The 71,563-nt window shown below is 35.0% G+C and overlaps 4 protein-coding genes across 6 annotated transcripts; 1 reads left to right on the top strand and 3 right to left on the bottom strand.

Annotated features, from left to right (window-relative positions):
- Window positions 1–13,504: 13,504 nt before the first annotated feature.
- Window positions 13,505–14,510, top strand: LOC107782663 (germin-like protein subfamily 3 member 2). The gene has a single exon (XM_016603564.2). The coding sequence runs from the start codon at window positions 13,522–13,524 to the stop codon at window positions 14,173–14,175; it is 654 nt and encodes a 217-aa protein (XP_016459050.1). The 5' UTR covers window positions 13,505–13,521; the 3' UTR covers window positions 14,176–14,510.
- Window positions 14,511–15,455: 945 nt separating this feature from the next.
- On the bottom strand, window positions 15,456–26,436 carry LOC107782666 (uncharacterized). The gene is made up of 9 exons (XM_016603567.2): window positions 26,226–26,436; window positions 24,851–25,113; window positions 24,531–24,742; window positions 24,041–24,305; window positions 22,650–22,862; window positions 19,141–19,302; window positions 18,846–19,057; window positions 18,390–18,663; window positions 15,456–15,946 (listed from the first exon to the last, which is right to left on the bottom strand). The coding sequence occupies exons 1-9, from the start codon at window positions 26,317–26,319 to the stop codon at window positions 15,656–15,658; spliced, it is 1,986 nt and encodes a 661-aa protein (XP_016459053.2). The 5' UTR covers window positions 26,320–26,436; the 3' UTR covers window positions 15,456–15,655.
- Window positions 26,437–38,299: 11,863 nt separating this feature from the next.
- On the bottom strand, window positions 38,300–42,927 carry LOC107782665 (uncharacterized). 2 transcript variants are annotated; one of them, XM_016603566.2, is made up of 5 exons: window positions 42,675–42,927; window positions 42,339–42,601; window positions 41,303–41,514; window positions 40,590–40,857; window positions 38,300–38,706 (listed from the first exon to the last, which is right to left on the bottom strand). In XM_016603566.2, the coding sequence occupies exons 2-5, from the start codon at window positions 42,597–42,599 to the stop codon at window positions 38,401–38,403; spliced, it is 1,047 nt and encodes a 348-aa protein (XP_016459052.1). In that variant the 5' UTR covers window positions 42,600–42,601; window positions 42,675–42,927; the 3' UTR covers window positions 38,300–38,400. The 2 variants fall into 2 exon arrangements, with proteins under 2 accessions (XP_016459052.1, XP_016459051.1); XM_016603565.2 differs by lacking the exon at window positions 38,300–38,706 and adding an exon at window positions 39,216–39,919 and having other exon boundaries at window positions 42,675–42,875.
- Window positions 42,928–60,548: 17,621 nt separating this feature from the next.
- LOC107828990 (uncharacterized) lies at window positions 60,549–63,566 on the bottom strand. Of its 2 annotated transcripts, none has more exons than XM_016656398.2 (5): window positions 63,424–63,566; window positions 62,198–62,460; window positions 61,722–61,933; window positions 61,241–61,508; window positions 60,549–60,959 (listed from the first exon to the last, which is right to left on the bottom strand). In XM_016656398.2, the coding sequence occupies exons 1-5, from the start codon at window positions 63,446–63,448 to the stop codon at window positions 60,654–60,656; spliced, it is 1,074 nt and encodes a 357-aa protein (XP_016511884.1). In that variant the 5' UTR covers window positions 63,449–63,566; the 3' UTR covers window positions 60,549–60,653. The 2 variants fall into 2 exon arrangements, with proteins under 2 accessions (XP_016511884.1, XP_016511883.1); XM_016656397.2 differs by lacking the exon at window positions 63,424–63,566 and adding an exon at window positions 63,070–63,220.
- Between the last annotated feature and the right edge of the window lie 7,997 nt (window positions 63,567–71,563).

The following is a 71,563-nucleotide window of genomic DNA, read 5'->3' as shown; positions in this document are numbered from 1 at the left end:
GCCGCTCCAAAATAGCCACTGGTTCCACATGATAAGTCAAATCACCATCTAACTGAACCGTGATGAAATCCAAAACATGAAACGGATCGCCAACATACTTTCAGAGCATAGAAATATGAAATAACGGATGCACCCCCGACAAGCTAGGTGGCAAAGCAAGCTTATAAGCCACTTCCCCAATCCTCCGAATCACCTCGAAAGGCCTAATGAACCGAGGGCTCAACTACCCTTCTTCCCAAATCTCATAACACCCTTCATGGGTGAAAACTTTAGTAGAACCTTCTGCCCAACCATGTAAGACACATCACGAACCTTTCTGTCAGTATAACTTTTTTATCTTGGCTGAGCTGTACGAAGTCGCTCCTGAATCACCTTTACCTATCCAAGCATCCTATACCAAGTCTGTACCCTAAATCCTAGCCTCGCCTGGCTCAAACCAACCTACTGTAGATCTACACCGTCTCCCATATACAGCCTCATATGGAGCCATCTGAATACTCAACTGATAACTGTTGTTATATGGAAACTCCGCGAGCAGTAGAAACTGGTTCCATGAACCCCCAAAGTCAATAACACAAGCCTGCAACATGTACTCCAATATTTGAATAGTGCGCTCGGACTGTCCGTCCGTCTGAAGGTGAAAATCTATGCTCATCTCATCCTGAGTACCCAGCTTTCGCTGCACAACCCTCCAAAACTGCAATGTAAACTGAGTACCTCTATCTGAAATGATGGAAACTGGGACACCATGCAGACGAACAATCTCTCGGATATAAGTCTTAGCTAACCGCTCTGAAGAATAGGTAGTACACACAAGAATGAAGTGTGCGGACTTGGTCAGCCGATCCACAATCACCCAAATAACATCAAACTTCCTCAAGGTCCGTGGGAGTCCAACTACGAAATCCATGGTGATCCGCTCCCATTTCCACTCTGGAATATCTATCTGCTGAAGCAAGCCACCCGGTCTCTGATGCTTATATTTCACCTGGTGACAATTGAGGCACCGAGCCACAAACCCCACAATATCTTTCTTCATTCTTCTCCACCAATAGTGCTATCTTAAATCTTGGTACTTCTTCGCGACACCCGGATGGATGGAATACCACGAGCTATGAGCCTCCTCCAGAATCAACTCTAGAAGCCCATCTACGTTGGTCACACTTATCCGGCCCTGCATCCTCAATACCTCGTCATCACTAATAGTCACATCTCTGGCATCGTCGTGCTGAACTTTGTCCTTAAGTACAAGCAAATGAGGATCATTATACCAGCGCTCTCTGATATGATCAAACAAGGAAGACCGAGAAACCACACAAGCTAAGATCTGTCTGGGCTCTGAATTATCCAACCTCACAAACCGATTGGCCAAGGCTTAAATATCAACTACAAGAGGTCTTTCTCCAACAGGAATATACGCCAAACTGCCCATACTCACCGCCTTCCTACTCAAGGCATCGACCACTATATTGTCCTTTCTCGGATGGTACAAAATAGTTATATCATAGTCCTTTAGCAGCTCTAATGATAAGTAAACACCTCACAAGACACACCATAGAGATAATGCCTCCAAATCTTCAATGCGTAAACAATGGCAACCAACTCCAAATCGTGAACAGGGTAGTTTTTCTCATGGGGCTTCAACTGACGAGAAGCATAAGCAATCACTCTACCCTCTTGCATCAACACACACCCAACACCAACCCGAGAAGCATCAAAGTATACCATATAAGAATCTGAAGTTGATTGCAAGACTAACACTAGAGCTGTGATCAAGGCAGTCTTGAGCTTCTGAAAGCTCGCCTCACACTCATCCGACCACCTGAAAGGAGCACTCTTTTGGGTCAATTTGGTCAAAAGTGATGCAATAGATGAAAATCCTTGAACGAACTGACGGTAATATCCCACTAAACCAAGAAAGCTACGAATCTTTGTGGTTGAGGACGGTCTGGGCCAAATCTGAACCGCCTCTATCTTCTTCGGATCAACCTGAATACCCTCACTGGACACCACATGCCCCAAGAACGCCACCAAACTGAGCCAAAACTCACACCTCCCTCAACTGCTGAAATACAACTCTCAAATGCTCGGCGTGCTCCTCCTAACTACGCGAGTACACCAGAATATCATCAATGAATACAATAACAAACGAGCCGAGATAAGACTGAAACATGTTGTTCATCAAATGCATGAACATTGCTGGGGAATTGGTTTACCCAAAAGACATCACAAGGAACTCATAATGACCATATCGGGTCCTTAAAGCTGTTTTAAGAATGTTCGAGTCCCTGATCTTCAACTGGTGATACCCTGACCTGATATCAATCTTAGAGAACACTCTCGCTCCCTGAAGCTGGTCAAATAAATCATCAATACGAGACAAATGATACGTCTTCTTGATTGTGACTTTATTCAACTGCCTATAATCAATGCACATCCTCATAGTGTCATTCTTTTTCTTTATAAATAGAACAGGCACACCCATGGCGACACACTAGGCCGAATAAACCCCTTATCAAGGAGTTCCTGAAGTTGCTCCTTCAACTCCTTTAACTTCGCCGGTGCCATACAATACGGTGGAATAGAAATGGCTGAGTGCCTAGCACCAAATCAATACCAAAGTCAATATCCATATCCTGCGGCATGCCCGACAGGTCTGCAGGAAACACATCCGGAAAATCCCTCACTATCGGAACTGAATCAAATAGTAGGAGTCTATGTACTAACATCTCTCACAAAGGCCAAATAAGAAAGGCAACCCTTCCCAACCATCCGCTGGTCCTTCAAAAATAAAATCACTATACAAGGAACATAATCCGTCAAACCTCGCCACTCAATCTGTGGTACCTCCGGCATAGCCAACGTCAGTGTCTTAGCGTGATAGTTCAGAATAGCACGACACGGAGACAACCAATCCATACCCAATATCACATCAAAATCAATTATACTAAGCAACAAAAGGTCCACTTGGGTCTCCAAACCCTTAATAGTCACCACACACGATCGATATAAGCGGTCCACAACAACAGTATCACCCACCGGAGTCGATACACGAACAAATAAAACAAGAGATTCACAGGACGTATCCAAATAATGAGCAAAATATGATGACACATATGTTACACCTCCTTTTTTACTACACCCCCGAAAGGGTGTATAAGGGAATTTTTCCAATTAAAGGACAATCGAAATGAGATTTATTGTTAAAAGATTCAGAGTTGCCACTTGGGAGATTTATAGTGTCCCAAGTCACCTGTTCCAATCCCGAATCGAGAAAAAGATTGACTCTGTTTAACAATCCGCGAACCAGAAATCCGGGTAAGGAATTCTGTTAACCCGAGAGAAGGTGTTAGGCACTCCCGAGTTCTGTGGTTCTAGCACGGTCGCTCAACTGTTATATTCGGCTTAATTATCTGATTTTAGATATTTTGGAACCTATGTGCATTTTTACTTTAACTGCTTTTATTCATTTTTAAAGAAAATTGCAACGTTATTAAAACACGTCTCGAACCTCGTCACATAAATGCACCCGTGGTTTTTGACACATTTTATCTAACGTTGTTGAGATTTGAATTTGGGTCACATAAATGCGCACCCGAGTTTAGGAAAGTAAATTATTAATACAACGCACCTAAAACAACTACGCATTTGCAACTTTGCGAGAGCCATGGAAATTCTACTAAATGGCATGCCTCGATTTCTAAGGACTAAAATATTAATTAAGCGAGGGCCACACATTTTAAGATTTTGCTTGGCTTGGTGCACCCCAAATTTAATAGTTTAATTAGTAAACACTAAATGTAGTTTAAAGATTCCGTGTAAACTAACTGAAAATTGCTTGTGACGGAAAGCCCATTCATTACACAAAAGGCTTGAGCCAATGCAGGAGGACTGATGGTCCAGCGAAAGCAATGGCCCGGATCTTGTTCGAGGGACTTTCAGAATTGAGCCTCATAATTGGGCCCAAGTTCGAGGCCCTACAGCTGCTGAGCACCAAGCTCAACATTGACTCATTTCACTGCATGAGCAAGCTTGAAGTCGTAGAGAATTCAACAGGACAACAACGAGACCAATACATATGCACGTAGCTTTGGGACAAACTTGTCGATAGCCCATTACGTGACATCCAATAAGGATTTAACCTTGAAGTCAATTATGAGTTCCAATTTTAATAACCAATAGTAGGTAGCAGAATTTAACAGTTTCAACATCATACAGACACGGCTAATCACATTACTTTTGCACAGAAATTACATTAGCAGATAAATTACTAACCCAGACTCCTAAAAGGAAACTTCAAACAAACAACTAAAATTCAGAATAGTAATACGGAATACTGCATATGCAAATGCCTACTAGGAGTGTCCTTGAAAGTCCCTTTATACATATACCCCAATTCAAACCCATAAAATCCAAGTGATTGAGCCATAACTTGTTCCATGTTTCAAACCAAAACTAATTCTAGAACAAAGAGCTTAGCAAGTATTCTCAACACTAAGATAATTACAAATATAGTTATACTCTATTCAACCATAAACAGACTCGACCAAGCTATTCCTGGAATAAATAATACGCATCATGCATGAAATTAAAAAAGATAGAAGTGAGAGTTCAATAGCAACCATCATCCAATTTGTCCATATTTTAGATTTAAGCTTCAAACTACATTTAAATGGTGTCCATAGTGTTTGAGAATACCTGGAAAGCAAAATGGCAGAAAAAGGAAAAAGGTCAGTGATAGCAGGACAGTGACAACAGTAGCACTGGAACAGTAAACTCTCAGTAGTTCAAGATCGGTTTTAAAAAAACCAAAATCAGACCATCTTCAACCCAGATAAGTACTTGTGATCTCTTAGGAATTAAAGCTCAACAGGGAAGCTAAGAAAACTGGGAATCAGGACTCCTAACACAAATTCAGCTCAGAATCAGCTTTCAGAAACCAAATTAAACCAAACTCATCCCCATATGAATCAAAGATTGCTTCAGATATTCAAAAACCTCAAGAATTATGGAAAGAAATCCAATGGAGCAATAGTTTCTATGAAATCCTTAGCCATTTGTCTTTTCTAGATTTTCTGGTTTTTTTTTCAAAATCTTAACTCTTGGAGTTTATGAAATAGTAAAATTATGCAGCTTCTATATTTCTGGATTTCTAGATCTCAAACTCCGCCTTGAAAGGCAAGAAAATCTGCCTTTATAGGCAAGACACTAGGGCAGCCTAAAGAAATCAGATTTTTCATTTTGACCCTTTTCATATTTTCCTTTTTGCTACTTAGTCCTTCATTTTCTGACTTGCTAACCAAGTAAGTATATTATGCACCTTCTGAGAAGCTTCTTAGGTGGTTATGGCAAGATTTCCCTAAGTATTTTACCCAAACCACCCTTAATTACCCCTGAAATTTCTCTTAAGTCTCAGATGGGTTATGGGTCAAGTTGACCCTGGGCTGACCCATTAGAATGAACCCCATTTTCTCTGGTCTTTGGTTTAATCATCAATCAAATCCAGTCCATTAAAGCCCAAACAAAAAAATTCAGACCAACAAAAAGGGGGACAAACTAAACGGACTTCAAGAATGAAAATAGAACAAAGGGAAAGAGATTTAAAATTCAACATGAGAATTGAAACAACAATCAGAAACTTAACACGTCTTAAATAACAACAAACATGGAAAAATGAGCAAAACAAACAAGCAAAGGAGAAAACTAGCACGGCACGTCATGAATATCAAATAACTAATGAAAGTAAAAGAAAACCTAAATTCAGAGCTTGAACTTTACCTAATTTCATCAGAAGAAAACTTATTGGAGAGGGGAAGAAGAAAGAGAATAGAACCAGATGGTAAGACAATGGGAATACACAAAAAAAGGTGAAGGAAACTTACCGACATGAACTAAAAAACCAGTGGAAACCAGGGATATGACCAAAATAATATTGATCCCTCATTCTTTGTCAAGAACAAAAGATCAATATTGGTTCCGCCAAGTCCGGACTTCAAAGCTCGAAGAGAAAACGGACCCCAAAATCATGCATGTGAACAGGCTTAACAAAACGATTTTGAACTTTAGGAGCCAAACCCGGATTCAATATTCGAAGAGCTTGAAGGTGATTCGAGAGTCAAGAGTTTGAGATTGGGGAAGAGGAGACTATGGGGATTCTGGGGTGTTAGTTTGGTGTGATTTGGGAAAGATTAGATTTTTGGTCTAGTTTTCAATTTAAGATTCAAGACGAACCAGTGGGATTCGAAGGATATAGGTTAGGGATTTGGAAAAAGGAGATGAAGGAGGTCTTGGGGTGTAAGTTTGGAGGCGGTTTGCGGTGGCGCCTCCACTGGCGGTGGAGGATTTGGGGGCAGCGACTTAGGGTTTCGTTTAGTTTCTGAAAGGTAAAGGGTTAAGAGAGACGAATGAGAAAGGGGGGTAGGTTTCCGACACTTAAATATTACAATTGAGTCAGTTCCAGACCGTTTGATCAACTGGGATCAATGGTCCAGATCAAAATGAATGAAACATTGTCGTTTGGTCTCTGGACGGGGGCGGACTGGATTGGGGCTGGTCTGGGCCAAAAAATTGGGCGGGTTTCAGGGCAAGAATGTTTGGGCCTGGGGTTTGCAGCCCAAGCCAGCCTCTTTATTTGTTTTCTTTTCCTTTCTTTCTTTTTTTTTTCCTTTTTTTTTTTAATTTTCTTTTAGTTTCCTTTTAAATCAAAATTAAAAATAATCCTAAATTAATCATTAATCAAATTATCCTATTACATTAATTAACTCTAAATAACATTTACCACAAATAATTAACAACCAAATTCAAAGAAAAACTACCAAAATTCGAAATTAAAAATTAAAAGTGCATAATAAACTATATTTTTGTATTTTTCGTTAATTAAATAAAATAAAATGCCACGAAAATCCACAAAAGTGCAAACACCGAAAGAAATTATTTTGTTTTGAATTTCTGGGAGTAATTAATATAGGGCAAAAATCACGTGCTCACAACATACGAAAAAGTGGAACCAGGATCAAATAGTACAGAGGCATCCCTGTGGCAAACTAAGACAATACTTGTGATCACGGCATCTGAAGCAATAACATTTGGTCTGGCTAGGAGTGCATAGAAACGGTCCTGAACGCCACCTGATCGACCTCCCCCTCTGGGGCGGCCCCTAGCTGATTGTCCTCCACCCCTAGCTAACTAAGTGGGTGGTGAAGTAACGGGTGTTAAAGTCGATGCTGACTCCTCTGCTGAGGCGGACTCCTATGACGACGAGCATAGTGCCTCCACATATGCACCAACTCTCCACACTCATAACAACCCCTAGTGCTGGTGACGGGGACTAAAGGGAACCCCTAGCACCGAGATGGCTAGTAGAAGAACCTGACATGGAGGAGCCCTGAACTGATGGAGCACAAGACAAACTCTAGGCTGGGAGGGCACTAAGTAATGAATGTCCCTGGTGAGAACCATGGCCCGATGATGCACCACGGTGAACTGGGCGAGCTGACTGAGCATGTCGAATGGACGACCTCTGCTGTGCTGAAACTCACCCCCATGTGGAGCACCACTGAATCCACCTTGACCACGAGGCCTCTTGGCCTCCCTCTCCTGACCATGAACTATCTTAATTTGTCGAGCAATGTCGACAACCTCATCAAAAGTGGCACCATACACCCTTTCTCTGGTCATAAGCAACCGAAGCTGAAACCCAAGGCCATCTATAAACCTCATGATCCTCTCTCAGTCTGTGAGAACCAACCAGACCATATGAAGAGCCCACTTGAAGAACCACATCTCATACTGTGTAACAGATATATCACTATGGCAAAGCCACTTGAACTGCCTGTGCAGTTCCTCTCTGCGAGACTCAAGTACGAACTTCTCCAAAAAGAGAATGGAGAATTGCTGCCAAGTAAGGGGCGCTGCGCTAACCGGCCTACGCCTCTCCTAAGTATCCCACCAACTAAGTGCAGCCCCAGAGAACTGGAAAGTAGTGAATGAGACCCTACTGGTCTCCAGAATACCTGTGGTCTGAAGCATCCTCTAACACTTGTCCAAGAAACCATGTGCATCCTCACCCTCAGCACCACTAAACGAGGGAGGCTGGAGTCTCCCAGACCTCTCCAATCTGCACTGCTCGTCCTCTGGCATAATAGGAGCTACATAGTCCTGAGCAGTTGCAACCGGCTAGTTGGAGGTGCCCCCGGTGTCTGAAGTCCCTGAACAACCCGCTCAGGTGTGCGAGCGGCGGGAGTCTGAGTGCCTCCCCCGGCCTGAGAAGTAGTCGCGGCTGTAGTAATTGAGACCGCCTGAGCCAGGCCAGTGCACACTGATAGAATCAGAGCTAGAGCCTCCTGAAGGCCTGAGATAACAATAGGCATAGACGGTGCCTAAGCTGGTCCTACTAGAGCATCCACAACTGGGACCTGATTATGAACTGGGGTAGCTGGTGGATCTGCAGGTGCTACCCTAGCTGCTGTGCGGGCTATACCCCCGCCCCTACCACGGCCTAGACCGCGACCTCGGCCTCTCGAAACCCCAATTGGTGGTACTGGTGGTCGTCCGTCCTGACCGGTAGCACGTGTCCTCACCATCTGTGAGAGAATAGAATAACAGAAGTTTAGTTACCATAATCAACAGATTCGCACGACAAGAATGTGAAGTTTTCCTAAAGGTTCTGCAGCCTCTCGAAGATAAGTATAGACGTCTCCGTACCGATTCGCAAGGCTCTACTAAACCCGCTTATGACCCGTGAGACCTATGTAACCTAGGCTCTGATATCAACTTGTCATGACCCAAATATGCCTTGTTATGATGGCGCCTAACGTGGAGCTAGGCAACCTACTCTTTAACCAAAACAACCCGTTAATCCAAAATAAAGATTTCTTAAAGCTATTAATTAATAAAACTTTATAATATAAGTCTGAGTAACAAGGTGTGGAATGATAAGCCCAACATCGGGATGTCACAAATTATGAGCATATACTAAGAAACCGTCTGATAAAAACTAAAACTAATACAGTCTAGGAAAAACTACTAATAATAGTTAAAGGAAGATAGGAGGGAGAAGAGCAGGGCTGTGATCGCCATGCAACTACCTTGCTAACTCTACAAATCCGCGACGGATGAAAATCGACAATCACTAGCACGTCCAGCAACCCCTGGATCTGCACATAAGGTGTAGGGAGTAATGTGAGTACGCCAACTCAATAAGTAATAATGGTAAATAAAGACTGAGCAATAGAAAATACATAAAATGCTTTTCATTAAATCTCATTAAGTACAACATACTTTCTAATCAGTATATGAGTCAAATCATCTCGTTTAAAATCCAGTTTCGGTAAAAATCATTTGAAGATATTTTTCTACAGTTTCAACAGAGGTTTTATGCAATTTAGAATAAAAGTGATGAAAATCATAAACAGCCCCTCGGGAAAGCATGAATCATAAACCGCCCATCGGGCATAATATCACTCAGAATCAGCCCCTCGGGCAACCCTCACAATCATTCGTAAACAGCCCCTCGGGCATAACATGAATGAAAAACAGCCCCTCGGGCAAAACATCATATCACTCACTCAGGGTACTCACACTCACTGGGGGAGTACAGACTCCGGAGGGGCTCCTACAACCCAAGTGCAATAGCAAGCCACCTCGTGGCATAAATCACTTAGGCCCTCGACCTCTTATAATCATAGATTAATAGCATCATGTTGCGGCGTGCAGCTCGATCCCATAAAATCCTCACAACATAGGCCCTCTGCCTCACTCAACCAGAAACCTCTCAAGCCACTCGGGCTATCAGTAAAACATGGTGCTCATCCCAAAATACCAGTTTATGCATAAAAAACGGGATGATAAAGACTGAGTTATGAAATTAGTAAACATAGCATGACTGAGTATAGATTTTAGATCAAAACAGTGAGAGGATAATAGGAAAAGGCCCTTAAGGGTCTAAACAGCTTTGGCACGAGACTCAAATATGGCATTCAGCCCAAATTTATAGGTATTCTTTCTAAATCATAGAAATATCATATAGTTTCAGTCAAATACACAACTTAATAGTTGCTACGGGGCGCACCAAGTCACAATCCCCAACGGTACATGCCCGCACGCTCGTCACCTAACATGTGCATCACCTCACAATAGTAAAACGATACAAAATTTGGGGTTTCATACCCTCAGGACTAGATTTACAATCATTACTCACCTCAAATCGGTCCAATCCCTACTCCGCGATGCCTTTGCCTCTGGAATCGGCCTCCAAACGTCCCGAATCTAACCTAAAGCAATATAATGTGATCAATATAGGCCAAGGGATCAATTCCTTATAAATAACTATCAATTTATAACAAAATCCCGAAATTCACCCAAACCCGGCCCCTGGGCTCACGTCTCAGAATTCGACAAAAATTACAAAACTAGAAACTCCTTTCACTCACGAGTCTATACATACCAATTTCATCAAAATCCGACATCAAATGGTCCCTCAAATCCCCAAATCAAACTCTCCAATTTCAAGCCCTAATCCCCTCAATTTCATCCCTAATTTCTTTTAATTACTTGTTTAAATAACTGAAAATCACCATAATCACGAGTATTTAGTTCAGGTAGCTTACCTCCACGAAAATCCCTTTGATTCCCTCTTCAAAACCCTCCAAAAACTTCAAAACGGGATGAAAAATGGCGAAGAATGGCCAAAATTCGCGAAGGGTTCCTTATATATTTTCTGCCCAAGCATCTCGCACCTGCGGCCCAGCTTCTCGCATCTGCGTGACCGCATTTGCGGTCCAAGTTCCGCACCTACGGTTTTCACTTAACTGCCCAGATCCCGCTTCTGTGGTCCTTTCCCCGGCACCTGCGGTCTCGTAGGTGCGCACCATCCACTGCACCTACGGTTCCTGCCTAGCCTTCCAAACCTCCGCATCTGCGGTTCCTTTCCCCTTTTGCGGCCGTCTCACCTGCGATCCCCACTCCGTAGGTGCGGTTATGACAGCTGAAGAAAATCTTCAGCATTTCCTCAAATCCCATCCTTGATCCGTCCATCACTCGAAATCAACCCGAGGCCCTCGGGACCTCTACCAAACATACCAACAAGTCATATATCAATATACAAACTTAGTCGAACCTATGGAACACTCAAAATAACATCAGAACACTCAAATACTCCCGGATTCAAGCCTAAGGATTGTCAAAATTTCAAATTCCACAAACGATGTCGAAACCTACTAAATCACCTCCGAATGACTTGAAATTTTTCACAGGCGTCACAAATGACATTACTGGCCTATTCCAATTTACGAAAATTCTATTCCGACCCCGATATCAAAATTTCCACTGCCTACCGAGAATCGCCAAATTTTTAATTTCGCTAATTCAAGCCAAAATCTACCACATACCTCCAAATTACATTTCGAACACGCTCCTAAGTCCAAAATCACCTAACGGAGCTAACCGAACCATCAGAATTCATATCCGAGATCATTTACACATAAGTCAACATCGGGTTGACTTTTCCAACTTAAGCTTCTAAATAAGATACTAAGTGTCTCATTCCACTCCAAAACCACTCCCGCCCCGAACCAACCAACATGATACGGTGAAATACAGTTGAGAAACACATAGGGAAGCAGAAATGGTGAAATGGGGCTATAATTCACGAAACGACCGGTTGGATCGTTATAATATCCTTCGGGATTATGTTAGGACTATGTAATGTTTTTGTTTAAGTAATATAAACTTCCTTTATGCTAAAAAAACATATATAACAATCAAAAAAATAATTTTATGCGCACAAAATTAGATGTTAAATTTAGAAAATTCAACAATATTATAGAATTATTACTAAGTAGTGTATATATTCTAACTCCTTAATTTCCTACATCATTTCTATTTTTTTTTTGTTGATTTGAAGAGAATCGCAAGTTGAAATTCTTTCGCAGGATGTTTTATTGCAAAACTTAATCTTTTAAAAAGAAAAGGGAAGAAGTTTACTAATGCTTTACGTTTAAACTTTAAACACCAACAAACAAAATCAAGTTACGCAGTAAAATGTAACTTTTAGGATTTTACAATTGTCGGATCTTTACCAATGCCTACCTTTTTAATTTTTTTTATTACAAGCAATAATGTACATAGAGGCAGAGCCAAAATTTAAATTTTATAAGTTTTTATAGCGAATCAAGTTAATTGTTAGTAATATATAATAATAATTGGGTTACCGATCAAATATTCATAAATATTAGTAAGTGATTTCATGGGCGAAAATTATTAGGTTTATGTAAACTCATATATTATAGTCTAGATCCGCCTCCAAATATACACAAAATTTCAGATAAATGATCTCGGCTTATTTTCGCAATTCTTTTTAGCAAAAATTGTGTTTCAGTATTACCTAAGGTTTCTTTCTATTATATCTTGTTTATTTTAATCTTGAGATTTTGGAATGTTCTTTCCTTTGCGCATTAATTAAAGTAAACTGTTTTTGATAACAAAATTATAGTTTCGAATTATTTTCCTCTTATTTGAGCAATTTCATGATATAGAGTCTGGTAATAATTTCTTCTTGATTTAATACCAACTCAAATTCAGATATCTTATTAAAATTGGTATGATAATGTATATGTCGTTATTTTATGGATTTATTAGGAAAAATAAATTTAATGAAGTGATTAAAAATATATATTTTAGAAGAGTAGGACCAATTTCCGTAATCATAGATTTCAACAACATTATGCGCCGTTTACCTAATAAAGTCAAAAAATGAATCATTAGATATAATTATTTTCGTGTCCGTTTAGTGACTATCACCATAACTAATGTTTCCAAGTGTCTCACCCTCTTTGCCTAAAGTTTATAAAGTAGCCATCAAATTTCCCACGATTTGGTTTTAAAAATTGCATCATATCAATTGTGCCCAACCCCAATAAAAAACACCCCGGTGCATAAAGTATATCGCATCATGTAAAATTCGCAAAAGAGTTGCACTCCGAAAGGGTGCAACGAATGCAGTTTACCCTAATACAAGCATCAGGTGTATAAAGCATTTCACGTTCACGTAAGATCTGCAAAAAGGCTGCATCCTGAGAGGGTGTGATGTAGGAAGTCTACCCTAATGCAAGCGTCAGGAGTATAATACTTTTTGTATTCACATTAGATCCGCGAAAGGGCGGAACCCCGAGAGAGTGCGATTTAGAAAGTCTACCCTAATACAAGTGTTAAATATATAAAGCATTTCGTGTTTACATAAGATCCACGAAAGGGTGCGATATAGACAGTCTACCCTAATGCAAGCATCGGTTACTAACTCCACCGCTCAAACGCGTAATTTATATGTCACACTGAAATAACTTTATCCTATATCCAAGCCCAATACAAAAAAAGTAAAAATAAAAAGCACAACATTTATGTCAAATTGTCACATAATTTCACATTGCTTGCTAAAAGGAGGGACATTAAAGTAATTTCATAGAATGTTGCCTCTATAAAAATCACACTTCAACAAATTCCAAAGTACTATAAACTCAAGAAAAAATGTATCCAAAATTTCTTGTTTTGCTACTCACTAACTTCTACATTTTTTGCTTACTAGCCTTAGCCTCAGACCCTGACCCTATCCAAGATTTTTGCATACCTAACACAAGAAAATCAAGGTACAATTTTTTACCATGCAAAAATTCTAAGTTACTAACACCTGATGATTTTATATTTCCCGGCGTAAAATCGCCGGGAAATTTCTCCGATACCGGACTCGCGGCCGTGTCGGTGAGCCCTACAATATTTCCAGGACTTAACACGTTAGGAATGTCATTTGTACGTGCTGATTTGAATATTGGTGGTATAAATCCTCCTCATTTTCACCCTAGAGCTACAGAAATTGCATACATTTTACGTGGAAAAATTTATTCAGGTTTTATCGATTCGAATAATCGAGTTTTTTCGAAGGTAATTGAACAAGGAGATGTCATGGTTTTTCCTAGAGGATTAGTACATTTTCAGATGAACGTTGGAAAAATTCCAGCGACGATTTTCGGGTGTTTTAATAGTCAAAATCCAGGCAATATGAAAATTCCAGCAACTATTTTTGGTTCTGGAATTAATGATGAGCTTTTGGAGAAGGCTTTTGGATTAAGTCTTAAGCAAATTGCTATAATTAGAAGGAAGTTTTTTCCTAAAAAGGCAAGGTAAAGTGTGAAGGACTTTATTGGCCTTTATTGGAATTTAAAGAGAAAATTGTTTAAGCAGTTGGTTGAGCGATTATTTAGGTTAATTCTTCTTATAATTACTCGGGATCGCCATTGAGTATGGAATTTCTTGAGAAATGGTGGAAATGAAGGATAAATTTCCCTTTTTGTTATTTTTTGTAATTTGTTTTCGATTACCTTTTATTCTTTTTTGGCTTATGAATTATTTTTGTTTGTTATTGTCCTTAAAAAGAACTATAGTGAAATGATTTATGACACAATGTTTGTGTTAGTGTAATATAACTAGGCCTTTTATACAATATTCATACTATTGAATCATTTTTCTCTATTTCTCTGCATGTTATTCTTCGATTTCTAGTATTACCTGTTGTTAGTTGTTACCCTTGCTTTAATTGTCTTATTTCTTTGCTTTTTTACTGTTGTTACCGGTCTTGTTTTCATTAGTCTCAATGTGGCTTCTTCACTACTGCTTTTCTTTTTCAAAATTGTTGAGAAATGTTTTTCTTGAGCCGAGGATATTCCGGAAACAGCTTCTCTACCTTCACAAGGTAAGGTTTGTGTACACCAAAGGCGGATACACATGTTACGTTGAGAGGTCACTGACATTACAAATGTCTTCAAAAAATAGTCAGATATTAGCATAGGCCTCCTGTACCAATCTTTATGAGCAGTGATAAATTTATATTGAGTATCACGGTGTCCCGCAACAGCCAAATCCCGGATCCGCCTCTGGCATACACACTATTCTCCACCGACCTCACATCGTGGGAATACACTAGTTTTTTGTTGTTGTTCTCTTTTCTTGAAGCTCAAATACTTCTGTATGCAAGTCATTTTATGTCCTATAATCAACACTGCTTATTTTTTGAAGACATGCCACATCACCATTCACCATATAAAAGCATATTCATTCACTAACAAAAAATTTGCACTATAAGTGTAACATTACTATTGAAGGATAGCATTGGAGCAACGGTCAAGTTGTCTCCATGTGACCTATAGGTCACGGGTTCAAGCCATAGAATCAGACACTAATTGCTTGCATCAGGGTAGGCTGCCTATAATACATTCCTTTGGGGTGCGACCCTACCTCGAACCTTGCGTGAACGCAGAATACTTTGTGCATCGGGCTTCCCTTTAGTGTAATATAACTGCTATAACAAGTTATTGATTTACCTGAATTATTTATAAGACTTGTTATGAAATGCAATATATTGTTACACCATGTTTTTCCCCATATCCCATCAAAAGTAGGGAAACATATGAAAGGCAAAAGATGTTTAATATTCACTATCATTGATTACAAAGGAGCAAACAATGGTAATACAAAATATTCTCTAAGTCAAAACTTTGACATCAATATATGAAACTGAAACGAGCGATAAAAGCACAAGATATATAGGCAAATAAGACACTTCACGACGGGCAGGATGAAACCTCGCGCAACAATAAGAATGATCAGTCTACCCGGTTAAAAGCGCCTTGATGACTTTGACTCCCATTCCGTCAAGCATAGGGACCAAATGACCAGAACCTGGAATTTCATGATATTTGATCCACGGTAACTGCTGTGCGATATACCTTTGTAGTAAGACAGGTGAGAGCTTATCCTCGTCGCCTTGCCACAAGTGAACGGAACCTTCATTGTTAGGAAATGGGTTCTCAAGATCCATCGGGTCGAATTCCCATGTCCCGAAGCTAATCATCAAGTCTCGGTGGAGGGACTCGTATTCTCCTTGTTGTCTTATCTGTGCCTGAAGTGTCATCGGAGAATGAGTAACAGAAACAGTGCAATTTAAAGTAGTTTGATAAGCGCGCGAAAATGAAAACTCTACAAAACCACAAAGAGAAAGACCAGAACAAAACAAATTACAAAATTGCACACATGTTTGGCCATTAAGCCTAATCTCAAACAGTTTCTGCACTTGACAGCATAGTATAGAAAACGAGAACCAAACATGAGAAAATGAGCAGAAATAAGCAACTTACCGCTTGGACCTTAATTTTCATAATCTGGAAAGTTCATACAACAATAGGCCACAACTAGAATGGACTATGATTTGAAAATGGCTAATGCTCAAACATTGTGGTACAATCATGTAATAATCCTTCACCATTACTACCAAGCTAATGAAATGGCATCCCAATAATGTTACCAGCCAAAATGGTGTTGTCTGTTGCATATTTCCCTTCTGCAGAGAGTCACCCTAAGGCCCGTTATCCTATACATCATATCTTCTTAATTCAGGATCCTATGCACATTGACTAATTCACTGGGTACCTGCTACTTCCCATCAACGCACGCATCAGCAGATGAGAAGAAATCACTTAGTTTTTTTGTATCACTGATGGAATTTGAACCCTGGTCTCCCAAGATTTTTATTCACTTTTCCATACACAACAAGCTTATTAGGCCTCATTTCTTGTTGAAGGTCTCGACACTTAATAGCGAAACTTGGAGGTTTCAACAAATGCGGTTCCTCACCGAAACCCTACCTAGACATATATTCAATTAATAATCAAATCATACTGACCTAAATTAGCTATAATGCTTTATTTCGAAGGGGGTAGTCTAGTGGTCGAAGAACTGGAGTAACGTATCCTAGAAGACGCAACACTAATTCTTTTTTTTCCTATTTAGTCTAAGTATTGGTGGTTAGAGTTACTCAATACATTTACCGAAGAAAAATAACAAGTACCCGTAGATTAATCAAGGTGCACAATCTGGTCAGCACACCATTGTCATTAAAAAGAAAAGAAAGTTTAACCGTTATGCCTTACTATGTCTATTTCTTAAATGCCGATCAATCCTTATAAAGTATTACGATTAACCTCAATGTACTTTTACATATCAATGCTCCACTTTCGATGCTCGGATACAAAAATTTATTCTTCACGAACCTAAGCTGCAATTAGAGTTGTAGATTAGTCAACTTGTGTGGGAACAAATCTTGATTCAACTTCTATAATCACGAACCTGTTACATTTTGGATGCAAATTTATTATGTAAACTTCAATTGCAATAATCACAAACAGGAGGTTCTTATTCTTTAAGACATGAGAATTTACCTTTGGCTAGACATATGAAATCCTATAATCTAGGTAATGGTTGACCTCACAATTCATTGAGTTTTCCTTCAAACCTGTTCATTATGTAAAACATTTTTGGATAATGCTTAACCTGTCTAAATACTTCTAGTACTCTTCGCCTTTTGCAGAATTAGACGAAAAATCAAAATAAGCAGATAGTTATAGTGGTCGATAACTATTACAGTTGATTCCAGAATTTCATTTTGGATAGATGAAAATAGGAGAAATTAATAATCTCATGCGCACACTGAGCTCGAGCTTGAGATCGGTAAATATTTCGTTAGCCAAGTTTGAGCTGGTTTCCAAACTCAACTAATATACAATCCAGGCTCAAGCTCAACTCGAATAATTGCCAAGCCCAAACTTATAAATCTAGCTGCAATACTGTCCTTTCTAACATATTCTCTTCTCTGTTCAAGCCCCAAGACTTTAAACCTATAGGTACTAGTGACAACTGTTTACACTCTGCAAGTAATAAGCACAAACAAATTCTGTTCAAAAGAAAGAGGTAGGCCTCTTTTTGGCACACTTACACCAGCATGGATCTAACAACGTCCAATATGGGGATAGCTATTTTTTCATTTTTGGTAAATTAACATTTTCCATCGATGCGCAGCATGTCAGTGTTAGCTATACAAAGGTAGACTGTACAAGGATGCTTTACGACTCCCAAAAATCTAGCCAACTACCCATAGTCCCGGTCCATCATTTGATTGGAACTTCTTGTTTGATCCATCTATTTACATTTATATATACCATTTAGACCATGAAAAAGGAATCATTATTGACATGCACAACATGACTCCGAAAAGGTTAGATCGAGAAGTTGAAACCTTGGTACCTAGTCATTTAAAGAAAATTATCACAGCATCAGAACATTTTGAACTGTCATTTCATGCCCTAGGTTTGGAATTCTGTAAATGCAAGTCGTCTACCCTAGAAATGAAGATGATAAAGATGAATATAAAGATCCTTATATGATTGGAAAACTGGTAGCACAAGTGCAATTGATCACCTGGTCAAATGATATTTTTTCGCAAAAATTAAACTAGGCCATCCATACTTGCATCATTACAACAAATGGATACGAAAGGACAGAGCTCTTACACGATAATCCTGGGACTCCTGGTTCGAATGACGCTTGGAAATTAGCTCTAAGTCTTGTGAAGAGAAAACGGCAGGGTTGCGACCTGCAGCACTGCATGCAGGAAAGAACTTCTGACTGTTCCACCAATAGGTAAGCCACGGAAAGTAATGAGCAATGCGAAGTGTCCATTGGTCTTGAGGAAGCCGAAGGTTGAATGCTTCTTGGGATAAATTTGCAGGGAACCTAGGCCACCAATAGTTGACGACTGGTGCAATAAGAGCTGCACCTGCCAATCTGTTACAGGAAATGGATGTGATTCTTGAATCTTGATATTTATTTCAAATTACTTAAATGAAACCAAAAAAATTTATACAAGAAAAATTTCAAGCTTCTCTATTACAACAACTAATGAATCTACACAAATTCCTTATGACGTCTAACTCTCTCCTAATGTACATAAATGAAAATGCGATTACCTGTGAGGAATGTATCTGAGACAGGTCCATACAGCTTGTCCCCCCATTGAATATCCCATAACATAGAATTTGGATCCTAGACCTAATTGATCGGCAAGCTCCTGTACATCAAACGCCAAGCTCTTGACTGTTCGTTTTGGATTAGGATCACTTTCTCCATAACCAGGTCTGTCAAAGGAAACAATATATACTCCTAAACTTTCGATAACATCCTGCAAAAGAAGAAAAAATCTTGTTCAGAATACAGAGTTGGTCTGTATAAGAATACGAGCAAAAGGATCAAGTGACACTTTACTTGAGAGAGGGTGCCGGCAATTGGAACATCATGTCGGCAACCATCGTACCCATGGATATACACAATCTTATACTTTGCATTCTCTTTAGGTACACCAATCTCCTTGTAAGCCAAGTGTCTTCCATCACTAAGTTTGATTCTAGGTGCAGTGACGGGAGGACCATCGGGGGATCCACAGGTCTTCGGTGGAGGTGGCCGTGTTGCCTGATAAGCCCACGCCAAGAACCCCATGAAAAGAACCAGAAGAATTTTCCCAAACATCCCTGAAATGTTCTCATTTGAGTTGCAAGATAATCCCAAAAATCAAATAACTTTGAAGAACAAAACAACAGAGCAATCTCATTCCAGCATCTAATAATAATAACTAAAGAATGGAGATTGTGTAGAGAAACATTTGCACACTCAAGCAACCTAAATCAAGTTAAACCGAAATTTCCGCTTCTAAGAGAAGACAAATTGGTTCTATTTACAGTTTAAACTTGTATAAACAAAATGATATAACCAATTCCAAGATTGATAAAGAGCATCTCATTTAATACAAGTCGAACAAAAAAAAGGAAATTTTGTAATAGAAGCATTTGTAAACTCAAGCAACTTAAGGCAAGTTAAACATTTTTTTTGCAAATCTAACTAAAAACCAATTTAAAGAGAACTTGTATAACTAATAAGTAAGATATATCCAATTCCAAATATTGATTTAAGTTATATACACTGACAATGTAAAGATCTTTTTAAACCATCAGTAAATTTTAACATTGTGATAGCAGGTTAATTACCGTTTTTACCAAGATATCAATTAATGCATATCAAGAAATTTCGACCTGATTGTGTAAATAGTTTTTATACCAACCAAGACTCACCGAAAGGACTTACTATCTATAGTAATAGGTGTGTATGTGAGAGCAAATCAAAATCAAAACTTTCACACTAAATGTAATAAAGTTATCAACTTTACATAATTAAGATTCAATTCATCACTATATCGTTTACAGTGTAAAGATCTTTCTACACTATCAGTAATTTAACCTATCATAGCATGCTAGTTACCATTTTTACCAAGATACCAATATCAAGATAACACGTAATTACTTGACAAATGACCTGATTGTGTAAATATTTTTTACATCGTTAGCGCATAGGCAAGTGCATGCCCCAATAAACTCATTCAGAAGTGAGAGAAAATCAAAATCAAAATCAAAACTTTCCACCAAATGTAACAAAGTTATCAACTTTACATAATAAAGATTCAGTTTTTCATCACTATATATTCTAACATATGATAAAACTGAAAATTCTACCCCAAAAGAGAGAAACTCAAAATCAAAATCAAAATCAGAACTTTCTCCACCAAATATAACAGATTTATGAACTTTACATAATCAAGATTCAGTTTTTCATCACTATATATTCTACATATGATACATTTGAAAATTCATATTACCAAAAAAAAAAAGAGGAAAAAGAAAAATGAAAACCCACCTGAAGAAAAAGGAAAAGAAGTTTTTTGTTTAGCTTTACGAGTGTGAGCTCTGGCTGAAGCTGCTGAAATTTTCCTTGTAACCCCAGCTGCCATTTTTTCTGTTTTTTTTTTTCCTAGTAAATTCTTGATTTTGAATTTATTAGCTCTGTATTGTTGTATAAGTGTAGATTTATTCACAGATTTAAACTCAATTCAGTTACAAACGAAGACAGAGAGATCTGAGTCTGAGCTCTCTGATCTAATAATAGTTACACCTTTTGAACATATGATGTATCGATGGTAAGGACAACTTTTGACCCAAGCATCTTTTATTTTTCTTTTTTTATTTCTTTCCTTTTTTTATATTTTTTGGTAAATGGAAATTCCTATTTACATTTGCACCTACTATGTGGAAAATTCTTACCATAGTCTGATAGCAATAGATTATAAGATTTGATGCTTGTTTTTTTTTGGTTGCTAATTAAGTAAGATTTTTTTGTATGTATAAAAGCTTTTATTATTACTCCTTCCATATTATATTAAGGCAAATGAATATAATATGGAAGGCAAATGAAGCCATTGCCTTAGGCCCCCAATTTTAAGTATTATGTGTCACATATATTTTATGTAATTGCTATTAATAAAATATTTTAAAAGTTTTAATTAAATTTATACAGCTGAGTGATAAATAAGGATAAATTTTTCTCTCATTCAATTAAATGATGAATGCTATCAAATCTATTTTTTTTTTATGTTTCTAATTATTTCACTTTCTAATTTTAACTCAATTTCTCTAAGTTGGCTATTTCTTTTCACCATAGTATATTGATTCATCCATTAGAAAGCAATTATTTTGTGTTTATCTTTTTAAGAGAAATCCCCAAATGCAATGGGGCGCAAGGTTCCAAAGACAGATTATCGACGTGTCCCTCTACCTTCTTCCACTTAATTAATGCCACATTTTCATTTAAAATAGAGTTCCAACAGCGACGTGCACCTAATTCACACATCACGCGTTGTACAATTACCACTAGGCCAAAGTCCTTGGAGTTTGCTTTGTATCTCATTATTATATAAATTTTACAAAAGAAATTTAAGGGCCTTTTAATATGTTTTGGATTTAGGCCACAAAATCCGTTGAGTCATCCCTACATACGATTTGAAACTCGACGAATATTAGGATCATTCCTTTACCCTTCTTCACTTAAATACCATTATTTTGTTTGCTGGAAGGTTCAAACTCGTGGCATGCCTGATGCCCTTAATCCATATATCTGGTTTTACCACTAGACCAGAGCCTAGAGGCTAGGCGGCGTGATTATAGTACTCATATTGTGCCTAACACGCAATTCATATTGCGTTGGAATCTATTTCATGACACGAGCATGGAGGATCCATGGGAGTGGACGTCAAGATAAGCAGAGGCAGGGCTAGCCTATTAGGTACATGTTCGACTGAACATAGTTACTTAGCTTAAACATTGTATTTATATTAAAAAATATATTAATTATGTATAAATATCTATTGCGAACCCAATAACCAAGATGAGCTACTAGTTCTGTGGCTAATTCATAACCATAAAATTCAAATTCTGGCTTCGCCTCTAAAGACAGGGGCTCGGCATAACATCCTGAGACTTCAGTCTTATGTCCTCCACAAAGGCTTGGAATGGTTCCACCCTTAAATCCCCTCTACCATCTTTAATGAAACTCAAGTGGTTCTAACAATTTCTTGATAACAATTAGAAAACAAAAACTTCTATACCATATGAATTTGGCTTTAAATTAAGGAGCAAAAACACCAAGTTCTCACACAATAGACCACAAAATAGTCTCTAAATGCCAATTCTGTTATTAAAAACTATGACAAGCCGTATGGAATATACTCAAAGTACAAGCTAGGTAGCGAAAATGATAAGCATGATATAACATGTCAAAAGATCTAGTGTATGTAACTCTTAAGAAACATTTTTATCGCCATGTAAAAGAGCGTTGACGATCTTGTCTGCCATGCCATCAACCACCGGAAACATGTGACCAGCACCAGGAATTTCATGATATTGAATCCATGGTTGTCGTTGTGCAATATATCGTTGTAGAGTTACAGGTACGAGCTTATCCTCGTCCCCTTGCCATAAGTGAACTGAACCTTCATTGTTAGGAAATGGATTTTCCAAATCCACAGGGTCGAACTCCCATGTCCCGAAGCCAATCATTAAGTCACGGTGTAGTGACTCGTGTTGTCCCTGTTGTCTCACCTGAGCCTGAGATACCATGGAGTTCAGAATAATAGTCAGGTACTAATAAGATAAGAATATCAAAGCTATGCAATACACAAAAAGACACTAACAAACAGCAGCATTCTCGCGGATCCATGAGTTGTCGAATTTTGATTGGAATGAGGGTCTGTAATTGCATATATAAGTGGAGAAAGCTCTACTTCCTCATTTGACCAACAACAAAAGAAGCAGTATGTTAATGTGTTAAAGATGTGGAACAGTGTCCACGGGAATGCTCGCGTTTGAACCATTTTAGAGAGCCTAGCTAATAAGAGGTCCTCTGTATTCAGAGATGTTATTAGCGATGTGAGTGTTACACCGAGTTAGCATGAAATTGACTGACTAAAACACTTGTTCAACGGGAAGAACTCAATGACCGAGCCAAATGTTATCCAATACAATTGGATGATCAGTGATAGTCTAATCTCATGCAAATAGAGACATTAAGTAAAAGCGCAATGGAGTTTGATATTGATCAAAACAACCTTTACGTGTGCACTTGTAGTATGTTAGACTGCTATATATCCTGTTTATTCTCCGCTCAAGTCTGCAATTTTTAGCCTAACTGTTGCTATTCGCTAGATTCATACAGCAGATTAATTATCAGAAGCCGAAAGATATCACACTGAGTTACTTTTCTTTCCTTAAGCCTGTTAGACACTATATATGATCGCATCATAAGTAAAAATGCCCAGCAGTTTGACTGATACATGCATTGCTTAGAGTTAATACTGTGCAAAAGTTGCCCTATTTCTTCTAATGAATTAGATAGATGCACCTCAGCAATAAAAATGCCCCGTTTTCACTCTTCAGATGAACAAATCGTCTCCCTTTATCCGGAGTAAACTACTACCACTCGTGTGTGCACGTCTAGCCAAGACCTTATTGCTAAGCTAAAACTTTATCACTGTTAGGTTATCTTACTCTACTAACCTCAAACTTTTGGCTTGTAAGGATAAACAAACTTGATATCTCCAAAAAACAAATTAAATGTATGCCACATATTGAAGTTCTTCCAATATCGCTATAAGTAGAGACAAATATTCTCTTCCAACTGAAATTATTCGTGTCAAAATGTGGTTTGTTGTAGCCGTTAATCACATGATGTTTAGTGATATTCGAAGGCACAGTAAATCTGTAGAAAAATTAGAAGAGCAACTTACATAAAGGTCTTTTCTGGCACGATACGCGGGCATTAATTCTAAGTCTTGGGAAGAAAGAGCGCCAGGGTTGTAAGAAGCAGCACTACAAGCTGGAAAAAATTTCTGGGTGTTCCACCAGTTGGTAAGCCATGGAAGGTAGTGAGCGACACGAAGATTCCATCTATCCTGAGGAAGCTGATGGCCGAATGCTTCGTTGGATAAGTTCGCGGGGAAATTAGGCCACCAGTAGTTGGTTACTGGTGCTAGAAGAGCCGCTCCTGCCAATCTGTTACATTTCACACGAGTAAAGCTTATAAGATGGATGAAACCGATCTATATTAAAACATTTACTAAATATGTATAAACATTCAATTCAGAACCCAGTTACTAACACCTTATATCGCTATTCTAATTCAATTTAGAACCCATAAAGTTCAAATCCTGGCTCCGCCTCTACGCTTTCCTATATGGCCGATTCTCTGGCTAGTATATAAAGGAATAGTATAAGTACCTGTGAGGAATATATTTGAGCAATGTCCAAACAGCTTGTCCGCCCATGGAAAAACCAACGACATAGAATTTGGATCCAAGTCCTAATTGATCAGCAAGTTCTTGTACATCAAAAGCCAAGCTTTTCACTGTTCGTTTCGGATTAGGATCACTTTCTCCATAACCAGGTCTATCAATGGAAACAATGTACACTCCCAAGCTTTCAGTAACCTCCTGCCAAAAAACACGTTTCGATACCACAAGTATAAGACCTTAGAAGGGTATAAGCAACAGAAATGACGACAACAATGTACAACTGCAGGGTGAACGGATGAGAGTTACCTTAGAGAGGCCGGTTGCAACAACAGCATCATGTCTATTCGAATCATACCCGTGAATGAACACAATCTTATGCTTTGCTTGATCTCTAGGTACGCCATGCTCCTTGTACGCCAAGTGCCGCCCGTCACTTAGTTTTATTCTAGGTGATGTGATAGGAGGGCCATCAGGGGTGCCACAAATCTTTGGAGGAGGAGGCTGCATTGCCTTATAAGCATATGCCAAGAACCCCACAAAGAGAACCACTAGCATTTTCCCAAACATCCCTGAAAATTTTCCCATTTTTTGCTATCAATAGAATCTTAAAACCAAGAAAACAAGAACAATCTCTTCTTTCCAAGGGTCAAAATCACAACAAAAACAAAAAATGCTCGGTGATTTCTTCCTATTGGGACTTGAACCTATGACTTAAAGCAATTTTTGAACTCCTTCGCCACCACAATTGAATCTTCCTTTATATCAAGGGGATTCAACAGTTTATATATAACTAAGAAAAGTTCCATTTTTACAATACAATATAATTTTTCGGAAAACGGGATTCAATTGAACCCCCTTACCTGAATCTCGCTATGCCGCTACCCTGAGAGGCGCGCAAGCTTGCCTAGACACCTCTTTTATAAAAAAAACAAGAAAAAAGCTAGCTTGCAGGCACATCTTTAGCAACTCAAACAAATTTCAACCAACTTTTTCAAACTCTACATTTCAAGGTATGCAAAATTTACCCAGCAAATTCCCATAAAAAGAAAAAAGTCATTTACCATTGATACATCTTTTCTGACCATCTTGTCTATTAGATTATAACCTTCCTGAGTTCTTAGTCTCAAGCAGAGGCGGATAGAGCCTTTGTTTAAAGGGTCAATTGAACCCTGTATTTTTGACACGGATATATATGTGAAAAACTACTATAAATTCAATAAATACACATTTTCTGCGCCTCAAAAACTGCTTCTGCGTATACTCAAAAAGTTTTTTTTCCTTCTAAAGCTTGGCCAAAATTCTAAGTAAATGGCATTGTAATAACAAAAATGAAAGGCAGGCTAATCAAGATATCTCCAACAACAACAACAAACCCAATGAATTCCCACAAGTAGGTCTGGGACGCCTTACCCCTACCCTGGGAGCAGGGACAGAGCTAGAGGGTGAGTTACAGGTTCGGCCGAACCAGTAACTTTGGTTCAAACCCGGTATTTATTAGATGAAATTCATTAAACATGTACAAATTAGTAATTTAGAATTCAGTAACTTAAAAATAATTAGAATTCCGAATCCATAAACTTTAAATCCTGGCTCCGTCTCTGCCTGGAAGTAGAGAAAGATTGTTTCCGATATACCCTCCACAAATTCTCCCAAAAAAAGGAGCTAGTAAAAGATTTAGCACCTGAAGGAAGAGGAATGGAACTCTTTTGCTTAGGCTTTCTAGTATGAGACCTGGCTGATGCTGCTGAAATTTTTCTGCTCATTTTTGCTGCCATTTTTCTTACCCAAACTTCCTCATATGAATTCAAAGCACAATTTTATAAATTATTAAAAGGTCTAGATTTGGTGAAGTTTGACCAATAGGCATTGTCAGTACTATTTCTTGATGTTATCAACTAATCATTGTTTGTTTTATAGCAGTATTTATGTTTGCTTCGCATGCAAATATTTGTAAATTAATGTGGTACACAATTTGGTGCATTATTTTAATTAAAATAGAGAATTTGAAGTCTTAAAAATTGGTTTGAAGAGTATTTCAAGTGAATAATGGTTTACTTATTAAAAAAAATCGTGAAGTTCATGTTCGAAACATAATTCAAATATTTTTATTGGTCAAGCTTCTACGATCAGCTTATTTTTTTAAAACAGAAAATTCTCAAAAGTACTTTTAAAAAAATATTTTTTGTGAAAAGTAATTTTTATTTGATTAATTAATTTAACAATATTTTGATCAACATTTAGTGGTTGATCAAGTTTTTAAAAAGTGATTATAAGTGTATTTTTCTTAAAATGTTTTTTCACATCTCAAAAACTACTTCTGCTTAGAAACTAACATTGTATAGGCGTTGTAAAAATAATAGCCGAAATATGTATAAAATTTATAATTTTTTTGTGTATATATACATTCTGTATATTATATACAAAAATTATATAAATTTTATACACTTTTTCGGCTACCAGATATAAATAGTTTCTGACGCGAGCTAAAAGTGATAATACCCCTTCTGCTTCTATTCAAAAGTATTTATTTTTCCTCTAAAAGTTTGGTCAAACTTTTTTAAAAAAAAACTTTTGGCAAGATAACTTTTATTATTATATTTTTAATAGAAGAGAAAGTAGAACATGAAAAATCAAAAGTTGTTCAAAAAAGAAAAAGAAAAGAAGATGTAGTCAACCTGGGGTTGTTGAACAACATTTTCAAGATTGCATAAGTTAAAAAAAAAATACATTTTCTAGATTGAAAATTCTAGCCAACCACCACGTTTTTGACAATTTCAACTTTCCAAATTTATAAATACAATTATTTTATTCATCTTTAGCAGAAATATTTAATCAGTATTTAGTAATTCTCTTTCCTTGAATTTTCACTACAAATAAATCCCACTAGTGCTTTGTCAAGTAGATCTTGGCAAGCTCAGTTGCATTACTCGCAGTGTTGCTAAAGGCGCGCTTAAAGCGTACTTAAGCCCCCCGAAGCAAAGCGCAAAATATATCGAACGCTTTTCCTGGCTTAACGATTGTTTCAGTGTCATTATCAAAACTCTAAGGCATATTTTCCTTGTCAATGAACTTAATCCTTAATAGGCGATATTAAACAATTGATATTGTACTTTATCGGGGAAAAAAATTCAATCTCATGGTTAATATATTTGTTATCATGCTTACAATTACTAGTCTTGGACTACACAAACATATTTATATTTTTTCTTCATTTGCTTCTTTGTTCGGTAAAGTTGGTGTTTTATTTGCGCTTTGAGCTTAAAGCTCCAACAGACCTTAGATTTTTTTTTTCACTTGTCGCCTCCGATAACACAAATTATATGGATACATTTATTAAATTTATAAAATAAAGCTAACAAAATAAAAACTATTCATACCGTAATATACTTTGTGCCTTAACGAAAAAACAAAAGAAAAAGAAGTATAATTTATGAAATGTTGAAATGGCCACCATGAGTTGTCCTTAGTTGACAGAAAGGTTTAATATATTGTAAAGCTATTTGAAAATCGGAATCAGATTTCTGACCTCAGTTATTATGTAATTGAATGAGAGATTGAAAACGCATACAAAAAGAAAGAAAGCTATCAAAATTTCAACTCTATATATACTGTAATTATGAGCTATGTGCGGACTCTTTAAAATGCTAATGCGTGCGACGATACATCGACTTATAAATCTCATTTACAAGTTGCTACTTATATAGCGCATTTAATGCGATTTATAAAACGCATTTAGAAATCACGACTAATAAAGTTTATTCAGTAAATGCGACTTATAAAATTTTTACATTTAGGAAATAGGAAAAACAGTCACAACATCGCCGTTAAAACAACAATAAAATGTGGTTAATACTATTACTTTTAGTCATTTACCGATAACAATAAGAATAACCCAGTAGAAATCTACTAATGGGATCTGGGAAGGGTAGAGTGTACGCAGACCTTACCCCTACCTCGGAGGGGTAGAGAGAATATTTTCGGGAGACTCTCGTCTCATAGACAAAAGATCTGTAACACCAACAGAAACTAGAAAAATAATATCAGTACCGTAAGAGATCAAATAAATGGAAGGGCAATAATAATAATAATAATAATAATAATAATAATAATAATAATAATAATAATAATAATAATAACAAAAGTGTGAAATACAACAAAAACCGTTAGCAGTCCTAGATACAACACTATCACACTAGCCGGTACAACGAGGAAAAACGCTCGACTACCCCTAACCTATAAAAATATAACCTATAAAAATATATTGTACTTTTGGTCCCTTGATTATTAGTAGTAATTTTGACTTTAGTGCTTGTAATATCTAATTAATAGTATTTAATTTTTAATTAATTGATATGTGCACTTTTTATCCTTTTGCCTATGAATATTCATAAATTTACTGATTTATTAACCACTCTACTGGTTAATTGCTCATGTATTACGTTGAGTTTTTATCGGTACTTCATATTTGAGGATGATCTAGTTCTAAATAGCCCCAATATAATAAATTTTCTACATAAAAGGACCAAAAATGTACATTTTAATTAATTAAAGGTTAAATGTGTTAGTCATATATAACAAGGACCTAAATCACAATTTACCAATAATTAAGGGATCAAGATATAAAAATTGCAGCAGTTTTCACAAGATAAATGTGTGAATAATTGACGAAGTCTCATGAGTTATCCTTAGTTGACGGGAAAAAAAGTTTAGTATATTTGAAAGCTAGTTGAAAATGGAGCCAAAATTGTGACTTATTTATTATTTAAATGAAAATAGTAATACCAAACATCAATTTTCCCTCATGAGTTAAATGATTTTATTCTATGGAGTTAGAATTCTAGAAATTGCACTACTAAGTGTTAAGTGCTATAAAGCATTTTTTTTAATGCAAGTAATGTTTAACATTGCCAATAATTATATATAATTATGTGTAATATATGGATCATATTTTCTTATATGGCCAACTTAACACTGTATTTATGTATGTAAAAATTATTTTTTTCTACTTCCTCAAACTAAATATTTAAATATTTTATATGAGATTTATGCTAAAATTATTTTTCTCATCCCTACGATCAAATAGCCCCTGATATTTCCTTACCAAGGACACTTTTGGTCCTCGATAGTATTGTCAGTAGAGAGAGGTACAACCTTATCTCTTAGTAGTGGTCCCGTAGGGAATATTCCTCTATATAGTTGTAATTCTCTGCATTTTGGCAAATTTATCAATTGAAATCATATTAGTTAACCCTAGCATAACTTTAGCTTAGTATTTCTCTTGATTTCTTCCAATATTTCTCTACTGTTCTATTGCCTTTGGCATCATTTGGTATCAGAGCACTTTCTTGAGCTCTGTGGGTGATAACAATGGCAAATATGGATGAGATTAAGTCTATGTTTGAGAGGATGACAGTTGAGATAGCAAATTCTTGGTTAGGCAAACACAGCTCGAGAATCAACATGAAAGGGCTTTTGCTGAGTTGAAAGAGTCCATTGATGTTGTGAAGAGGTATAACCAAGGAAAAAGCATAGAAGACATGGATGGAGGAGGCGAGATCTACGCAACCAGCAAGCAGTTAGCCTTCCTTTACAAGGAATGGAAATGTGGATGAATCTATATCAAATATAGGATTGTTATTGTACACGATCTCCATTTTAGTAGTCCTAGGGTATGATACCTTATAGCTTCACAGTTACAAGTCATTTTCTCATTACTTTGGGTCTCTCATTTTCTATTTTTATTGGCATTACTATAGTGGGATTTCAAAAAAAAATGGGCTTCATTTTTTAAGCTTCTTATTACTGCAGGAGTCCCACTGCCATTAGCACCTTTTTTAGTACTCCTTGAGCTAATCCCTTATTATTTTCGAGCATTAAGCTCATGAATACGTTTATTTGCTAATATGATGGCCGGTCATAGTTCAGTAAAGATTTTAAGTGGGTTCGCTTGGACTATGCTATGTATGAATGATCTTTTATATTTCATAGGGGATTTTGGTCCTTTATTTATAGTTCTTGCATTAACCGGTCTGGAATTAGGTGTAGCTATATCACAAGCTCATTTTTCTACGATATTAATTTGTATTTACTTGAATGATGCTATAAATCTTCATCAAAGTGCTTATTTTTCCTCTTCGATCGTCTCCGACTCCCTAAAAAATAAGAGTACTTGGCGACCTAGATGGTCAGGGTCTTTCCTTACCTTAGCTGAGCCTTATGTCCCTTCAACATTCCTATTCATCTTGCCTTGTCTTGGGCACCGCAGTGGACTGATTATCCTATATATAATATCTACTCTAAAGATTAAGAGGATAGAGGGTATCCCTTCCATAGATTCGATTGGGATTGATTCTTAGGATCGAGCCCTTATCATAGGCGTGCCTACCGACACCTGTCAAAGTCTTCGGCTTGCACGACGTCTCCTTCCATTTGCTCCAGCTATGAAAGAAAAGAATGGGCGCAACACTTTATTCTCTTCTACCGCTCTTTGTTTACTTCTGGCCTTCCCGAACTCCTACACGGGCGGAGTCAGATCTTGGAGTAAGCTCCTTTCCATGGGCAATCTACACAAGAGTTTAGGCCCCTAATTCGGTCTATGTCTGGGCTGTTGCCGTACTCAAAGGCGAAGGGCTCCAAAAGCGGATGCGATCGGCCTTAGAGGAGAGGGGAGGCAACTTGGGATTCTAGGCAAAGTGCTTTTTTTGTATATAGGCCTTCGTATAGGATAGGATTTTCATTCCTCCCGCCAAAGCTAGAAAAGAAAGGAACTCTCTCTTTTTTCCAGCCTTCTTTTTATTTTAAAGGCATATAGTGCATTCTCGCTTTCAGGGGGAATTCAAGTCAAAATCTAGTACAAGGAGGAAGCGAAAGGCTAGCTACCAGGTACGAAACAGAGTATGACTATAATAAATCATAGAGCAGTGGGGAGCATGCCAATCCCATTAGATATCATTTGAGCTTCCCCTTTCCTAAGATCATGGATGTGGTACTGACGCATGAACTTGGTTACTGGTTTGACCGCTTTGTTGGCAAGTCAAGTAAGCAATACTGCTACGTGGGTACATGGTGGTATTACCACATCTCAGTTTTCTCCAGTTGCCTACCATTTGGGGTTTGGGCCCATGCCTCAGTTTCAATGTCCAAGAGGGGTTGCTTCCCCTCACAAACCAACTTTTACAGCTCCTACTCAAGGGCATTCTACTACTGGTAGTAACAATGGAGGTGGCCTTGCTCAAGGACAACCCTCAGCTGGACAGAATGGGGGTGGTGAACCTGCACCTACAGCTCAGAATTCAAAAACTACATCACCAAGAGGAACAAATCTGACCAGGATGACCAAGCTGGAGTTCCCTCGCTTCAATGGCTTCAATCTTAGGGCTTGGCTCTGTAAGGTAGAACAATTTTTCTCACTAGATGAAGTTGAGTATAACCAAAGGGTTAAGGTCTCACTTAACCTTATCCTAGCTGGGAAGAATATGTGTATGCTCTCATAGATAGATTTGGGGCTGAATATGCTGACCCTATGTCTGAGCTTAAGTTAGTAAGGCAAGTGGGAATGGTGGAGGATTATCAGAAGGAGTTTGATAGGACCATGACCAAGCTGCACATCCTTCTGGAGTATGCTATTAGTGCTTTCATCACTGGTCTCAAACCAAAAATTGGGTTTATAGTGATGAAACATCGACCCTTTTCCTTACCACAAGCTTACCAGTTGGCTAGGAACACTGAAGCTCAAGTGAATGCTCAGTTGAAGAGGACTAAGTCCACACTGTACAGTGGAGGGTCATCTCATACTAGGGGCAACACTTATGGATCTACTATAAAAGGAGGGTTCCCTAAGAAGGAGGGAAACATGCTTAAAAAAGAGGTTGCTGCTAACTGGAACAAAGGAAATACAAGGAAGCTGACTACAGCTTAAATGAATGAGAAGAGGCAGAAGGGATTATGTTTTTTCTGTGATGAGAAATTATTCCCTGGTCATAAGTGTAGTGGCTCCAAACAGCTGTACTTGTTGGAGGTGGAAGAAGAAGGGCAAGAGGAAGAAGAAACAGGAGACTTAGTATTGGTAGAGGAGCCTGCAGAGATAACTGAAGAAGTAGGAGAAGAGGTGAAGGGAGAAGTGTGTGAAATATCAGTCAATGCTCTACATGGAGTGCCAACATTCCACAATTTGAGAGTGACTGGTTATTGCCAGAAAAGGCCACTAAGTATATTGGTCGACCCTGGTAGAACACATAATTTCATTGATGATGATGTAGCAAGAAGCCTAGGAATTGCTACCTTGAAGATTAATCCTCAAACCATCAATGTGGTAGATGGGAACAATAGGCAGACACATGAGCTTTGTAAAGACTTGACTTGGCTACTGCAAGGGGTCACTTATACAGCAAATTTTCTATTGTTACCATTGGGCTCTTGTGACTTGATATTAGGAGTGCAGTGGTTGCTTCCATTAGGAGATCTTAAGCTGAACTTTAAGGAGCTTACCTTGGGGTACAATTACCAATAAAAGGAGTGTGCATTGAAGGGGGGAGTGGATAAGATTAAAACTGTGGAGGCTAAGAAGTTGGATAAACTAGCTAACAATGGGGGACAACTATTTATGTTGAGTGTGCTACCTAGGGAGGAGGAGCAGACAGAGGTTACCATCAACATACCGTCACAGATGCAGTCATTACTTGAGGAGTACCATCAGCTATTCACTGATCCTAAGGAGTTACCTCCCTTTAGAGGACCATTTGATCACAAGATACCATTGCAGGCAGGATGTAATCCTATAAACCTCAGACTTTACAAGTATTCTTTATCACAGAAAGATAACATTGAGAGGTTAGTGCAGGATATACTTGATCAGGGAATTGTGCAGCCAAGTTCCAGCCCTTATGTTTCCCCAGTAGTCTTAGTGGGAAAGAAGGATGGAAGTTTGAGGCTATGTGTTGATTATAGGGCTTAAACAAGGCTACCATCAAAGATAAGTTCCTTATTCCAATCATAGAAGAACTTCTGGATGAATTGGGTGGTTCACAGATCTACTCCAAGATAGATCTTAGGTCTCGGTACCACCATATCAGGATGACAACAGAAGATATATCCAATATAGCATTCAGAACTCATTCAGGTCATTATGAGTATTTGGTAATGTCTTTTGGACTTACCAATACCCCCTCTTGCTTCCAGAGTTTGATGAATAATGTGTTCAAGGAGCATCTCATGAAATTTATCTTGGTATTCTTTGATGATATCCTAGTATTCAGCAAGAACATGTCTGAACACTTGGTACATCTTTGGATGACCTTTGAGTTGTTAGTGAAACATAAGTTGTTTGCAAGGAAATCAAAATGTTCTTTTGGGGCTAGTAGGATTTAATATTTAGGGCACATCATATATGCTAAAGGGGTAGCTACTTACCTAAGAAGATTATAGCAGTACAACCATGACTTTCACCAAAGAATGTCAGGGAGCTAAGGGGCTTCTTGGGGCTGGCAGGCTACTATAGGAGGTTCATCAAGCATTATGGAGTGATCAGTAGGCCTTTGACAGAGCTGCTCAAAAAAGATGGGTTCCAATGGTCTAATAAGGCAGAAGAAGCATTCAACAAGTTAAAGGCAGCCCTCACATCAGCACCTATGTTGGCACTCCCAAACAATCAGCTTATGTTTGTAGTGGAAACTGATACCTGTGACTATGGTGTTGGGGCTGTGTTGATGCAAGATGGCCACCCTATAGCCTACCTCAGCAAAGGTCTATCAGGGAGGCACCAAGCTTTGTCAGTTTATGACAAAGAACTTTTAGCCCTTGTCATGGCTGTTACGAAATGGGCACAGTATCTCATGGGAAGACATTTTGTGGTAAGAACTGACTAGAAGGCATTGAAGTTCTTGCTAGACAAGAAGCTTCACACTAGGTCACAGATGAAATGGATAGTTAAACTCATGCAATTTGATTTTGTGATAGAATACAAGAAAGGGAGAGAAAACAAGGCATCTGATTCCCTATCCAGGGTTCCATCAAGGGAATTGGCAATGATTCTGCTCACCCTAACTAACCATGAGCTCTTCCAGAGAATCAAGGACAGCTGGGTAAAGGACAAGGAAGCTGCAGAGATTATAGGTCACATCCAGGAGCAGGGGGAGGAGCAGAAGGGGTACACATTTGTGAACCAACAGCTGAGAAGGAAGGGACAAGCTAGTAGTGGGCAATGATAGTTCTTTGAAGCAAGAAATCCTTCAGATATGGCATGATAAACCTACAGGTGGCCATTCTGGAATGGAAAACACCTACAAAAGGTTATCTAATCTTTTCTACTGGAAGGGGCTCAAGAAAGATGCGGCAAACTATGTGAGACAATATGCAACATGCCAAAGGAGAAAGTATGAGAATAGTGCCTATCCTGGATTGCTACAGCCATTACAGATTCCTAACACACCTTGGGCCAGTATTAGCATGGATTTTATTGATGGGCTCCCTAAGTCCAAGGGCAAAACAACTATACTAGTAATGGTGGACAGATTCACCAAGTATGGTTATTTTCTTGCTATCAGCCATCCTTACACTGCCACTTCTGTGGCCCAGGTGTTCTTAGACCATGTTTACAAATTACATGGTATGCCAGAAAATATAATCAGTGACAGGGATCCAATATTTGTTAGCAAGATTTGGCAGGATCTTTTTGCCATGCAAGGTGTAATTCTCAGCACATCCGCATCATATCATCCTCAAACCGATGGTCAAACTAAGGTGCTCAATAGGACTGTGGAGACTTATTTAAGGTGTTTCTGTGTTGATAGCCAACAATATTGGGCTTCTTATTTGTCACTGGCAGAATGGTGGTATAACACCACCTTCTATTCAGCCATTCAGACCACACATTATGAAGCCCTCTATGGTCAACCTCCTCCTACCCATATCTACCTGGTGATGCTGGTGATGAAGAAGTAGATCGAAGCCTCACTACTAGGGAGTTGAAGGTTCAGTTGCTAAAGTTCCACATTCACAGAGCACAACAAAGGATGTCAAGCTTGGCCAACAAGCATAGGACTGATAGGAACTTCAATGAAGGAGATTGGGTTTATTTCAAGCATCAGCCTTATCGACAGATTACACTTTCAAACCATTCATTTTCTAAGCCTTCTGCCAAGTATTATGGTCTATACTAGATCCTACAGATCATTGGTCCAGTTGCCTACAAACTTTCACTCCCTTCTCATGTTGCTATCCATCTCACTTTTCATGTTTCATAACTCAAGCCCTGTTACACCATACCAGATAGAGTCAATCATCCTCCAGTGATTGATGTTACTAGTCCCTACTGCGTGGAACCTCAAGAGATCTTGGACAGAAGGATGATCAAACGAGAAAACAAGGCAGTCCCTCAAATTCTGGTTCAGTGGTCCCAAATGACGAAGGAACAAGCTACTTGGAAAAACTATGCAGTGATGAAGTTGAAGTTTCCTTCATTCCTTCCTTGAGGACAAGGAAGATTTTCAAGGGAAGGGCAATGATGCAAGAATGGATTATACTGGGTTGGGGAAAGTAGTACATGTCGCTTGCAGAGTTGTACTTGACCGTTATAGTTAGTTGGAGTCAATTAAAAAAGAAAGTTTCAGTTGTTACACTTTAGTCCTCTTAAGTTTTAAGTTTATGTTTACAGTATTAGCAATTAAGTCTGTAATTTCCTTACCAAGGACACTTTTGGTCCTTGATAGTACTGTCAGTAGAGAGAGGTACAACCTTATCTCTTGGTAGTGGTCCCATAGGGAATATTCCTCTATATAGTTGTAATTCTCTGCATTTTGGCAGATTTATCAATTGAAATCATATTAGTTAACCCTAGAATAGCTTTAGCTTAGTATTTCTCTTCATTTCTTCCGATATTTCTCTACTGTTCTATTGCATTTGGCATCATTTTATCCACAGAACAATTAGAAAACCCTACTTACAGACAAACTTCAAACTCTAATTGTAAGTGAAGTAATGAAACAAACTCCACTTAAGTAAAATAACCTAGAGAGAAACTCAATTCATGTCCACTCATAATTCATAAGAAGCCAGAGACGACTGCCATTAGCTATAGACAGTTCTATCATTATATGTACAACTTCTTATGTAATAGTGTAGTAACAAGTTTATATACATAGGGGTAAAAGTATAAATATAAACATACTTATCGGGTTTACGGTTTATCCGATAAGAAAATTGAGTAATCCACCCCCTAACCGTTAATCCGTTAATTCTAAAATCTCAATCCGCTCACTATCCATTACCTCGATAATTCGATACCAATAAACCAATAAGTCATCGATTCAATTTGATTAACGATTTTGGTTCGATTTTTAACAGCCCTAGAGGATGGGGTGAAATTAAAAAATAGACAGATTTACAACTGATCGTTTAAAAATAGCCCAGTTTTAAAAGTAATCGAAATTTAGCCACTTTTCATGTAAAGATAAATCTGAGCGAAAACACTGTTCAAAACCCGAAAAATACGCCAGTATATTATGATGGAGTTCCAGCATAAGTATACTTGAACTCCAGCATATTATACTGGAGTTCCATGATAAGTATGTTGGAACTCCAGTATAATATGATGGAGTTTCAACATAAGTACACTAGAACTCCAGCATAATATACTGGAGTTCCAACAAGTATATCGGTCCAATATAATATGATGGAGTTCATATACAGGTGCACCGAACTCCAGTATATTATGCTGAACCGGTCTCTATTGCAGCAAAATAGTAACTATTTTTCATTAACTTGGTAAACGCTGACTATTTTTAAATGACCAGTCCGAAAACTGGCTATACCGTGCTATTTTCACATAGGACGGTACTCTAACCGATTGAATAACAAACCTATGAAAATTAGGTGTATAACACAATATCATCTTTATCTTTATAAATCATAAAAGATTCCGTTGAATATGTAATTTAGTCCTGGGGCCACCACTCATTTTCATTGAACCACCCACCCCTTATGGCCTTATCATATTTTAGGTGAATTATAATCACTCACGTTATTTGTCCATATGCTATATCCCAATCAATTCAATCTTTTTTAATGGGCCTACTTCACCTAATTCGATTTCTTTCAGTTGTCCCAACACCTAAAGAAATAGTAAAGAATTATTCCTTTAAGCCAAGTGATGACAATTGTCCCAACACATAACAAGGGTTAAGCACACGTCACGAGTTTAAATTTTATCGCAAACAAAAGCCTGATATTTAACCGGAGTAGGATAAAAAATACGATCCATCGAGTTTCTAACCGTGTGTCTACAACAACAACGACTCAATTCCAAATAAGTTACGTCAAAATTTAAGTTGTCAAGTGCCATTATGTGAAAGTAAGTCAAATGGTGATCTTCCAACTGCAACACATTCTAGTGGCAACAACAACAACAATGACAACTCAACTATAGGCAAGTTGATATCAGTTATATGATTTTCACCTTCTTTGTTGCTCCATTTAAGCTCGTATTCAATTCAATATTACAGAAATTTAGTTTATTTGGCACTAGAAGCAGTGGCGGAACCACCTTATACCAAGGGATTTCAATTGACACCTATTCGTCGGGAAATGTGACTAAGAGGTCACGACTTCGCGCCGTGAAAATAGCCTCTTGCAGAAATGCAGGGTAAGGCTGCGTTCCGTACAATAGACCCACGTGGTCCGGCCCTTCCTCGAACCCCGCACATAGTCGAAGTTTAGTGCACTGGACTGCCCTTTTATTCAATGCCATTGAATCCAATACTATTAAACAACTTAAATATAGCATTTAGCTATTAAAAAATATTCAAATATGTTCAATGACAAAAAAGTCATTGAATACAATAATAAACCAGCCCCATACATCTTTATAGCACAAAGGGCTCTCCAAGTAAGAATGTTTTCATGATTTTATCTCCCATTCCTTCAGCCCATGGAAACATATGACCTCCACCTTTCATTTCATGATAATGAACCCATGGTAGTTTCTGCGCGACGTATCGTTGTAGAATGACAGGTACATGACCATCTTCATCACCTTGCCAAATATGAACAGAGCCTTCGCCGTCTGGGAAAGGGTTCTCGAGTTCCATTGGATCGAATTCCCATGTCCCGAAACCTATCATTATATCCCGGTGGATCGTCTCGTACTCCCCTTGTTGTCTTACCAGGTCCTAACATCATCAGGAAACTAACCAAAGTTAATGGAGTAATATCACAGAACATAATACAGAGGTTTAGTCCTTGAAAATTGCAAGCAGACTCAAGTATGCATTAGGCAAGAAAATGTGCAGGAAACAGTAGCTCTAAGTATATGCTAATCAAACTGTGATCCTCTCTTATGTCAATGGCCATTAACCTGTTTTTCTGTCCAAATTGTCTTTTATGGTTAAATCTTGATTTGGAAGTAGTAGTTCAAATCCATGTTGTGCAGACTCTCCAAAATGTTGCCGCACCCGTGCTGGATCCTCCAACAATGTACTACTTTTGGAGGATTCGATATGCACGCGGCAACATTTTCGGAGAGTTCGAGCAACATAGCTTCAAATTTACATGTAATGAAATGAGGATATGCTAAGAAGCTAAACAAGTAAATTCTCCATATTATAGCTTTATAGCAAATGAGTCACCTTCACATCAAAAGTAACATATATCATTACTGCACCAGAAACAATAATAAGAGTTTTAGCACATAACCATTCATTACTTGAATAAAGCAACTCAACAATAATTTGATAATATTGACAAATATTCAAATTTGTACAATAACAAAGAGTCTGAATCCAATACTAAACAAGCCCCATAGTATAGCTTTATAGAACAAAGGGTGTATGTTGCACCGACTCCCAAAATATTGCCGCATTTGTGTCGGACCCTCCAAAAATGCACTACTTTTGGAGGATTCGACATGCACGCGATATTTTTGGAGAGTCCGAGCAACATAGCAAAGGGCTCTCCAAGTATGTTTTCATGACTTTATATGTCATAGACAACTTAATTGGTATATACTTGTTAATAAATATTCAAATGTTCAACGACAGAGTCGCTGAGTTCAATACTAAACCAGCCCATAGTATAGTTTTATAGAACAAAGGGCTCTCCAAGTAAGAAAGTCTTCATAATTTTATCTCCCATTCCTTCAGCCCATGGAAACATATGACCTCCGCCTTTCATTTCATGATAATGAACCCATGGTAGTTTCTGTGCGACGTAACGTTGTAGAATGTAAGGTACATGACCATCTTCATCACCTTGCCAAATATGAACAGAGCCTTCACCATTAGGGAAAGGGTTTTCGAGTTCCATAGGGTCGAATTCCCATGTCCCGAAACCTATCATTAGGTCGCGGTGGATTGATTCATACTCCCCTTGTTGTCTTACCAGGTCCTAATCTCATCAAGGAAATTACCAAGGTTAATTGAGAAATGTAACAAAACTCAGGATTTTTTACACTATCAGCGTAATTTTACTGGCTGTAGCAAGTGATCACTCTATCTTCTAGGTGACAAATATCGAACTTGATATCAGGAGTTGCCTATTTTTCGCATCGATGTGAAAAAACTATACACTGTCAGTGGACATAAAACTCAATGATTTTTATGTTAAAACATTACCATACAACGAGATAAAAGCAGAGTTAGTAACGATAATCCAATATTACATTATTTAGACTAATGATATCAAATTGCCAATGACCACTTTCACAACTAACCTATTTTTCTCTGCAGATTGTCTATTATGGTAAAATCTTGAGCAGTGACAGATCTAAAATTTATAACTGCTGGTTTTGAGCTAAAAGAGCGAGTTATGCAATGTATATTTAACTCTATTTATACTTATTTTTCACGCATATATATAGGGTTCAAAGGCGAAGCACTAACGAACCCATTGTTGAATCCGTCAGTGATTCTTGAGTACAACAAAAACAACTACGTCTCAGTCCCAATTAACATGTTGGGGCCGGCCATATGAATTCTCACTAACCATGTTCTCCATTTAAATTCAAATTAGTGTGTTATGAAATGAGGATATGCTAAGAGACTAAACAAGTGCTCACCCGATATTTACTCTGATAGGAATCAAAGATAGGCATTAGTACTCGGTCTTGTTCGAAAAGAATATCTTCACTGCAAGATGCAACACTAGAAGATGGAAATAACTTTTGAGTGTTCCACCAATATGTCAACCATGGGAGATAGTGAGCAATCCGAAGTGTCCATTGATCTTGTACAAGCTGCTCATAGTATGCTTGTTTTGTCAAATTTGCAGGAAAGCTTTTCCACCAGTAGTTAGTCACTGGAGTAAGAAGAATTGCTCCAGCCAATCTGTTACATATTTCAAAAGTCACATAGTTAAGCTGGAATGTATTCAGATGAACCATATTATCAACTGGAGTAAGAAACAGCAGCTTTTTTTTTTCAACTGCGTCGATTGGTTGTCAATCTTTCAGTTTTGCGACTTTACTGATATAAATTTTTAGTCCAGTGACTAGATATAACTGCAATTCCTAAGGCAGACACAGCTTACGCGCCTTGGAATTTTTGCAGATTTAGCATGCCAATGTAGTTATTTGAGTTTAACTTATATACATCGAAAGTATGAACATCCAAAAGATACCTACAAGTAACACTATAAAAAGCGAGATCTGTAATCTTGAAAATAAGGCAGGTTATCTGTTAACGATAGTTAAAAATAACCTGATAATAAAAAAATCGCTTTACATTGTCGGTGTATTTTAAATGACAAGAATTTGTTTTAAGACTTTAGTACCTGTGAGGAATATACTTAAGAAGGCCCCAAACAGCTTGTCCACCCATAGAAAATCCCATAACATAGAATTTAGATCCCAATTCCAATTGATCAGCTAACTCTTCTATATCAAGAGCTAAGGTTTTTGGTGTTCTTTTGGGATGAGGATCACTTTCTCCATAACCAGGTCTATCAATTGACACAATATATATTCCCAAACTTTGCATAACTTCCTGGCACCACAACAAAATTATATCCATATTAAAACTCAAAAAAAAAAACATTAAAACTATTGCAAGAAATAAAAACATGTAACATGATATGAACAACAACAGTAACAACAACATATCCAGTATAATCCCACAAGTTAGTGGCGGAGCCAGATTTTTACCAAGGGGATTCGGAATATTAAAAAGTAAACACACGAACATGCCAATGTGATTCAACATATACTATTTATGCATAAAAATCAATTTTGACCTTATATAAGGTGTAATTTTTCGGCCAATGGGGTTCGGATAAACCCCTTCCGCTCCCTAGCTCAGCCCTTATATAAGTGGGATCTGGGGAGGATGGGGTGTACATAGATCTTATCCCTACCTTCAACATCTACTATTTATGCATAAAATAATTTCAATCTTATATATGCAGTGTAATTTTTCAGCGAATGGGGTTCGGATAAACCCCTTCCGCCCCTAGCCCCGACCACAAGTGAGGTCTGGGGAGGGTGGGGTGTACGTACACCTTATCCCTACCTTCAACATCTACATTTTATGCATAAAAAATAATTTTGAACTAAATAATTTTGGTCTTATATATACAGTGTAATTTTTCGGCAGAGGATTTCATCAGATGAATCCCTTCCGCCACCCTAGCTCCGCCCCTGCTACAAGTAAGATCTGGGAGGGCAAGGTGCACGTAGACCTCACCCCTATCCTATGTGAGGTAGAGAGGTTATTTCCGATAAAACCTCAGCTCAAAGAAAAGCATTTTCAACACAGGTTTGAAAAAATACAGTAGTAAAAAAACTATGATGAAAATACTGAAGAGAACATACAGGAGAAATAGTGGTGAGCAGAGCAACATCATGTCTAACACAATCAAATCCATGGATGAAAACAAATTTATGTTTTGCTTGGTCTCTAGGAACACCATTTTCTTTATAAGCCAAATATCTGCCATCAGAAAGCTTGACTCTTGGTGCTGTAATTGGTGGTCCATTAGGTGAGCCACAAATCTTGGGAGGTGGTGGCATAATTGCCTTATAAATTAATGCTAATATCACTATACCAAAAAGGGCTATCATTTTTCTGGTCATTCCTGCAAAATTGTTTCCAGATTAGCCACTAAAAGAAAACTCACAATTCAAGAATCAAGAAAACAAGAAAATTACCTTATAAAAATGTGCTGATAAAATCTTGAGAGCCTCCTAACTAACTTGAAAAAGTAGTTGGACAATTCAAGAAAACAAATAAATATATAAAATTATAAAGATATGAAGGGAATGGTCACAACTTTTGCTGCAGAGTGTAGTGTGTTTTAAGTGTTGTGTTCTTCCTCAGTGCTCTACCTTTCCCCTATTATATATATAGGCCTACCTCATACAAAAAAAATTAAAGGAAAAAAAAAATACTTTGTAAGCAACCAAAAAATAAAAATTTGAAAAGTCCTATTTAATTTATTTTTTTTAAATTATTCTAACCCTTAGGGATGACCCCCACTTATATATTAGGATAAAATATTGTACTTCATTAGTTGAGGTTGGTGCTTAGCTTTAGATGGTCCACATAAGAAATAATGGAGTCTATACCTATTGTTTAGGTTAAATCATGTACAATTATCTCGTTTAAGTAACAAATTGACATATATATATATATATATATATCAATTAATATTTTATTAAAAAAATTACAAAAAAATACACATGACACCATAGCATAACAAAAAATGGCCAATGTTTTTAGGTTTTAACTGACCTAGTCCATATTGTACATATTTTGAAAGCACTAGCAAATTCAAAATCTGTGTTCTTACAACCATTGCTTCTAAAAATTATGGAATTAAATATATGTTCTCACAATCATTGCTTTCACTCTCTCTTCTTCCAGCATCTTCTACATATGCTTCAAGGAGTCGTCCGCCATTACTGCTTCTCCCCTTATGTCATCTGGTTGCAATGTAAGAAAATCGAAGAGTAGAAGTCCACTATTGAAGGCTATTCAAAGCTTTATTTTCGAAAATATGATTTGAGTTTGTTAGTTGTTTGGATTGGGTGTTGTTCCAATTGATTGAAAATATCAAAAGGAGCTCAAAATTTAAATTTGAAGTGATTTGGAGTAGATTTGAGTTAAATTTCAAAAAAGACGCAAGGAAGAAGACAAAGTCAGTCTTTTGTATAATTTTGTATAATTTTGTATAATAGTGTATAAACACTTCTTATACACTTTTATACACCTTTATACACTTTTATACACCTTTATACAAGCATCTGTAGACGAACTTCTTCCACGATTTTCGGTTGCAATTCTTGTTCAAAACCAGTCCAAATCTCCATTAAATGACTTTAAATTTTATATACAACCTCTTTATACTATTTCTAACAAGCCTAAATAACACTCACTCCAAATTTCTCACAAAATCAAATTTGGAATTTAAATCAACATATTTAAGCCTGTTAAAAATCTAATTTTCACCACCAAAATGGATTTGGTTTGTTGAACTAATATTTGAGTCACAGTCACTGATTCAAAAATTAACTTAAAAGCTTGAACAATATTTTTAAAAATTAAATAGTAATTTCGAGAACAGAATTGAATATTGAGTATTAGCCTATTATTTTTGGGCTAGTTGGTTGTAAATTGAAATATGGGTTATAAAATTTAAAAGTAGGGAGCACGGTGGTTCTTATGTGAAATTTTCTCTATTTTATTGATAATAAGGTATGTATAGAGTCGGTGTATATCCAATGTGAAAAAGTATTTTAAGCTATATAGAAGACTTCTTTGATGGGAACTACCGCAACAATAATAATATATCCAGTGTAATTCCACAAGTTAAGTTTGAAGAGGATAAAGAGTATGCAAACTTATCCTTACCTTATACAGATAGAGAGGATGTTTCCAGTAAACCCTCGGTTCATGCAATAATGAAATAGTTAAAAAAGCAATATTAATAGCAAGAAAATAGTAAACTCAAAACAAAAGCAAGCAGGTAATAATAAAAATTTAAGAATATGAAAATACAAAAATAATACTATCACACTAAATTATCACACAAAGTATACTGATCCAGCATAATATGCTGGAGTTCATACACAGGTGCACCGAACTCCAATATATTATGCTGGACCGGTCTCTGTTGCAGAAAAATAGTGGCTATTTTTCATTGACTTCGTAAACGCTGGCTATTTTTGAATGACCAGTCCGAAAACTAACTATACCGTGCTATTTTTACCATATTTTTGGCCGGTCGACCAAAAATAATTATATTCGCTAGTTAATTATACGAAAAATATACATTAATTATAATATATATTTCCCTTCTTTCTAGGCCCAATACATCGAATAACATCCTACTTTATAGAAATGTGCATGTTCATCATAATCTAGTACATGTTATTTTGGAATACTTTATAGAACGACAATTTTTTTTAGTAAAGAGTATTTTTTCTTTAATAATGGTTAATAAATTTGGAAAACTGAATGAATAAGAGAGAGAAAAGACATCTTTAATTTTGGGATTATAATGTTACAATAATCAAACAAGATATATATATACACACAACAACAACAACAACGACCCAGTATAATTCCACAAGTGGGGTCTGGGGAGGGTAATATGTACGCAGACCTTACCCCTACCCCGAAGTAGAGAGGCTGTTTCCAGGAAATCCTTGGCTCAAAAAAGCAATAGGAGATGATATATTAGTACCATAAAAATGCGTAATAAAAATAACAACAATATATAAGAGATATGAAATATGAAATACAGGATACGAAATACGAAATAGATGACTGGTATATTACAACTAGAAGGTAAAGCCCTGCATCAATAGACGACCAATGACATTCCTAGTCTAACTCCTAACTGGATAGTCACCCTCTATTGTGCTGTAGAAATATTCACACTCTCCCCTAACCTACAACCTTAATGCTCGACCTCCATAATTCCCTATCAAGAGCCATGTCCTCAGTAATCCTAAGTCGCGTCATGTCCTATACTGTATATATATATATATATATATATATATATATATATATATATATATATATATATATATATATATAAAATCCAAAAAGTTTTTCTTTATTTCCAAAATCCAAATGACCCTTAATTCTCTTGCTTTGCTTTGAGGAAAATTCCACTAAGAATGACAACTAATTTGATGTGCTAACAAAAGGAATGCTCATTATCTCATTTTGGCGTCGTAATCATACCCACTTAGACCTACTTAATAAAAAATATATACTCTGCTCAATTTGAAAGTTTTTAAACAATAAATAACGTTTTAAGAAATAGTTCAGAATTATTTTCTTTAGTAGGAGACGATTTGTGATATTTAAAAAATATAAAGTTACAATTTAATAATTGGGATCCTAACTTACCAAATTTTGATTCTCAGGAAATATTTAAAATATCTGTATAGGACGAAAAGTAAAGGAAAGTTCCAAAAAGAAAACAATGATAGCAATTCCAAGCTACAACTCATCTTTGTAGTTGGATTTTCTTTTTATAATTGTGTTGTCCGGGCTAGCTTGCGCGCATCTTGATTTGTTCTACTGAATATCTGATATTTCCCACTAACAACAGATACCAAATAACTCTATCTATCAAGACTTGAACAAACGGGAAGAAATTACCTTATATAAGTAGACTTAGATAGCCTTATGTACTTGAGTTGATCCTTGTTTCCGTAGGAGAACTAGGATTTAAACTTTATAATTCTAAATTTTAAAATAGCGATATTATGTGTTAGTAATTAATTTTTTATTATTATTTATTGAAGGTTTTAATACAAATATAAGATTTGAACGATAATCACAAAACTTCAAAACTCCAATCCGTATTTTTCTCTTTTTTGAAAATAGAATAAAAAATCTTATACATGTCTGAAGGAAAATTTTAATTTCCAACAATGTCAAAAAACAACCAGGACAATTTTAAACAACTACAATGACGTAAATAGACAAACTCCTAGGCAATTAAAAAAAAGGACTTTAACATTATGGTAGTAGCTCGGTGCGTAAAATATTGTGTATTCACGCAAGATTCAGAAAAAAATCGTAATCTAGAGATGTAATATAGACAATATATATCAATGCAAATATTAGTGGCGGGTTACAGTTAATCCAAGATTTTCCTTCCTTTAATATTAATAGTATTATTTTAATATATCATTATTAATTTCGAAAAAGAGAAAATAAAAGAAGTAATCGTCAATTCCAAGTAATATTCATGATTAGCATGCCTTACTTTACGAGTTTGCGTTGTCTTCAAGTTAATGAAAGAAAGTGGGTAGTTTGCAGCAGGTGTGAAACATGCTTGTCTTCTGCATTTCTTTTATTATTATTATTATTATTATTATTATTATTATTATTATTATTATTATTATTATTATTATTATTATTATTATTATTATTATTCCGCTGTTGATCACATGTTAATTTGAAATTGATAAGAAGTTAAGGAAAAAGGGTAATATATAATTGTTTATTAGTCAATAAAAGCTGCTACGTGAAAACAAAAAAAATATCTCGATTTACTGTAAAAGATTTTGGTAATTCTTTCCTTTTCATAATTAAAGGGTATGTAAGGATTAAAATTCAAAATTGTAATATTACCAGTTCATTTTTAGATTCAAGAAAAAGAAGTCGTTCTTGAGCAGGTTGTCTTCGACTGGATCAATACATGTTTAAACCCTAAAAAACTCCCGAAGGTCTACCAATAGATCGATTAATTTATTAATCCGATAATCCGAATCAAACCGATAAAAAAAAAAGTCGATTATGATTGGTTTGATTTAATTTGATGTTGGAAGAAAAAACACGACCATAATTGGTTTGGTTTGGTTTGGTTTTTTCTATTATATAGAAGAGAGAAGAGGAGGTCGACCAAGGGCATCATGGTCATTTCCTATTCAACTTAACTATCTTTTGTTTGAAAGCAGACTACCTGACACCCTTAATTTCTTTTTTCAATTAGTACTTTTAACTAAAAAATTATCTGTTTGGTAATTTTATATTTCAACATTTATTTGATTAAAAACATACAATGGTTACATTTATTTATATACGGCAATTCTATTATCTTCTTAAGAAATATTATTTCATTTGTTTTATTTATCGACTATTTTAGGTAAAGACTATTTTTTAAAAAGTGGTAATAAATTATGCAGATTTTTATTTTGTATTAGTATCAATTGATATAATTTTAAACAAGTTCTCATTAAATTACAATTTTAATTGGAATATTTTATAAATTAGCAAAAAAAGTATTTAAGAATAAAATAGAGTTTCAACTTCCTTTTTATTATAGAATATTAAATATTGTTCAAATTGTATAAAAATGATTCCCTCTATAAAATATTATTTGAGAATAATCTAAACAAAAGATTAAGACAACTAATTTGGTTTTTTTTTTTTTTTTGCTTTATTATATATCGGGCAACATAAGAAGTATCATTCTGCAGGATTATATTTTTCCCTCTATGATTAAAGTTAGTTAGTTGGGTACTTCCTCTATGTTCAATAAATAATACAACATTATATAAATTTCAAAATACATAAATATAAATTAACTATTTATAAAAAAGCCCAACAAATAATTATGGTAAAGAAACTTGTATTAAACCATAGAGTATCTCAATCATAACAAATGAAACTAGAAAAATATTGTAATGCTTCAATTTATGGCCAATCTGATTAGTATTTAGAGTGATTGATAAATTAATTTATTTTTAATAAATTATTCAGATATGTCATTAAACTAGAATAAAATACAAATTTTATGGTAAAAAATTCCGAATCATTAAAAATTACAATTATTATTTGAAGGAACAAAAAAAAAGTTTTTTCGTCAACTTTTTGGAAATAAAATGACTATATTTTATTATTCAAATTTTGATTAATATAAAAAGAAAAATAATGCATTAACACAATTGAAAATACAAAATAGTAAAACTATATATATTCAATTTAAACAACGAGAAAATACATCACAGCTTATTTTTCAATTGACTTTTCAATCATTTTTTTATAATAAATTTTAAGTTTGGTGGTGCAGATCTATTTTTTTTAAATAAAAATGTAGAACCTATGTAGAAATATTCTATATTGCACTTGAAGTATTATATAATCTTTGTATAATAAAGTATCAGACTTCAACAAGTATTACAAAGTGATTGGTATAGTAATATGATTTTAGAAAAATTAAAATACACATAACGCAAAAGATTTAAAAAAACAATATAGGCAAATGTGGTTCTATACATTATTACACAAATGCCTATATTCTTTTTCTTTCCCTAAGGACGAATAAAGTGTGTAATTAGCAATAGACCAAGAAATATTAAAAGGAAGAAAATAAGAAAAAAGAGCAACAATTGGGCCTATGCATCGCACAAGTACGTCATCTAGTAACTAAAAAAAGTCAAACCAAAACTAAACCGACATGACATTATATGTATAGAAGTCTTAAACATGTTTAATACATAAAAATATTTATTGTAGTGTAGTTTATAAATATTTTCTTAAACTTTTTCATAGTTTTATCTTTTAACGTATTATTTCAAGCTTGGACTTATAATTTTTGGATGCTCCAATAAGTTTTGTAGTCCATAAATGGTAGTAACTCAAATAAATCCTAAACCAAAATCAAATCAATATTAATACTAATAAAAGACATTCAATTCAATAGTACTATAAATGAAAATGGTATTGGATATCTATTTTTCAGTTTTCTTATGGTTTAGATAAAATGCATAACTTATTTTTCTGTTAGTGTTTAGTCATGTAAATAATAGTACTTATTAGTCGTACTTATTTTAACAACTTAGTAATTTTAAATTATGTTTTTTTTCATTATGGCTTATTAATTATTTATTTTATGCGATTTTATTATCTAATATTTTTGTACAATGTCATGACTCATCTCATATTTATATTATTTTATTGCAAAACACCTTTTAATAGTACATCCCAACAGGGGACGACCATACTTGTTCAATTTATCTCTTCCAACTTGGATCCCATGAGGCGGACCTTGGAAAGTTTTAACATAAGCAGGAGGGATTCGCAGATCTTCCTGACATAGTTCTATCTTACTAGGATTAGAGATATATTTGGCGTACAAATTCTATGTTTTGTGCTATGAAGACTTTATGAAGAAAAAAAAAACTCGAAAAAAACCCGAAAAACCGAAAAATCCGAGATTTAAAAACCCGACTTTTACTGGTTTGGTTTGGTCTTTAGATTTAATAGTCCTACACAATTAGTTTGGTTTGATAATTGAAAAATGTAAACCGACCCGACCTATGTACACCCCTACATGTAGATACGAAAGAAAAAAAAATTAATTTGATGAAGCAAGATTGTTATAGAGCAAACCTTGTTATGATTAATATTAAAGCAAAATGAGGTAATTGGAAAATATCTATCTCAATGATTTAGTTCGCTTTCATGGTCAAACTTTGGGCACATTGACAATGACCATAGTGATGCTCCATCGTACTAAATCAACACCACTTCAACTAACCTTAATAATTTAAACTATTTAATCTTAATAATTAAAAATTAAAGTGATATGACATGTTCATATAAAAACACATCTCATATTGATTGATTTAGTGTAAAATCAGATGATGACAACTTCTTTAACCGATCCTACAATCCTTTCAACTTTGTCAAGAGAAAATACAAGAATCATAAAATTTTAATGTTTGAAGGGAAACCTTGGAATAATAGTAGATTTATCTATGTGACCTATAGGTCACGGGTTCAAGTCGTGGAATAAATCAATCATGCTTGCATCAGGGTAGGTTGTCTATATCACATCCTCTTAGGGTGCGGTCCTTCCCCGAATCCTGCGTGAACACGGGATGCTTCGTGCACTGGACTGCTCCTTTATAGAGGGAAGTATTGGAACAATAGTAGAGTTGTCTCTATATAACCTATAGATTACAAATTCAAACTGTGGAATCATTCGTTGATGCTTGCATCAGGATAGGCTGCTTACATCACAGCCCATCAGGGTGCAGTCCTTCGCCGAACGTGTTATTTGTGCATAATGATCCTTTACAATTTACAATTTAAGAAAATAATATTTTTAGATCTCTTATATGTAAAAGACTGGTCTCTTACATGTAAAAGTAAATCTTGCACGTGTAAAAAAAATGTATGGTCATAAAATTAAAAACAAGTTTGTAAAAAGCCACAAAACCAATTGACCGTCTCCGAACCCTGTTTGAGTGCGAGATACTTCGGGCATCAGGCCGTTCCCTTATAAAATTTTTATGTTTCAAGATATTAAAAATTCTTAAATAAATAAAAGGGAATATTTCACATTAGAACAACTGGGCTCCCTACTTTTCAATTTTATAGCTCATATTTCAATTTACAACCAACTAGTCCAAAAATAATAGGCTAATATTCAACATTCAACTCCAATAAGTTCTCAAAATTACTATTTAATTTTTAAAAAAGATTGCTCAAGCTTTTAAGTTAATTTTTGAATCAGTAACCGTGACTCAATTATTACTTCAACTAATCAAATCCATTTGGGTGGTGAAAAATAGATTTTTAACAAGCTTAAATATGTTGATTTAAATTTCGAATTTGATTTTGTGAAAAATTTGAAATGGGTGTTATTTAGGCTTTTAGAAATAAGGAGGTTGTATATAAAATTTGAAGTCATTTAATGGAGATTTGGATTGGTTTTGAAAAGAATTGCAGCTGAAAATCGTGAAAGAAGTTCGTCTACAGACGCTTTGTATAATAGTGTATAAGATGTGCTTATACACTCATATACACTATTATACAAGATTATACATAATTATACAAAAAACTGACTTCGTCTTCTTCCTTGCGTCTTCTCTGAAATTTAACTCAAATCTACTTCAAATCACTTCAAATTTAAATTTTGAACTCCTTTTGATATTTTCAATCAATTGGAACAACATCCAATCCAAACAACTAACAAACTCAAAAAATCCTATTTTCGAAAGCAAAGCTTTGAATGGCCTTCAATGGTGGACTCTTACTTTTCAATTTTCTTACATTGCAATCCGGTGACACAGGGAGAGAAGCAGTAATGGCAGACGACCCTTGAAGCATATGTAGAAGATGTGAGAAGAAGAAAGAGTGAAAGCACTGGTTTTGAGAATGCAGATTTAACTCCATAACTTTTAGAAACAATGATTGTAAAAACACAGATTGTAAATTTGCTAGTGCTTTCGAAATATATACAATATGGGATAGGTCAGGTAAAACTTAAATATATGGACTATTTTTTTTATGGTGTGAAGTCACGTGTATTTTCTTGTAAAACTCGTTTATCCTCGTAAGACTAAATAGCACTATTAGTTTTGGGAAAAAGAAATGAAATCTTTCTCCAAAACGGAGAAACTACCTAGATATCTTAGAGCAATAATATTTGTCGGACTCATATTTGATTGCTTATCAATAACGTGAAGCATTAAATGATTGGGACATTTTTTGGCAATATTTAAGCAACAAATTTCATGACATGTGAAAATGATTTTGTCCAAATTACTTGTCAGAGTGGAGAAAGTGATTCAAGGAATCTTTTTCCATTGGACATAAATAATTCATGGAATCTAATTGAATAATTTTGTGACGTCCATGACGAAGGGCGGGTCGATAAGGGGCCAAGCAGAATTGACAGATTTTTAGGTCGGTAAACTTTTGAAAAATGGTGTACATGTTACCTCAATCCAATATCGGAAGAAAAAAGTGAAGAGCTTAGTAAGACAATGCAAATTTACATGAATGCACAGGCTCGATGGCTTAGCCCAAAGGACAAATCTGTAAGGCCTATTAAGCTAAAGGGGGCAATATACATCTCATGGATTTGGATTGTGACAATTTCCTAGGTCAAATCGAATTTTTCACAAGACAAGAGAAGATTACTCGAGTGGTAAGTACCTTCCATTGGTGTTTTAAAAGGTCAAATCGAAGATTGCAAATGAAAGGTTAAATCGAATTTTTCATAAGACAGACAATTAGTTCTGTGAGGCTTACTCCCCAAGTGCCCGATTACGCGCCCGAAATATGCCTAGCGCTCAAAATTCGGGGCTCACCTAGTAGTTCTTAATACAAATTATGCATCTAATTGCCTAATTAGCCCTGCTGACCTTCAAAAAATTTTAATAAATGAATGATTAAAGTTTTATTCATCTATAAAAATATGAAGATGAAAGTAACTCAAAATAATGAATCATAGTATTATATATTAATTAACTGTGAATATTGTATCGGTGAGTATCATTTGAAGATTCAAAATTTATATGTTCACATGCTATAGGTCTTCATATCTTAATTCTATGTCTCTCAAAATTATTAAACTTTTATTATTTTGTTATTTGAAAATAATCTTATATTTACTCATAAGGAGTAATATTTTAAATTACATTTTTGATGAATTTAATAGTTTGATAATATTTTTAAAAATATTATATTTTTTAATTGTTTGAAAGATAAGACGTTTTAGTTGATTTTTATCTCATAGTAACTTTAATAATGTTTCATTATTTATGTTTATAAAAAATTCTAAATATTTTATTTTTATGAGTTTTTTAATTCCTTACAATTTTCTTAAACTTTTAATGTATTTTATATATTTTGTGAAATTATTTTGTTATTTTATTAATTTATAAATAAAAAAATTTAAAGATTCATAGGGCTTACACCTCATGTCTCGAGGTTTATACCTCGCTTCATATAAAATAAAACGCCCGGCCTTACACCCTCGCCTTTTAAAATACTATCCTCTATCTTCAATCACGTTCGAATCACTAAGGAAGCAAGGTGGGAAACTTCTAAAGTGGTGTATTAAAAAAATGTGGACGAATATTCCTTTGTTTGGATTGTGCTATTATTAATTCACATAAGTGGAAAAAATATTGTGGTCAACGTATGTTTTGGATTGCAAAAAATATATAATTTTCAGATTTGAGATGTAGCATTGGTCTTTGTAGCTAACATTAATGAGTTTTTCAGTGAGACTGCTTAGATTGAAATTGTTTAATTTGGGTCGTGGGAGATTATAATTTTCACATTTAAGATGTAGCATTGGTCGTTGTAGCTAACATTAATGAGGTTTAATGTTTAATTAATCTACAAACATTATTAAAGAAAATGTATGACATTGAAAAAGTTATACATGTTCCTCACATGCAAGAATGAATAGTGAACCTAGTGTTTTAGTACCCTCACTCTCCAATAAAAATAAATAATAAATATTAAAGCTCCTTGACATTACAAATTTGGTCAATTTAATTTCCTTTTCATAAAATGAAATCACTTTCTTTTGTTATTTATGTTCGATCCAATTCGTTCTGATAAAGGGTCATTGTTTCGGTGTGATTTATAGGTTATGAGTTTGAGTCATGAAAACAGTCATTAATGCTTGTACTAAGGTAGACTATTTATATCACATCTTGAGGTACGGTCTTTCCCCAGACTCTATATGAATGCATGATGTTTAGTGCACCGGATTACCCATTTAAATGGGTCCTTGTCTCCGTGTCACCTATAAATCTTTTGTTCGAGCCATAGAAGCATCCGTATTAATGCATGCATTAGGATATGATGTCTATATCACACCCCTTGGAGGCGGCCTTTTTCCAGATCTTGCATGAACACGAAATGCTTTGTGCACCGGGTTTTTCTATAAAATGTATCTTTGTCTCCGTGCTGCCTATAGGTCACGGATTCTAACAGTGGAAGCAGCCACTAACACTTGCATAGAATTGATTGTCTATATTATATTTCTTGAAGTACGACCTTTCTGCGCATCCTGCATAAATACGAAATATTTTGTGTACGTGTATTAATATTCCGGGGTCCATTTCAACCAAGTTTGTTCGGAGATATTTTGTAGTAATAGTAGATGATTTTAGAGCCACATGAACATTTTTATGAAGTACAAAAAATGCAATACCTTTAATAGCCTAAAGGCCTTTATTTCTTCAGTGGACAACTAAATTTTACCTAAAAATCACGTTTGTAAGATATTCTAATCCATTCGGTTAAGTTTCTTTTTTGGTTAAAATTATTTTTTTCCAAAGTAAAATTATTCGGCCTTCGGTAATTCCGTAATTTGCTAGCAGGACTTCGTCATATTCTCGTGTGCTGCCTTGGACTTATTTGTCTAAATATACTATCTTGATTTTACTTATTATCGGTACTATAATAATAATAATAATAATAATAATAATAATAATAATAAAGAGAATAGAAAAGGCTTTATTCCAGCGAGTAGAAGATATTCTCCTCAGCATATTTTCGGAAAGAACATAAAATAATAGAAGATCCAGGCAATTTTTCTTTTTATCTCATTCATTTATTTTAAGTGTTGAAGGAGATTGGAAAATTTGTCTTTTGGGCCATAATTCCACAAAAGAATGACGAAGTAGGATTAGATTTGGGCTACTAGGGTAGTGTGCAGTAGAAATGACTCTAGTAGCCACTTTAAAGGGTCATTATTTAGAAATTAGCCAATGCGTTCTGAATTTTAGTTTTTCAGTTCAATTTTTCAGGATAAAAATATCATGAATTGTCCTGAAGTTAAAATTTTTTGTTTAAAATTCAAGATAAAATAAATACTGGCTAATCTTTAAATAGCATCACTCAGAATGACTATATGTGTACTTGCCCCTAGTATGTAGAGGATATTGGGTTAGGATTAAGTTTTGGGCTTGGTGATGAAAGATAGATGAAACTATAGAGTGGGCCGCGGGCTGTGTGGTTGGGTTTCCTTGTAGAAATGGCTGCTATATAAAGAAAAATTGATATCCTATAACAACACATGACAGGAATTGACAATTTTTTAGCCTTATATTAGGTTTGACAAAGATAGCCCAAACAATTGGCATTATATAGCCAAATCTTAAAAAATCTACTCTCTTTTATATTCTCTCTCTCAAAAAAAAAAAAAAAACTACACGCTTATTTTGGCTTCCCTCCCCCTTTCTCTCCTTGTATTTCTTCTTCAATCTCTTCTCTTTAGCTCTCAGAGTTTAGCAAAAATTCTTGCAAACTATGCAAAAAAAATCAGTGGGATGAAAAGGTAAGGTTGATCTCACATAAGAGAAAATCAAAATCAAAAACTAAGATAGAGAAAATATATTTCAACTTTGTTTTTCTTTTCTCTTCTTTTGTTTTGGTTGGATTGAATGTGTGCGTGTGATTGAAATTGGTTGAAAATACCTAAACGAGGCTATATATAAAATTTGAGCAAGATTAGCAAAAACTAAAAGAGAAAAAATATATTTCAACTTTGTTTTTCTTCTCTCTTCCTTTTTTTTTGGTTTGATTGAATAAGTGGGTATGTTTGAAATTGGTTGAAAATACCTAAACGAGGATATATACAAATTTGAGCAAGATTAAAAGTGATTTAGACTGGTTTCGGGTAAAAAATCAGACCTGAAAATTCAACTGTGGCATGTATATATCACGTTGTATATCATGTACATCAATGTATATCACACACAAGTTTTTAAGGACGACTGTGTATATCACTTTGTGTATCGTGTATACAACACAATTTTTTATGGATGCCCATGTATATCACATTGTATATTAACACAAATTTTCATGGATATACACATATACATATAATATACATGAGATATCACTGATGTACATAGAGATATACACGGGTTACAATAAGGGATACACATGTGGAGTCGTCTTGAACTTGAGTTTTCAATCTGAAATGTGTTATACAAAGAAGAAAAATAAAATTATAATAATTTTTTTTGATATACACATTATTATTATGTTATACACTGTGATATAAAAATGATATAATAATTACTTATTGATCAAAAAAGGAAAATAATTTTTTGATATAGCATGTTTAAGCAAGTTTAAAAATATAAATAATAAATATAATTGTGGGAGTAAATAATATTTTGGTATACAAAGAAAATTAATTTTTGATATACACAAAGAAGAAAAATAAACTTATGATATCTATTTTGGTATACACATGTCCGATGTGCTATACACTGTGATATACAAATAATACGATATTTTTATTGTGATATACATTGATATAAATACAACAATAACTATATATATAATTTTATATTACCGATATACAAAAAGTAATATTACTTATATATAAAGAATGAAAATAAAATTTTAATATACATGTTAGATGTAGACAAAGCAAAAAAAAAGTTGTGACATACATATTTATTGTGATATACTTTTATTGGCTATTTGATGCTAATATCTATAACTAGGGCTATTTCTGGCAATTATATGGATATGTTCTTATACCATGCCAAAAGCCAGTATGTCTTTAATTGCAATTTTCAGTTTAATTTTTCAGGACATAAAATCCTGAAGTTAATATTTTTAATTCAAATTTCAGAACAAAATAAATACTGGCTAATCCTTGAATAGCATCCCTAAAAATAGCTATTTGTGTACTCCTCCGGTTTCCTTAGCCTTTGCTATTTTGATATTTGACTACACAACAACAACAACGACCCAGTATAATCCCACAAATGGGGTTTGGGGAGGGTAATATGTACGCAGACCTTACCCCTACCCCGAAGGGTAGAGAGGCTGTTTTCAGGAGACCCTCGGCAAATATTTTGATATTTGACTGTTAAAAATAAATTACGATAAACACGAGGGTCAAACTTAAATATCACAAAGCACCTGCTTTTAATTTTTTTTAAAAAAACACTTTTTCTAAAGTAAAAATAGAATTTGTAAGCAAAAAAAAAAAAATCCTTATTTTGAAAAAATAAATAAATTATTTTCATCTCTCAAGGTTAATCCCAAAAACTACTTCCTAAATGTTTTTCTCCAAACCAAATTCCCGAAAATAAACTAAAACCAAATCTAATCTCACACTTGTCACTTTCATGAAAATTTAAGCACAATTGTGACCCCAAATAGTAAACTCAAATAATTTGACATGACTGGGTTTTTCAATATTCAAATGTTTTTTTCATATGCACTCAATCTTATTATTTTGGAAACGTATAGCTAAATTAAATTTATATATTATTACTTAAGGGTCGCCGGCCGGGCTGCTTCATGCTCTTCTTTAGCCAAGTATTCCACGTCACTGCGAGTAGGGGTTCATAAAAGCCCGAAAAGTCGAACCAAACCAAACAAAAAAATCGATACTTTTTTGTTTGGTTTTGGTTTTTCTTTTACATACGATCTATTCTTTATTCGTTAGTTTGCTCATTCACATCCTTTAAATTTACGAGGTGCTTCGTGTTAAGCAACTTATCACATCTCTTAACTTACATCTCTCTCTCTCTCTCTCTCTCTCTCTCTCTCTCTCTCTCTCTCTCTCTCTATATATATATATATATATATATATATATATATATATATATATATATATATATATATTTGTACAAAGTTTCTAAAATTCTTTGGTAAATGTTAATCGTTTGTACTTTTAGTACAGTTCTTTGCCTTTACATTCTAGTTTGATTGGTAGTTTTTTTTTTTTTGCTAAATATAATAATCCATTTCATGTTAAAAATAATCTATTTTTAATTGAATCCTTAAATTATTTATCATTATTTGATTCACTTATCATCAATAAATCTTGGTGAATGATAAATTTCTTAAAGAGCAATTGATTTGATAATGTTACATTGAAAATGTAGTAGCCGGAATATGTGTTTGGTAGTGTATGTCTCATATTTAAGAAAAAACCGATAAATATCCGAAAAAACCGAAAAACCGATAAAATCCGACATAAACCGAATCGATAAAAAACCGACTTAATTGATTTGGTTTGGTTCTAATATTTGAAAAACCAACTTATTTGGTTTGATTTCTTTTTAAGAAAAAATCGATCCAACCGAACCATGAACACCCCTAACTACGAGAATACATATTACTTAACTATATACAATTTTTAATTAGATATACAATATCTAAAACTAATATGTTCCGACTTATTTAGATTCGTGTTCAATAGCCGGTAAAGTAAAGCGCTTTCTATCAAGAGATTATTGTATATATTTTCAAAGCTCGATTGCAAATTACAACCATTCCTGACGTCGAAAAACTTAAGTATCTCTGTGATTTTTGAAAAATTCCTTTAATGAAGTATTTATCTAATCAAAGATGGATTAATAACGTTACTTTTGATATGTAGAAGTTTCAGTTATTTTAATGAAGTCTTATCAAATGAGCTTTCTTCTTGGACTATATCGTGTTGTATTAAATAAATGATTCTATCAAATAAGTTATTTTTACTTAAAGGTCAAAGTTGATTTATCGGCCCACTACGTAATTTGGGGGTGGGGGTGGGGGTGGGGGGGTGGGGCGTGGGGGTGGGGGATTTAGGCAGAGCACTGTGTACAAATCTTACTTCTACCTTGTGAAAGTAAAGAGATTATTTCCGATAGACCCAGAGTTTTCTAATTTACTGCTGTTGCCCTCCCTCCAGAGTTCCCAAACCAAAAAAAATAGTAAGCATAAACGTGACGTAGCCAACTTGGGATTTCCTGCGAGATTTGTTAAACCACCGAACAACGCAACTATTGCAAAAATCGGGATTTTAGTAGTAGGCGGCATCCTGAGACTGTTTCAAACCCAGGGTTTTCTAATTTACTGCTATTGCCCTCCCTCCAGAGTTCCCAAACCAAAAAAATAGTAAGCATAAACGTGACGTAGCCAACTTGGGATTTCCTGCGAGATTTGTTTGTGTGTGTGTGTGTGGGGGGGGGGGGGGGTTAGGCAGAGCAGTTGTACGCAGATCTTACTTCTACCTTGTAAAGGTAAAGAGACTGTTTCAAACCCAGGGTTTTCTAATTACTGCTATTGCCCTTCCTTCCAGAGTTCCAAACCGAAAAAATAGTAAGCAGAAACGTGACGTAGCCAACTTGGGATTTCCTGCGAGATTTGTTAAACCACCGAACAACGCAACTATTGCAAAAATCGGGATTTTAGTAGTAGGCGGCATCCTCTCTTAGTTTTGAGTAGACGGAACCATTCTGTTTTGGTTCTTCTCCAGGCTTCAGGCGATTGGAGCAACCTTTGAAGGTCATTTGTTCGATAAAAAATGCGAGTCTGTTTTGTCCACTTTCTACGACCCCGGGACAAAATAAGTTACAATTTTAAAGACATGAGCATGTAGCATGCCATTTGAGGTTGTTCTCTAGAGTCTTATGACTGTTGGGACAACAAAAAAATGTGATGTGGGGAAATTAATTATTAGATTTGATGAAATAATTCACTGTATTATTGATAAATAAAACGGATTTTTTCTGGTAGAACTGACCGAATGACATTCTCCTCGTTGTTTTTCCTCATTGAAGTTGTTCACAATTTCACATACTAATTATACAAAGATTAAATAAAAGAATTACTTATGCATTGATCAATCATAATGGACGGGTGTGATAACTTAATTATCATGTAGGAATTAATTACTAAGCAGAGATTTTCTTCCTCATGTACAGGGGCGGATGTAGAGTTCCGTCGCCGGTTCATCTGAACTCAGTATTTCCAATGCAACCTATTAAGTTATGTATAAAAATACACTAAAATTGCAATAATCGATAGGTCGTAACCTATAATTTTAAAAGCATAATAGGTATTTCTAAGAACCTTAAAACGTTGAACCCATAGACTTTATATCATTGATCCGCTGCTCATGTAGCCAATCAAACTCCGCAGTAATTACACAACAATAAAATTTGATGCAGTGCTAACATAAATGAACAGAGTCTATCTGCAAATTGGAAAAAACAAAAACACTACCCTTCGTCTCAAATCATCTATCGTGCTTTCTAAAAATAGTTATCTCAAATTATTTGTCATTTTAAAAGTTTAAACAAAATAAATTATATTTTTTCCATCTTACCCTTAATAATAATTGTTCTTGAAGATGGAGATAACACTTAAATAGAATAAATATTTAAATAAAGCGAGATTATATCTTAAGACATAAATAAGGGTAAAGTAGTCCAAACCCCCTCCTAATTAAGGGACGTGTAGAAGAGAAATACAACAAGAACAACAATAACAAGGCCATATTGATGATAAATATGTATTAATTTCAGCTAAGACAAAGCCCAAAGTGCCATTATACAAAGCATATAAATGCATAAAATGCAGCAATTGGAACCTTAGTATAAGCATTATAGAACAAAGTTTTCCCCAAGTAGGAATGTCTTAATAATCTTATCTCCCATTCCATCTGCATAAGGAAACAAGTGACCTCCACCTTTAAGTTCATGGTATTGAATCCATGGCAGTCGTTCTGCAACGTATCGTTGCAGAATGACAGGTACAAGCCCGTCCTCATCGCCTTGCCATAGATGAACGGAACCTTCACCATGAGGGAACGGATTTTTTAGTTCCATCGGATCAAATTCCCATGTTCCAAAACCAACCATTGCATCGCGATGAAGTGATTCAAATTCCCCTTGTTGTCTAATTTGTGCCTGAGATCATACACAAACAAATTGGTATAATAAACAACCTAACGAAAGCCACAAATTTGTAACGAAAAATGCAAAAATCACTTCATAGCAGAGCGTAAAATGCATCAAAGTGCAAAGCACGGCGAATATCTAAACTAAAGGCAGCAGCAAAATACAAAGTTAACAACAACAACATACTCAGTATATTCCCACAGTGTGGGATCTGGGGAGGATAATGTATACGCATACCTTACCCCTACCTTGTGGAGATAGAGAGGCACAGCAAAATACCAAGTTCTTACCCGATATTGTTCTTGAGAGGCAGCAAACTTGGGTCCGAGTTGTCTGTCTTGAGTGAAAAAGATATCAGGGCTGTGAGCTGCAACACTAGAAGAAGGGAAATATTTCTGAGTGTTCCACCAGTAAGTTAGCCATGGAAGATAGTGAGCAACCCGAAGTGTCCATTGATCGGGGAGAAGTTGATCGTAGTATGATTTTCGAGATAAATTTGCAGGGAAACTAGGCCACCAGTAGTTAACCACAGGTGTTAGAAGAGCCGCTCCTGCCAATCTGTTACAGATTTGCCAAAATGATAAAAAATCAATCATAAAGTATATTCAAGACATAATCAAATAAACAAAAGCATGCTCTTTGACAGACGATCATATATTTCAACATAGTATTAGAGCAGGCAGAGGTCCCGAGTTCGAGTTTCACTCTGCCGCCATCCTTCAACAGCAGTTTAAACAGCAGCAAATGGTAGTAAAAAGTATTGAACAATACCTATGAGGAATATATTTGAGACAGCCCCAAACTGCTTGACCACCCATGGAAAATCCAACAACATAAAATTTGGATCCCAATTTCAATTGATCAGCTAACTCCTCAACATCAAGAGCTAAACTCTTAGGCGTTCGTTGTGGATGCGGATCGCTTTCGCCATAACCAGGTCTATCAAATGACAAAATATATATTCCCAAACTCTCAATAACATCCTGCACAAGAATACATTATTGCAGCCATTATTATATCGAATTTTTTTGGAAAATTTCTAGGGAAACTGGCAGCTCGCAAACCATACAGGAGATGTAAACCGCACTGGGGAAGCCCAGTGCGACGAGCTTTGCGTGAAGAGGCTGTTGGTGAGGAGAATCGATCCAGTGTCTCATCCAACCAACTCATCCAACCCTTACGGGCATTATTGCATCGAATTAAAACCATAAAATTGCAAGAAAAAGAGGAAAGGTAAAATTACATACAGGAGAAAGGGTGCTGGCAACAACAACATCATGTTTGCAACAATCAAAACCATGGATAAACACTATCTTGTATTTTGCTTGTTCTTTTGGAACTCCTTGCTCTTTATAAGCCAAATGCCTTCCATCAGAAAGCTTTATTCTTGGTGCAGTAACTGGAGGACCATTTTGCGAACCACAAATTTTCGGAGGAGGTGGCCGAATTGCTTGATAAGCCAATGCTAAGAACCCAATGAAGAGAATAACAAGTACTTTCCCAGTTATACCTGAAATGTTCACACATGGTCACAATCTGCAGAAATATATCAGAAAGAGAAAAATTGTGCATTTACAACAAACTTGAGAGGTAAAAGATAGTTGATTGCTCAAGAACTCCATGAAGTATTCCAACATCTTACTGATTTTTTATTGTACAATGGTAATATTTGGTCAACTTGGACGCACCTCGACACCTGCTACCTCCCATATACCAGCATAGATACTGAATAACTCTGCCCAAGGCTTATACAGATGGAAGAAATTGGCTTAACGTGTTTTGTCTAGCTCGAATTTTAACGTGATTTCTTATTATTTTCACCTATTTCATTGACCGCTAGGCTCGTACAAATTGAGGGATGCAACACAAGACCTTCCTCATACTAATTTAAACAAATCCAACCAACAAGAGAAGCTAAAATTTGAGTATCAGCTTCACTTTGGTAGACTGACAGAAGCATCTGCATATACTATAATATGTACTCAAATTCTTTAACTTTCAGCACTTTAGGACAGCCCCCAGAACCTATCTCATCAAAAAGCAACAGCTACAACAACAACAAACACATTGGAATTCCATAAGTGGGGTCTGGGGAAAATAGTATGTACGCATACCTTACCTCTACGAACGTAAATAGGCTGTTTCTGATAGACCCTCGGCATATCTCATTAAAAAAACAGAACTAAAACAACAACAACAACAATTAATCCAGAGGAATTCATAAGGAGAGTCTGATAAGGGTAGTATATACGTCAGACCCTACCCTTACTAAGATACAGAAGTTGTTTGCGATAGACCCTCGACATATCTCATTAAAAAGCAAAACTAAAAACAAGAACCACAACATTCCACAAAAATAAAAATCAAGTCATTCAAACTCTTAAACTACTTTAGACTAATCAAGTAAAGACACAAAGTTCTCTACATTTATCTTCAACAGCTAAGGGAAGAAAAAAGAGAGAGAAAAGGAAACCTGAGTTAGCATGGGACTCTGCCATCTTTGTGAAACAATATTTGTGATTCTTGTTTATGTCTTTTTTATACTATTATCTTAAGTTCCCAAGATTTGGCTTCACTCTACTTTTATAATAATTACTCATAAAAGATCTAGAAACTAACAAGTACAATGAGAGGTTGTTTGTTACCCCATGTGCACTGTGTCCTTGTTGGGCAGATTATCCCAATGTACACTCCTATTATTTTCTCTATCTCAATTGTATGATGTATATTTTTTTTGCATTGTTCCAAAAAGAATAATATTTTTTGTATTCAGAAATAATTTAATTTTAAAATTATTATTTTGTACTTAATGAGATTATTTATAACTACATAACTATTAATGGCTTATTTCAATTCTTTTTTAAAAATTTGTCCTTCTTTTAAGATTTTTTGTCTTCTGGTCCACTTTAATTAATTTTTTAGTTGATTTCACATATATTTGAAAATTCATCTTTTTTGTATTAATTAATAATAAAATTGACCATATTAACCTTAATTTGTTCATTGGAATACAATAAATACTTCTAGGTTTTTTATTCTAAGGACAATTTTAAAAAAGGGCAGCCCGGTGCACTAAGCTCCCGCTATGTGCGGGATCCGGAGAAGGGCCGGACCACAAGTGTCTATTGTATGCAGTCTTACCCTGTATTTCTGCAAGAGACTGTTTCCACAGCTCAAACCCATTAACCTCCTGATCACATGGCAGTAATTTTACTAGTTACGCCAAAATTTTCCTTCTCTAAGGACAATTTAAAAAAAATATTAATTCTTTTTAAATATCTGAAAAAATTAAATATCGTGGACCGTAAAATTTTTAAAAACCAATAAAAATGAAGCGGCGTAATTGCTACCTGTAACGATTTTCTGGAGCGCTGACATTGGAATAGGAATACTATCATTTGGCATTTGGGCCCCCTCACTTAGCCTGTAAAAGTCTAGACTGGTCAACTTAATAAATTCTCTGGTACAAATTGAGTTATTACTGAATATATAAATGAAATGAAATCTAGATGTCTAATATTAATATACCTCAATCTAGAATTAGTGTAGATTATATGAATCTTTTGTATTTATTTTCATTCATTTCATTGTAATATCGAATTATTTTTAAAATAAATAAAGGCTCCTTTAAAACTAAAGTTATTTATAAATCTCATACTTATTCTTGTATAAACTAACAAATTGCCAAATAGAATAAAATAACTACTATATCATGTTTGGTAAAGCTTTTTCAAGGTCAAAAATATTTTTTTCTTCAAAAAAAGTATTATTTTTTACATGGCAAAAATATGACGTTAGTAATATCATAGCTTTTAATACATGCATAAGCATATAAAAAGACGAAATTATCCTTTCAAAACCTTTAATAGTACACTACACCAAACATCCGATATGAAATTATTCTAGCATTACTCATTCCAATATTACTAATATACCTTATTCAAATTCATGCCAGGGCGAGCGATACAAATACTATTCACCTTATGAGGAGATCCTATTTAGTTACCATTTTTATACACCCTACCAAACGACCCCTAACAGAATAAAAAGGACTCCTAGCTAGTACGCGTCGTGCTTAATGTACATGTAATGAACACAACTTGTTTTAATGTTGAATATGTGAACAAAGTCTGGCATTAAATATTAATAAAAAAAGTTATATATAAGGTGTTATAATATTCTTATCATATCATATTAAGAGTATTATATTAAGAGTATTTGTCGCTTGGCTTAGCCACACAAACTATTATACGAACCAATAGAGCAGCTAAATAAGTATGGAAATGACGGAGTGATGGCGTGAGACAAAGGACAATATTACATAGTTTGACTAGTTAATTACCACCAAACAACGTAAAGAATGTGTTTGGAGATGGCTAAAATTAATGTTAGGAAGCACTTCTGTTTTACAAACTCAAATTAATTGGATCAGTAAAAATTACTTCATGTTATTTGTCTTACTTTTTTGGTCTATTTTAATAAGAATATCACCTTATTATATTTACTAAGTTTTTAATAATGATATTAGTATTTCTTGCACATCTCAAATAGTCAAATTAGGACACGAAATATAAAAATTGAAGGATTAAAATTGACCGGAGACCGAAAATAGTACCATAGTCGTTCCACTAGACTTTGGCCAGATATGAATGACTAGAAGTATTTTTCTAGTCTCTAGAGAAATCAGAATTTTTATTAAAAATATAAAAAAGTAAACAGTCGACGAAGTCAAAAATATTCGATTTCTACTATATATACATAAAGAATATTAACCTTATATAGGAGTATAATTTTTCACAAAAAGTGATTCGGATCGATCTTTTTTCACTACTCTAGCTTCGCCCATAGCTACGTGATTTGACCGGTAGACAGGAATTCCCGGGCCCTCTCTTATATACAGTCAGATCTCTCTATAACAACATCCCTATATAACAATACTTCACTAAAAAAAATCAAGTTTTTTTGGAACCAATTTTCATGTTATGTTATAATATATGTTCTCTATAACAACCAAAAATATTCGGAATAAACGAAACTATTATAAAGAGGTTTGATTGTATAGTTAAACTATTAATCAAAATTTTGTATTATATTAAAAAATTTATTCAAAATTTATTAAATTGTCTTTAAAATTCAAAACTCCCTAATTCAAAATTTAAAATTCGCCTATACCCAATATATACTCTCAATCAAGTAGGCCTTATTTATGACCATTGACGTCTTTTGGAGGGTGGAACACTCCAGAAAATTGCACGAGAATCCTATTTGGTCGCCCCCATTTAATCTATATCTATTTTTTAAAAACTTTTAACTTGTACCCACTTTTTAAACAACTTCAGCCCCCTTTCTCCTCCTCCTTCTTCTCCTTCGTTTTCTTCTTCTTTCCTTTTACGTTCAGTTTCGTCTGTTGGATATTTTTGTAACAAAATTATTTATTTGTTCATTCTGCCAATGAAAATTCAAGAATAAAAATATATGCGCCTAGTTTCCCATTTCAATTTATCCACCCCTTTTATATTATATAGTCTAAAGGACCGAAACATGCGAATACACATCATAAATCAGTCTATTTGATTTGAGAGAAAAACCAGAAAGGAAACCGAATTGGGAAAGACAAATAAAAAGGAACATCAGTTTTCAATCAAAAGAGAGTGGAAGTTGCAATTGAAGGATGAGAAATCACTTCAGGTCGTTCGCCAATTGCAAAAATAAAAACTTCAGTTCTAGAGCTGAAATTTTTATATTGTAACTGGGAAATTTCAGCTCTAGTATGTAATATTAATAGGTGGTAAAAAACTTCAGCTCTAGTATGTAATATTAATAGGAGCTCTAGAGCTGAAGTTTCTCGGTTACTAACAAAAACTTATAAAATAAAACTTCAGCTCTAGAGCTGAAGTTTCCAGTTACAACACAAAAACTTCAGCTCTAGAGCTGAACTTCAGGGCCGGCTACTAGAATGCTGAAGTTTTGCGTGATTGTCTTTGCTACTTCAGCCCCGTATGCTGAAGTTATGTGAAAAAGGGGTCCGCTTGCATTTTTTTTGCAAAGCGAACACAAATTAAATGTGACAGAAAAAGCGGGTATAGATGCAAATGCCCCCATAACACTCTCAATCAATTATGCAATTACTCACCCAATGACGTCTTCTTGAAGCGCTTACAATGGAATTATTATAGGGCGGTATATGACTCAAAACACAAAATTTAAGAAAATTAAAAGGAAAGGCTTTAGGCTTATGCCAAATTAATATTACTACTCTTTCTTTGTTAATTTATGTGTTATATTTTTTTAGTTTATCTCGAAAATATTATTTTATTTAAAAATAATTAATTTTAAGCTTTTTTTTTAAATCTTAATGAGATAATTTATGCCACACAATTTTTATGGCTTATTTTAGACCGTATATTTCAAAAGTTTTTTTTCTTTCTTAAACTTCGTATCTAATCAAATATTGCTCCATAACTTTGGGGCGGAGGAAATACTTATTATCACAAATATGTTATGATATCTTTATAATATATCAGCAGTCATTACAGATAAAATTAAAAGTTTAAAATTAAGGACTTTCTAAGTGAAAAGAGAATAATGTTATTTTATTTAAAACAAATTATTTTTTAAAAAGGTGACATGTAAAACGAAATGGGATATTAATATTTTTTAATTGGGCAATAACGATAAAATAATTTGAGCTAAGAGCCACCTTCAGGGGGATTTGCATATGTACTCGCTTTTTGGGTCATGTTTTAACTTGTACCCACTTTGCAAAAAAAAATTGCAAGTGTACCCACTTTTTCGCGTAACTTCAGCATACGAGCCTGAAGTAGCAAAGACAATCACGCAAACTCCAGCATTCTAGTAGACGGGTCTGAAGTAGCAAAAATTGCTGAACCAAGTGTGCCGAAATTTTTGTTTGTAATTGCTGAACTTAAGCATTCTAGTAGTTGAAGTTTTGTTCTCTATTTGCTGAAGTTTTTATTTGTAATTGCTGAATTTCAGCATGTTTTAGCTGAAGTTTTTCACGTAAACTTAGTGTTGGCTGAAATTTTTGTTTGTAATTGCTGAACTTAATCATTCTAGTAGATGAAGTTTTGTTCACTATTTGCTAAACTTCAGCATATTTTAGCTGAAGTTTTGTTTTATATTTGCTGAACTTCAGCACGTTTTAGCTGCACCTCTCAAGATATGTCTATGAATTTTCTGCTTGAAGGGATTCATTATAGTTTGACTATTTTTACGACGGTAGTCATTATTCAATTCTGCTAACATCTTCAGGCTTTAGATTTTTCTTGTGCAATTAGTGTGATGATGAAAAAAAGATTATTTTTCCGTGTTATTATTAAAAGGAAAAACTAATGAACTTCCATAATAAGAGATATGAATGGTGAAAGAAATCAGAGATCTTTGATGTTCAAATTTTGTAGTCTATATATATATATTAAAAACTTAAGTTGGGGTTGAAATCTTAATGACTTATGCTGATCAGAACACTGAAAAAGTTATTTTCACAGTAGCACCAACAACAATAGAAGAAAGAAGAAGAAGGAGAAGAAGAAAACGAAGGAGAATGAGGAGGAGAAAGAGGGCTGAAATTGTTCAAAAAATCGGTACAAGTTAAAACTTTTAAAAAAATAGATATAGATTAAATGAGGGTGACCAAATAGGGCGCCCCGTACAATTTTTCCCCCTTCTTTCACTCCGCCCCAAATGTAACTATGACCAATTTATCCACATTTCATATTTCAATTGAATATTATTCATTTTTTATTAATCTCAAATGATAAGATTATTTTCTTTATCAAATATATACGGATCTAATCACGATCTTATATAAGAACAGCTCCTTTACCTGCTATGCCTTTCACCAAGTGAGTAGAGGCAAGCAGGGGCGGATCCACCCTTATGGGTGGGGTGGTATGACACCCGCTCGGTTGGTAAAATTATCATATATTTATGTATAAAAAAATTAAACTAGGTTAAATATATGATCCTGCCACCCCCATCCGCAAACTTGACAAAGGTGCCATGACTAATAGATTTTTTTGAAAGCTTTTCTCATGTAAAATTCAAGTTGGAATTTATCTTGAACCTTGTCTGACTTTCCCTTTTCATTGTGCTTTTTATTTTTTTTTCTCCCACTCATTTTTCTTTTTGGCTACCTTCCAATTTCTTATTTGTCGTTTGTTATTTTTTTTTCCTTTATTCTATTACTTTATTTATGATATTTAGCAAGAACACTAAAATAAGAGCCTCCAAAATTTAGAAATTTCATAATATAAGCATTTCTTTTAATCTCAAATCTTCTAGTTTCTTCTTTCAATATAGAAAAATCTAGGGTCTTCATTTAGATTGAGATCAAAATTAATTTATAATTTCTTTTTTTATTATAACATAAAGATTTGTGTTATTCTATGATTGGTCAATACAATTTAAATCTCTTTAGTAATAAATTATGATGAATATTTCGCAAGCATTAGATTTATGATTTTAAGTTTTTAGATCTTGTAGTTTATCTAATTCCGCATTTATTTATAGGGTATAATTTATCTATTGAATATTTTTTTTCCTTATTCTGATTGATGGAGTTCCCTTACTAAAGATTTTATTTTACTTGTGCAAATTTATTTTTAGCATACAAAAAAATATAGTTCCCTAGTGAAAAATATTGATTTTACTTGTATTATTAATGATAAAAGTGTGATTCCTTCTTTAAAATGTTAATTATATTTGCTTCTTAATGTCTGAGATGTAATTTTCATACGACAATAATAACATATATACTCGATGAAATCTCATAAGTAGGGTCTGGAAAATTGATGTAATTTCTATATTTGCAAATAAAGTGCTTATTAAATTGCCCAAATAAACTAAAAGATCAACCGAACAATCGTTCCGAATAAATTATATATTATTCCCTCTGTTTCATATTAAATGATGTACTTTCCTTTTTAGTCTGTTCCAAAATAATTGACACATTTCTAAATTTGGAAATAATTCAACTTTAAACTCTTTCATTTTACCCACTTACCCTTAATGAGAAGTTTTTATAACCACACAAATGTCATGACCCCACAAACTTTTTACCCCTTAAGCTTGTAAAATCACAAGTTCCTAAAGTTTTCTTCTTTTTTCTTAAACTCTGTGCCGAGTCAAACTATATCATTTAATATGAAACAGAGGGAATAGTAGTTATTATAAGATGTACATTAAAGAAAATTTTGGCACCCGCCACCTTTAAATTCTAGATCCGCCTTTGGAGGCAAGCAAAATTGGTGAACCGTATGATGGACAACTATCTCGTGCATTTCAAAGAGAACTCATTGATCTAATAGTCGATGAATCATTAATTAAAGAGCGAGCAGTCATCAGGAATAATAATTTGATTTGATCAACAGATATAGTGGCCAAGCGGCTAGGCCCTAAGTTAATAATAACCGCTGTAAAAATAATAACCGAAAAATGTATAAAATTTATATATTTTTTATATATATACATATTGTATGTTATATACAAATTTTATACACTTTTCGGCTATTAGATGTAAATAGTTTCTGTCGCGGGGTAAGAGTGATAATACCCCTTGCTAGTTGCTACTGGATTTTAAATTTTCTTGAATACGGTTTCACTACCTGAGCTTAAATCCAATAACTTAATGCACCACATATCATGGAAAATCATACACAATAATTTATGTATTATCCCATTATTAGAGGATTTAAACATTTGATTTGAAAATAAAACTGTTATATCATGAAGGAAAATAATTCACTCAATTTATTATAAATATTCTCTATAATTCTCCATGCAATATCCACACCATAAAATATTTAACAACACAGTTACAGAAATAATGAAAATATCTACTTTGACTAAAAACATTAAGATATTCCTATATAAATTTGATTATAAGTTCTAACAAGAATTAAATAAATTAATAAATATTAAATTAAAAAAAAATTAGATTTTCTACACCAATTTTGAATTAGTTCTATAAATGATTTTAAGTGTTTGATTTTAAAATAAACATCTTCTAACAGTTATTTTTAATTATTTTATTTAATCTGTAACTTAAAAAACAGAATATAGAAAGTAAAATCGAAAGACTCTTGTAGTGTACATAGTAAATAAAACAGGACCGGCATTGGCAGATTTTTCAATCTTTTGAAAAAGACTTCAAATATAGTAAAATTTAGTGTCTAGTTATATGAATCATATAAAATGCGGGTGACCACCAAAGGATGTGGTGCAGTGGATGAGGTTGTTCCTTCCTTAATTAGAGGTCTTGAGTTCGAGGCCTGGGTATGAAAAAATCCTTGATAGGGAGCACTACCCCTGAATGGGGCCTTATCCGGCGCGAATCCGAATATAGTCGGGTTCCAATGCGGGTACCGAATATCGGATGGGAAACCAAAAAAAAATGAGACGGATGGAGTATCAACTACGCAATTACTGCACCTGTAACGTTCTTCTCACTTGGGCCTGTAAAAGTCTAGACTAGTCAACTTATTAAATTGAGTTACTGAATATATAAATGAAATGAAATCTAAATGTCTAATATACCTCAATGTAGAATTAATGTAGATTAAATGAATCTTTTGTATTTATTTTCAGTCATT

This window comes from Nicotiana tabacum, chromosome 10 (assembly GCF_000715075.1).
Source record: "Nicotiana tabacum cultivar K326 chromosome 10, ASM71507v2, whole genome shotgun sequence".
In the NCBI taxonomy this organism is placed as follows: Eukaryota; Viridiplantae; Streptophyta; class Magnoliopsida; order Solanales; family Solanaceae; genus Nicotiana; species Nicotiana tabacum.
Note: the sequence above shows the minus strand (reverse complement) of the source record. Positions and strands in the feature narration are given on the sequence as shown.

Coding starts and splice junctions, on each gene's coding strand:
- LOC107782663 (XM_016603564.2), top strand. CDS start 13,522: ATGTATCCAAAATTTCTTGTTTTGCTACTCACTAACTTCTACATTTTT.
- LOC107782666 (XM_016603567.2), bottom strand. CDS start 26,319: ATGGCAGCAAAAATGAGCAGAAAAATTTCAGCAGCATCAGCCAGGTCT. Junction 24,743..24,850: donor TTGCAACCGGCCTCTCTAAG/GTAACTCTCATC, acceptor GTTTTTTGGCAG/GAGGTTACTGAAAGCTTGGG. Junction 19,058..19,140: donor TTGCCGGCACCCTCTCTCAA/GTAAAGTGTCAC, acceptor CTTCTTTTGCAG/GATGTTATCGAAAGTTTAGG.
- LOC107782665 (XM_016603566.2), bottom strand. CDS start 42,599: ATGACCAGAAAAATGATAGCCCTTTTTGGTATAGTGATATTAGCATTA. Junction 41,515..42,338: donor TGCTCACCACTATTTCTCCT/GTATGTTCTCTT, acceptor TTGTGGTGCCAG/GAAGTTATGCAAAGTTTGGG. Junction 38,707..40,589: donor CCTATCAGAGTAAATATCGG/GTGAGCACTTGT, acceptor TGATGATGTTAG/GACCTGGTAAGACAACAAGG.
- LOC107828990 (XM_016656397.2), bottom strand. CDS start 63,112: ATGCCGAGGGTCTATCAGAAACAGCCTATTTACGTTCGTAGAG. Junction 62,461..63,069: donor GCCTATTTACGTTCGTAGAG/GTAAGGTATGCG, acceptor TGAACATTTCAG/GTATAACTGGGAAAGTACTT. Junction 61,934..62,197: donor TTGCCAGCACCCTTTCTCCT/GTATGTAATTTT, acceptor ATTCTTGTGCAG/GATGTTATTGAGAGTTTGGG.